This window comes from Anas platyrhynchos, chromosome 10 (assembly GCF_047663525.1).
Source record: "Anas platyrhynchos isolate ZD024472 breed Pekin duck chromosome 10, IASCAAS_PekinDuck_T2T, whole genome shotgun sequence".
Classification (NCBI taxonomy): Eukaryota; Metazoa; Chordata; class Aves; order Anseriformes; family Anatidae; genus Anas; species Anas platyrhynchos.
This window is the reverse complement of record NC_092596.1, coordinates 15,388,342-15,460,430: the sequence shown is the minus strand read 5'-3', so window position 1 is coordinate 15,460,430 and position 72,089 is coordinate 15,388,342. Positions and strand designations below refer to the sequence as shown.

At 42.0% G+C, this 72,089-nt stretch overlaps 2 protein-coding genes across 4 annotated transcripts; both read right to left on the bottom strand.

Moving 5' to 3' along the window:
• Window positions 1–19,880: 19,880 nt before the first annotated feature.
• LOC101801610 (protein FAM162B) lies at window positions 19,881–25,586 on the bottom strand. The gene is made up of 4 exons (XM_005031178.5): window positions 25,333–25,586; window positions 23,198–23,303; window positions 21,619–21,727; window positions 19,881–20,910 (listed from the first exon to the last, which is right to left on the bottom strand). Exons 1-4 carry the CDS (start codon window positions 25,493–25,495, stop codon window positions 20,803–20,805), a joined length of 486 nt encoding a protein of 161 aa, XP_005031235.1. The 5' UTR covers window positions 25,496–25,586; the 3' UTR covers window positions 19,881–20,802.
• Window positions 25,587–40,379: 14,793 nt separating this feature from the next.
• SLC6A14 (solute carrier family 6 member 14) lies at window positions 40,380–69,810 on the bottom strand. 3 transcript variants are annotated; one of them, XM_072042957.1, is made up of 14 exons: window positions 69,788–69,810; window positions 54,451–54,619; window positions 52,635–52,766; window positions 50,920–51,081; window positions 49,348–49,483; window positions 48,581–48,713; window positions 46,782–46,922; window positions 45,487–45,715; window positions 45,277–45,402; window positions 45,059–45,177; window positions 43,749–43,848; window positions 43,418–43,527; window positions 42,483–42,650; window positions 40,380–41,914 (listed from the first exon to the last, which is right to left on the bottom strand). In XM_072042957.1, the coding sequence occupies exons 2-14, from the start codon at window positions 54,518–54,520 to the stop codon at window positions 41,765–41,767; spliced, it is 1,776 nt and encodes a 591-aa protein (XP_071899058.1). In that variant the 5' UTR covers window positions 54,521–54,619; window positions 69,788–69,810; the 3' UTR covers window positions 40,380–41,764. The 3 variants fall into 3 exon arrangements, with proteins under 3 accessions (XP_071899058.1, XP_071899057.1, XP_027321004.1); XM_072042956.1 differs by lacking the exon at window positions 69,788–69,810 and adding an exon at window positions 69,525–69,675; XM_027465203.3 differs by lacking the exon at window positions 69,788–69,810 and adding an exon at window positions 55,280–55,425.
• Between the last annotated feature and the right edge of the window lie 2,279 nt (window positions 69,811–72,089).

The following is a 72,089-nucleotide window of genomic DNA, read 5'->3' as shown; positions in this document are numbered from 1 at the left end:
AGCAAACAAAGCAAGGACCCATGGCAGATGAGCAGAGGAAAGACACAGCATTCCACTGTACCAAGAGCCAGAACACTCACAGCTAACACCCTTTCAGTTCCTATGAAGGAGTTGAACTAGCTTCTCCCAGCTGAGTCTCTCTCAAAGCATCAAGAACCTTCCTGACGAATCATCCTTTTCATCATAAAATTGCTTAATCAAAGTTTCCCATGCAGCTGGCTTGAGTGCATCTTTCCTATTGCATTAATGTATGCAAACGGATGGTGTTACTGATGCAAGTACGGGAACAAAAGGTCACAGAAGCAAGTTTAATGAGAGAGAAAGTCTGAACTTGAGCAGGAGTTAGCTAAACTGAGACATATTGATTAATAGATCTGCTTTTAATTATTACAAAACAACCACAAGTTTACTTTGATATTAAACAGAGTGTGATCTGAAGGACTGTCTATCTTATTCATCTCATATTTCTAACCACTCAGGAGAATGGTTAAGTTAAAAACAACATATGAATAGCTATGAGTGAGCAGAGGTCTCAAACCTGACACAGGCAGAGTTCCCATCCTTGAGAGACCAAAGCAGATGTTGTTACACAGCATCATCCCATGGGCCACAGAGGCCACAGCCACCTGTGTAACAACTGGCCACTCAAAGAAGGTCAGAAATGGCAGAGTGTCTTAAATAATGCAACTCTAAGCACATGGGTGTTAGAAAAGCATATCACATGTCAACCCAGGAATTGAAAGGAAAAAGAAAAGAAGGAATACAAAAGAGCTGTACAGACATCTCAAAGCAGTAGACAGTCTGGGAAGGGAAACAAAATATACATTTTTTCTTTTAACCTTAGTACCCATAACAGGATGCTCCCCAGGAGGCAGAGTCAGTTCTCCCACCCTTGAACAGAGAAGAGGTTCACAGAGCAGCTCTGGGATGGTGACCTGTCCAAGAGCAGGCTGCTTCTCTCTTCGACTGCACAGGGCATCCCTCAACTCAAGCAAAGATTTTTCAGGTAACATTTTTAAATGTGTCTTACCCCAGGGTAAAATATCACTTCCATGAAGGCTCACAAAACCCATTTTCCTCTATTTAAACCTTCTTTCTTTTCAAAGTACACTTTTTCTACCAAACGAAGAGAGATTGTCTGAATGTTAGCTCCATCACACATGTGACATGACAGGAATGCAGTTGCTAAGCAACTACCTTGGGGGTGGGGGATATTTTATAAAAATGTTTGTAATCATCCAAGAAGATGCACCGGGGTGAGAGTCGATTCTGGTGCGATAAGAGAGGCAAAGAAATAAGTCCTACCTCCACACTTCAGTTGAGGTTTAATCAGAAAGAAACTGCTCCCAATAAGTTGTTTCAATATCCTAAACAATCTGATAAACAATAAAACAGAGTGTAAATACAGAGTACCTAGAAAAGAGGTAAGACTTTTAACCATCAAACTCCTGGACAAGAACAAACTAATCAGGGCAAATGCATGCAACGCAAAACAGGGGAGATAGTATCAGATGTGAAAAGCTAATTGAAATTATCCCAGTGTAGCTAAAATAATTAAGCTGAATCTTAGTTCTAATAGGAACTAATTCTCCTCTGAAGAAGCTTGCCCTCCAGCACCAGCTGGGCAGCATCCCTGTCACCCTGCCAGCCTCCACCACTGCATCAGGCCCACTCACTTCACTGGGAAAGGTCTTTATTGCTATGAGAATGGATACTGCCTTTCTGAGAGGGACTGTATGCCCCTGCTCACCTCTGCTACACACCACTGACATTCCAAGGCTCTGGGCTTCTACAAATCATCTGGAGAAATAGTGCCCCCAGAAGCAGAGACTAGCCCCCTTCAGGGTGGGTTCCAGGATGCAACAGGGAAAAGCTGTGCTTTTAGGGGAGTTTTGCTTCAACAGCTGCCTCAAGGGAAGGTTGCCCCCCCCCCCCTCCCCAAAACCAGTGCACTTCAGGCTGACCCTGAAACTAATGGTATGGAACAAATACTGCAACACCACAGGTAGCAGCAGCTCCTTCATACTGACCAAATAACCTCAAGGAGAGCTAGGACACTTCAAACCCCCCTCTGCACCCCCGAAGGAAAGGAGTTGCTGTTGTATCCCTCTCTTTTCACCCTTGTATTTCACTTACCTTTACATCTTCAGTCCCCTCCTACTTGCTCCTGCCCATCAGCAATAAGCATCATTTCTCTCTGTGCCTCAGGCTCATATTTATTGGTTCCTTCCAGCAATTCTGAGTCCATCAGCTGCAGCATGTATTTTCCAGCTAATCTTCCTGAGCTGGAGGGGCAAACCCACCTGGTGCTCATCTCCTTGAGGCCCTTCCACTGTGCCCTGTGGTCACCTTTGGCCATGGCTTCTAGAAGTGCCAGAAGTCAATTGCCTGTAAGTTGCAATGTTTAAAAGTGATTGCACTTCAATCAGCAGCCGGCCCTGCAGACTTCAGGAGTTTTGATTTTGCCTGATAGGAAAAAGAGATGTTAAAAACATTCTAGGCATAATCCTAGCCAGTCAGGTACATTAGATTTTGTTATGAGTAGAAGAGATTATTTATTTATTTATTTATTTTAACAAGACTGAATGGAGTATTCAGCAACGTTGCAAGTAACATGTTGAAAGCATCCACGCTAGGGTTCACAAGAGTAATAGGAAGAAACCTGACTGATGCATTGAGCTGGTACAGCAGAACAGAAAACTCCTCCCAGTCAAGAAGCTTTTGCAAGGAGAAATCACAATTTAAAGGACACTGTCAGAGCCACTGCACAGAGAGGAGAAGCTAGATCCATATTTAGTTATGTCCCTAAGCAACAGCTAACAAAGCACTTCCAGATGAGTGAAACCAGAGATGAAGTGAGAGTGAGGGTACAACTGGTATCCTCAATATGAGTGAGGAGAGCTGTTCTGGACAAGAAGGTGAGGGAGAAGTCATGGGCTTCCTGTGCTGTTCCATCAAATACCAGTCATCTCCAGTGAAACTTCCTGATCACTGTAGCTCACTTTTCATGCTGTGGTAATTAAAATGCAGTCTGAATACTTGTTAGCTTCCCTTGGCTAAGACATGAGAGCTAAAACCCACTCACAAGTACTCTTAAAGTTCAGTCACTGCTGTTTGTACAGCACTGTGTTGCAGAGCCAAGAACAAAGCATCTTGGTGTCAAGAAATCAAGGAGCCTGTCCAAAATCCCCCACGGTGGTAATCAGCCTGATCTCTAACTGAAAGGTATATAAAAATATGTGCAAATGGTATTTCTGCCCTCCCCCATCAAATCAACAATTTTAAAAATAAAAAGTATGGATTTTTTCTTTCTTGCATGTGACTTCAGCTTTTTGAGTTATCTCCATAACTACCAGGCAGAGCTGAGCTTTCTGCAAGGCTGAGCTTCCCCCCAGTTTCCAGCACCTATGCTGCCCTGTCCTAGGAAAAGCTAACAGGTTTACTTGCTATAATCTAGCTATTAAAGACATCCCAATAAAAATACGTGTATGTACAATACAGGGAACATTTCTGTTACACAAAGTTAACGTGGACAGAGAGATTTTCTGTCTTATTGTTAGATGCATGGATACAGGAGAACAGATAACTGCTGAAATTAATGATACCCAGCCCCTTACTTCCAGACTTTGGACTTTTTACAAATCAAAGATCTTCCATTAAAAATTTGAGGTTACCTAAACTCGCAACTTCTCATCTTATATATCTTCTGTCTCTTCAGGTGTATTGTTACTGTATCCTGACTTGTTCTGGTTATGGACTCCTTTTGTCATGCCATGCTCCATGTCAAATCCCTCTCTGAAAACATGATACACCAAATGGCACAGTACTACACAGAACATCTGCCTAATAGACTCTCATTCCTTTCATCTTCTTTCATATCAAAACACAAAACATTACCAGACACTCTGGAAAATCAGCATGGTCTCTACAGTGCCCCAAGATCAATCTACAGTTTTAATGTGCTTTTGTCAAAAAATGTTAATGCACATAATGGTAACATAATGAGGCAAGGCTTAACCCAGCTGCATGACAATTAAAGCAGATGATTATTATTTCACAGGATCTAGTCCTTTTGCAAAGAACTCACTTGTCTGTCTATGTGCCAGATTTGAAGCTACAGTTTTCTGTGATATGAAGTCTACCTTTCAATCAAAATATCTGTATCTGATATTAGAACTTGAGCTAACTTAATTTGCACTGGTAATCGGCAGTTTTGAGAAAGTTTTAATGTGGACCAACTATTAGAAAGATCAGAAGATCCTGGGACAGCAACTGGAAGTGAAAAGCGCTAGTGATAGACTGAGTGCAGCAGATTGAGTGCTTGACAGACAGGGGATGCCACAGCACAGGGAGGTCAGCGTACAGAAGCTGGCTGGCATGTGCTCATCGGGTCTTTGTTCTGGCTGTAAAAAACTGTACTTGCCAGAACAACAAAACTGTCCTAAGAAGACATCCCTTACAATGTGTCTGCCTGGATATCCCCAAGGAGGCCACGTGTATTTCTGCTCTATCTACCACAGCCCCTCTTCAAATGGACCAGAGCTCACCAGTGCTTCCAGCCATCATGTCAGACACGTTTCACTGGATATCCAACCAGCCATGAGAATGTCACTTACAAATAACCCATCAATTACTCATTTGCTAAAAAAATCAGTCAATTAGATGCATCCTGGGCTCCCTGGGTCAGTGAAGCACTCCTGGGTGGGTGGGAGCAGCAGAAAGTTCTTCACATCTCTCATCTTTGTGCCCATGGGATCAGAAGCCCCATACTAGAACAGTTTTTATTCTCATCTGTTTGCTCTTCATATTTTATTTCAGATCTGGGACCAATTTAGTGTGTAAATGCATACTGTATGTTGATAAATTATTAGCCTTCTTACGTTGCATGCCATTTGGTAAACCCATAGAGAGCTACTTACCATTCCCCACTGTGAATCAAAGGGCATTTGCTTAATAACTCCATATCCAGATGTGTTCAGTGAAGCACAGGGAAAGTGTCATTGTTTACCAGTCTGAGAGAATGTCCTAGATCCAAGAAGACACAAATCCTACCCAGAGCAGCTGCCAACTATGTGTGTTGCTCTTTGGAAAATTTAGTTTAATGAGTGTAACACAAACATCTCCCCCATGAGCCACGGCAGCAAGCACCAGTTGTACCCACTGCCTCACTCTGAGTGTTACACAAAGAGAGGCACCAGCTACCAATACAATGGGCATATGGATTTTCCCCTAGGGAAGATTAGCAATAAACGTCTGGGACACAAACTCTCAGCTGGATTAACTCTCAGTAATTTCATTTTTGTAAGATCATTCCTCACAAAAGCTATGAGCAGTCTAAATACCTTCAGGTATTTCTTCTGACTTTCTTACTTGGTTGAGTCTCCTTTAGGAGCTAGCCTGAACTCTTGTGCTATCTATTCTTAAGTCCTTTTGTTCCTTATAAGGAACCTATTCTGCACCGAAATCTCTTAATTTATTTACCTCCTTACTTATTTAAAGCAAGAAGTAACATGGAAATGCAAAAACTTTCAGCTGTTTAAGATGGCCACAAATGGAAGTTCTGTCTAATTCAATAAAATGTACTTTAGGTTTGTCTTTTATGAACTGATGAGAGGCCCTGCATTTTCTCATAGCCTCAAAACTTAGATGTAAAATCTGAAAAGTGCAGCTTCTAAAATGGTTGAGTTATTAACTGCTGCGCTAAGAATATTTGCTAAATTACAGCATGGAAGTATTCTCCAGCTTATTATTTCCAACGACAGGCATCTTTTATTAAGAAACTTGACTTGGATAATCAAGAACCACCCACTGTGAAATGAATGAATTGTGTTTTCCAGAGAGTACAATGGCTTTCTTTACCAGTGCTATGCCTCAACAGAATGGTAATACTTCCTTGACTTGGCACATGTGGCTTTGGAAAATACATGCTTTTTTTTTTTTTTTGGCAGATTAAATTGTTAAATTAAAGCAAAGTCTTAAGGAGTAATAAATAGCGAACAAACAGCAGACCTAATGGACCAACACTAAAAGCAGAGTCCCTCTTTCTTACTGTTTCTTTAAAACACCAGCTGGAAGTTTTAACATTTCATTCAGAAGAAAATAAGTGAGCAAAAAAACATGAAAGAAGGGTGAACTCTTCTTTCTTTTAAAACATTATTTAACTCTAAAAAAGTAAAAGTTAGAAGCTAGTGAAAGGATTTACTGACAGCATCTCTGTCTCACCGTTGATAGGAATAAGCATGCTTTGCTGACACTTCTTCACAGTGAAGCTTTTGGGACCTGCCAGACAGATCTGCAGGATGAATTTGCTTTTTTGTACAGAATTTATCAGCACAGTGTTGGTCAGGTTAGGTAGCCCTGAGGTGTGCGAGGCTATGCACAGCTAAGTTTTATTTTAGGTTTCGTACCAAGCTTGGATACACCTTCTCACAAAACACCATTAAGGAGTGCATCAATCCTGCCTAAAGGCCAGGAGGCCCTGTGCTAGTGGGGGGCTACTGCGCTCAGGACTGAGAGGGAGACTTCAACAAGGAAACCTGTCCAGAAAACTTCACTTCAAGACAATGAACAGCACATGAGCTCAAAAAAACCACCTCCTATGCAAAGGAAGAGGTCTGAGGAGGTTCTCAGGTTCCCCTGAAGGTGCTAGGAGGATGAACCTCCAAATCAGCCAGTTTTACAAAATGCAGTGGGGAAAAATAAAAAATAAAAAAAAAAAAAAAAGTGTTTTTTTTCTTGCTAGCCACAGAAAGAAACAGATGCACAGATTTTCCAGGAAGCTTGAATCTCTTTGGGTCAGAATGGCTCTTGCACAATACCAAAGATCTGCACATATGTCAGCTCTTAACACTTCAGGGACTCCCAGTACATCTTGATTTTACCCTATTTGGTGAAAATTTATATCTTACGAGCTTTGGTTATGGAACAGCAGCAAGAAGGATGAAATTTTTAGAGGCTGCATGATGTAGAATCTTCAAGCCAGGCATCAAGAAACTTCTAAATAAAATATTTTTCCTTGCCATCTGTAAAAATGAGGCTGCTATGTCCATTCCCAGTAGGCTTTGCCACCTCCTGCAGCAGCAGGACACACTCTGCCCTTCTGCAGCCTGTTCTGGCAGCAAAGTTTCCCCAGTACTGGCAGCTGTGCTGGGGCAGCACGGTCCTTGAGCTTCACAAGTCACACCAATGGGTTCAGATTTGCATTTGGACTCAGAACAAAGAGAAATCTATTTTAAAGGGGTTTCTTGGCCAAACTACAAAGCTATTTCTTTTCTTCTCTTGTAAGAATGTGTCATTCTTACAAAGAATAGTCAAAAAAATATGAAGTTTACTTTGTTTGAATATCTAAGTTATTCACAAAGACACACCACCCTCTATAACAATACAATGAGCTGCTCCAGAGAATGCTGAAATCAGTCAGTATTTTCATCTATGAAGCAAAACATACCCTCTCTTTTACACTTGAGTCTTTTCTCTACTTCCTTGGAGATTATAGCTGGAGGGGTACTCTCTTTGAATTTTACTGGATGTGATGACGTTCTACTTTTTAATGATTGAACCATTAAGTTTTGAATGGCAGATTTTTTCTTTTTCTTTTTTTTTTGTTTTGTTTTGCTACTGACATAACATCGTTATGTTGTTTGTAGGAATTATGGTTTTTATCTTCCTGTCAACAGAATATGCATGCAAATAGACTTAGATTATTTATAGAGCAACATGAAATTAAACTGCTTGTATAATGACTTAAAACCGGTTATCGCTATCCTGCATAATATCTGTTTAAACACACCACTTGCAACAAGCTTTCCTAATCAAAGGAGGAAACAAAAACACAATGTCACTAATTTTATGCATGCCGTAATGTGCTGTTCAGCTCTCAGCATTGCATCCCTGTGCAGTGCAGAAAAATGATGCTGTTTTTACCGATATGTGCTCTTCAATTTCTTCAGTGCTCTTTGGAGAGTACTGTCAACTTTCAGATTTTAAGGCTCAGACACATTTGAAAAGCTGAGGAAACATTCAGATGCACTTTCCTGCACTTGCTATGTATTAGAAGCATCTCAGGTCTTTCCTTGCACAGATGCCTTTCCCTAGGTTCAGTGTCTCACAGTGGTGTGTCCAGGACCCCCTCTCAATGCACACCTGTGAGCCACAAACACCATGGGAACGCATGGTACGGAGCTGCAGCTGGGAGCCCATGCAGCCCACATCCTCTGCAACAGCACTTTGTCCCAGGCCAGGAGTATCTCAGCGATGATACAATGTTAGGTCCTGGGCTAATAAATTCAGCATATCCGTGTTCCCTTTCTCTTCCCAGTTTTCATGGCAGACCACTAATGAAATAGTCACACCACAGACTGAGGATTTTTTTAAATGCCCACAACTCCTGTGTGCATGGGAAGGTGTGTGGACAAGGCAACCCACCAGGCTCTGGTACAGGCACTTTCTGGCCCAGTAGACCTGCTGGTCTGTGGGGTTGGGGTGTACTGAAGGTTGATTCCTTCTTCACACAGACAAGCTGCTTCTGTCCCCAACATCTTCCCCACCAGCCAGCATGGTGTCTCTGCATTGCATTTGGCAGAGCTTGGTTGGTTTGCAGCAGTTCAAGTGCCTGCTGGAGCCTGGCACTGGGCTGCTTTCCCCAGGAATGCCTCACATTTAGAACTGCCTTTCCTGGCTTTGCCTCATCTGCTCACATCGACTGAATGCTATTAAAATCATTAAGTGCTTCAGAAATGGCTTTTGTCAGAAATACAGCTGCCTTCTGGCTGCCTTCCGGCTGCCTTCCCTCTGGTCAGAGCTAAGCCACAGACTGCAAGGAGTCTCGCCCCAGCACCACAAAAGCCACCTCTACCCCTTTCTACACTTCCCTTCTTGCCTCTTGTGTCCATATACCTGTGACAGAGACAAGACAATGTCCTTGCACCAGTGACAGAGATGCACTGAATGTCTGAAAGAAAGGTTACCCTTAGTGACAGCTCATACTGCATTTCCTTTGCTAGAAGTGGTGGCAAGCCACAAAAAAGCTGCAAATACATTAATTATTTCCAAAACACAAAAGAAAACCAAGAAAGAAAGAAAGAAAGAAAGAAAGAAGGAAACTGAACCTACAGTCTGACTAGTTGCAATTTCTAAAGCCTCCTCAATGTTCAAGGGGTGAGGTCAAGCAGCATGCTGGGTGAGCAGGGTTTTTGGATGTGGGTGAGGAGCTCACAGCCCAGTGCAGCTCACACAGGCAGTGTAGTGGTGTGAGGAGAGGTTGCTCAGCACTCTCAGGGCAGATCTCATCACAATGAAGCATGTGAGAGCGTGACAGGAAATAAATTGGACCTTCAGTCAACCATTTAGAAGTGCTAGAAACTCCCCAGTGTAAGTTATTCAATTTGGTAAGAAAAAAAAAATAGAGGTGGATTAATTTTTTCCTGCCTCTCTGTCTATTTTTTCCTCTTGGACTCACTCTGCTGGTGATGGAGGAGCTGGTGCCATAAAAAGAGTTATTTTGGTGGCTCTGGTCCACACAGAAGCAGGAATTGGCCTCCGTTTATATGAGCTGCCATTTTTCCTGAACACTTTAATGATGCTGGTTTGAAAAGTTGCCATTTACTCACAGAGGAAAGTGCAAAGGGTCAAATTCTTCCTTTTTATTTCTGCTGTTCATCATAACTGTAGCCCTGTTTTATGTCACTCTGGCACTCAAGAAATTGTGTCTGTCAAGGGATGAGTATTCCCTTTCAAATCTGGTGCTCTTGGCCAGTACAAACTAGGCAGGGCAGGCAGATGAGGAGAAGGAGCAGAGTCCTCCTGTCCTCCTAAGATCTTCTGCCTTCACAGCCCCATGTTGCTGCTGGAGGGAGTAAGAAACCATCCTTCATTTCAAAAACTTTAACTGAAAGGTAAGAGCCATGAAAAATCAAATGAATCATCTCCGCTCAAAGGAAAAAAAAAATCCAAGGAAAGAAAAAAATGATACACTTGTGGCTCCTACATGAACTCAATTTTATATCAACAAAGATCTATTTAAAATGGGAGCAAGTCCTACCTTCAGAGCCCACTCACTGCCCTCTGTTCTGAATCTTGCAGAGCAAATTTTGCTTTTTCATCATTTACCAGGCAGATTACAGATCTCCTGAACTTTTAAAGTGATTAATCAGCACAATACTGGCCAGTACCAAAGGCAGGAACTGTTCCAATGGCATTGCCTAGGCTGTCAGCCTCCCTCTGAAAGCCACCTGATGGGCTGCTTCAGTTTGCAATCCTCATGGATGCCCCAAAGTCATTTCTAATATTACCTGCCTCTTCCATGGTTGCATAACAGATTAACTATCTGTAATGGTATAAGATTTCATAAACAAGTGTAAAAGAAACCAAGGCCAAAACCCAAACCAAGATGTACAGATTGACAGCCCAGATCTTAATAATAATAATAATAATAATAATAATAATAACACACATTTTGGGAAAATCTTCAGGCTCTGAGGATAGATTTCACACATCCTGGAGATACCTGTGGATAGAGGCCTGTCTGAGAGGGCTTTCTTAAACAAAAATGCTGTTTTTCTGAAGCTGTAAGGTACCTGGCTTGTACCCAGTGTACTGCAACTACATAGGGCTGCTCTGAAACAACCTTTACAGACAAGGAATGCCGTGAGGTCTGAGCAGAGAATGCTGCTCCCCATAGCTGGAGGTGTTCTGGGTAGCAACACTGGCACAGAAACCAGAAGCCAATCAGCCCCTTGGCATGGCCAAGGAATTTCACTCTTCTTGTGCAGTTACTCGAGGCTCTCGGCAATGATAGACCCCTGCTTCCCTGAAACCATGGTAACCATGGTGATTCACTTTAGAAATAAAATACTGCTGCATTTCTGGCAGAGGAGATAGCAGCTTCTGCAAGGTGTGAGCATGCTGTCTTCCCATATCCTCAGTCAAACAGGGGCCACATTCATTCTCTGTCCAACTACGTAACAGAAATTTATTTTTAAGAACACCACGGAATTCAGCAGGAGAAGAAATATCTGTGTATATTTGAGCAGAACAGGGCAGATCCGACTGGTCCTGGCTGGCCCCAAACAATGCCACAGAGGGGACATGCATGGCACAGACTGCACAGCACAAGAACTGGCCCCATCTCCTTTCCGAGCCTGGGGACTACAACATGCCTTCTCAGCAGCCTCTGCCAAACACGTCCAGGGACATCCTGTGCTGCCCAACACCAAAACCCCAGGCAAAGAGTGCAAAACTCCTGCTGCTGAGATGCAGATTCTGGCTAGAAATACTTGTGTTTTCTTTGGAGCCAGCAGCTCTGCTCAGCTTTGCTCTGCCAAATGGAGGCTATGAAAATACTTCATGTCTTTTTCCACACCCAGAAACCAGATATTGTGTCCCGATGCATGTTGCTGGTAAATCACAGAAGAGCCCAGAGAGATTTGTTGAGAGGTATAGGTAATCTGAGCAAGGAGCGACACTGTTATTTGCTGTGGAGGGAGGTAGATAAACAGCTGTTTGGCTGGACCCTGAGCTTCCTAGCTGGAGAGGGGAAAGGAGAAAAAATTGAAGCTGAACAGGGACTGGAAGCCCAACTGGGTAGAAACTTAGACCCCACTTTCTCCTTCCCAATTGACAGCTCTCACATTCTGACTGAACCATAACGTTAGTAAACAATATATTTTGTGTTCTCACTTTCACAGGCTTTTCACTGACATGTTGACATGCAATTTCTCATCCTTTTCTATTATGCATCCTGAGCACAGCATCGGGAGTCTTCCTGCAGTTAGAACTGACAGCCTGGAGTTTTCACTCCTCATAGCTAAGGCATTAATAAAGCTATTTTGCTCATGTTCATGAAGTTGAATCTAGCCTTAATGGCTTTTTCTGCTACAAGAAAGAAAGAAAAAAAAATAAAACAGTATTCTGGAACTGCTTGAATCTTAAACAAGTAACACCATGGTAAGCCAAAGGGAGGAGAAAGTTTTTGCTAAAATGTGCCCAGGCTTCAGAGCAGAACTTTAGAAAGAGACATTTTCAAAATGAGGAAATGCCGGGAGGGAGTTTTCTCTGCAGCAGGCTATTGTTGTAGAACCTGAAAATTGTACTTAAACACTGAATTGCTTCATTGTTAGAAGCACTTTAAACATAAAACCTACCAGAAACACGTTTCCTTGTTCTGGCTGTGGGAGGTAGTGGAGCTTTTAGATCAATTGTTATGCAAATCTGCCTCTAGTTTCAAGCTAGGTTAAAATCTGTTCTCCAGACAATTAAAATTGGAGTCACTAAAGTGGTTCTTGCACCAAGGTCAACTTTCTAAGGATGTCAGGCTGTGGGTTTTGCATTTTAAAATGTATGTAGGAGCCCCATTCCTCTCTCACAAGGGATTGAGGGGGAGGAGGGGGGTGTTACTGAAAGAACGTTGGTGCCTATGCAGGAGAGGAGTGGCTTTGCCCTGAGCTCGCCACCACCCCAGCAAAGCCAACCAGAAAATCCTACCTTGGAGCGGGGGCTGCCAGCCTGCATGGGTACACCACCACTGGAAGCAGGGAAAAGGGCTGTGGGGACTTATAGCAGCAGATCTGGTGGGTGCATGGTACTGCTAAGTGCACACATAAGTGCACCCAACTCTGCTGCAGGCACTGATTTCTGCATGGTGGCTTCAAGCTGCACAGCCCTACAGTTCCTGTGCTTTGCTCCCTGCCTGCATTACAAATACCATTTGCAACATTGAGCCATTCACCACACTGTCCTTTTTTGAAAGACTACAGTCTAGAAAATTAAGCACTAAACAACCCATAGTTCAAAAATGCAGATTTTTTGAAGAAGATTAAGATCATTTACACAGACTCCTGTTTCCTACTCCCTCATCTCAGACCACAAACCGTTACCTCCGTTACCTGCACCTCCACCTCTCCGGAGTGAGGCTGATATTTCTGGAGGACCAGTGCTGTAAAACTACTCTTGGCTTTATGGAGCCAGGTAAATAGCATGCAGTTGATTTATACACATCACTTCATGAAAGGCAAACAGGTTTTCCCTTAAGAAATGTGCTTCGTTGGCTGAAATGTGACTTGTTCAGTAAAATGCATGAGTATGTCATCAGCAGAGGTGCACAGTGTGTGTGATGAGCAGCGTATGTCAGTGCCAAGCCCCTGGCCCACCATCAGACCCCACTTTCCAGCTCCCTGCTGAGATCATCCCCATCCCTAGGGAGCTCGCCAGGGGAGTCCAGGCTGCAAATACAGCTCACCTCATGCCCAGCAAAGCCTGAGTGAGTGACAGTGACACCTGGCCAAGCAGCACAAGCTGGCAAGGACCCACTGCCCCAGGGGGGTGGGGATGAGCACCAGGAGAGCTGCATTGTCTGCAGCTGGGTGATTTGGGGTTGGTTTTCCAATAAGCAGAGCGCTGCTGCCTGCTCTCGTATGAGAGAACAGAGTGAGCCCCCCAGCTTCAGCTGCTCAGCATCCAGAAGGATCAGTGCAGGGACTAGGGAATGCTAATGGTGGGCTAACAGCTAGCACAGGACACAGCACACATTGCAGCAAGCACAGCGAGGCAGCGGGGGGCTAATGGAGGGTAATGGCTCTACAGTCAGAAATCATATCAGTTCAGCCCACACAGAGGTCTAGTTTCCAAGAGAGCCGTTATCTCAGCTCTGATGCATGGATGTCAGAGCTCCTATGCCCATTTTATTGGTTAAGTACATGTTTTTATTGCTGTTTATAGAAGTATTCCTGCATGCTGAGAAGCAAGGGAGCCCGTTGACTAGGAAGCACTGAACTTGCACCGACAGCTGCGTAAGAGCATCCAGACCCTGGCCAAGCCTCTGTGAGAAGGCTGGTCAGTGCACATGAAGGGCTGCCTTAATTTCCAGGTCATGACCCCCTTAAACATAACTCAAACCACTTTTGCTTGCTGATGAAAACATTAACGGGGAGGAGGGTGTCAGAGGAAGAGGATGGCTTGTAGCCAGCCAGATGCTTTTAACTACAACCCTTAAACTTGGCTCGTCCTGAGGCCTCATCTCTAAAAGCAAAACAGAAATGGGTGCAGCCCATGATAGTCCACACTTGCACTTGTCCCCTCTCAAAGTACCCCTGCTCCCTGGGGTGCAGCAGGCTGGTGTCTGCATTGCAGACACGTTGCACATGCTACATCCCCCACACCTGGCACAGCAAGGAAAGAGGCTGTGGGGAACCCTTACAATTTCCTTGGCAAAGGTGGGGATAAAATGGCCCTGGCAGCACCCACATGTTTCTGCTGAGCCTAACACATTGCACTGAGTGCAGCACAAGGGTTGAACAGAACATGCCACCCTGAATGCAGTCCCCTCTGCTGGGACTGTGTTGTCTGGAGTACAGCCAGGGGACCAAGGGAAGTGGCTGCAGCCCCGACTGGTGCCAAGTAAACCCAGACAAGCCACATCACTGATCTCCCTGCCTCTAGGATGTGTAAAATGGCACCAGCATCCGCTAAGAGCCATTGAGGCATGCAGGGTTAGATGCCCCAGTTTTGCAGAGGAGGTAGAAAAGCAGAGCTTCAGCTGTCTCTTCTCAGCACAAAACTTTCAGCTTCTTTGCACAGGGCTGAAAGTGAAATTCTCATCATTCAGCCATCAGATGAGACAGCCACACTATTTCGCTGTCTCAAGGGAAACCTGCTTTTGAAATAAAGGTAGGCTGCAGAGATTTTACTTTCTTTTATGTAAATATATGTGTAAAAGAAAAAAAAAATCCTGAGAGATATTGCAAATTATTTTCCAGTCTGGTGCATTTCTTTGTGCACATAAAGTGGCTCTGGAAATGGGTGCCAGACTCATATTTAGATACACTTTTGCCAGGACTTTTTTATTATTATTATTTCTGTCTAATTGAACCAAAATGAAATACTGGGAATTGGGCTGCTCTGCTGAACCCTTTGTCCTAGTTCTTCCCAAAAGGAAGTCTGACCTGCCAATGTACATTTTGAGCTTCTCAAAAAAAAAAAAAGGTCAAGCTTCCCACCCCACGAATATTGCAGAGTGCTTTGTGTTGTGGAAAGCCCGGATGAACAGCAGCAGCTGCCCACGCTGGCAGAATGGGCAGAGAAAGGACGTGACAGCAGAAGGGATGCACCACTCTGCTCTCCCCTAGGCTGGGCACCCTGTTCCCAGCCCTGTCACCCTGAGGGCAGGTGGAGGCCCCAGCTATGGGACTGCAGCTCACACCTCTGGGTGTAGAGATGAAGCTGCCCTGAGATGCCCATAGCAGCTGGGCTCTCATTCTGGCTTTGGGGAGGATGGCACCTTCTGCTGCAGAGCATCCAGGTGCTAGGTCAGAGTTTGGGTAAAGGACACTGGGAGGGAAGCAGTGACCTCTGGGGAGCTGCCCACAAAGTGCTATCTGGGCAGCAGCTTTCTGCTCCTCATCCTGTTCAGTTTCCTTCCCAGAGCCCATCTTGGAAGGACACCTGCATGCTCCCAGCAGCAGGAGACACTTGCACATCCAGCTGTCACCCATGGAAGTCCAGAGGCACCTGGACTTCACCTGAAATGAGCTCAAAATGCCTCCCTGGTGCATTCAGCAAAGTCACTAAGCAGTAAGGAGATAAAAACTCCTCAAACACTAAATATTAGCAGCTACAGAGAGGCTGTGGGAGTTGGCACATCAGATACTGCAGCTGCACAGTCGGCTTTTTGCCCATTTCTGCAGAGTTTCACAGTGCAGCACTTGGCAACCCACAGCATTCCCCTGCCAGTGCGTGGGCTCGTGCTACAGCGGCAGGCACCCAGCAGTCCTCAGCTTACAGCATCCCCTGCACCGCCCGCACAACAGCTCTGGGAGAAGAAAAAAGGAAACGAGTGGGAGAGCACGACATGCAATAGTTGTACTTTTGCTTTACATTAAGGTTTGTTTGTCAAGTAAAATTGCCTCTCATGGGGCTTAGTGCACTGAAGTGCTGGGGTATTTAACTTCCTACCTTTCAAGGCTTACTCCAGCCCCTTGGTACAATCTGAAACTGTATTTTGGAGACTGTTCTATCTGCCCTGGAACAGCATCATTTTAATGACATCTTTATAGCTCTGGTGGATGCCCTTGGTAAAGATTTTAGCCCTGCTGTTAGAAATTTGTTGCAGACCAATGCTTAGACAATGATAAAATAGCTAACAGGGAGCTAGGAGTTGTATGCAATTCACAGCGCACCACGTGAGTGAGGTTTGCATTAATACAGTCTGTGGAAACAGAAACATGAACCATTGGGAATGACTGTAATTAGCATATGACTAATTCATTGGGTAGTTTGGGTTTCCATTTCATTTATAAGAAGTCTCTGGACCATACCTCATCCGCATATTACAAACTGACATGCAGATCCCTTGATTTTCTGGTCTAGCCTCACTGGCAGTTTCTGATAACTGTTCATGCTGCAGAGCATACATAAGCCATGAGTGAGCTCAGCTATTTCCTGCAAAATCATGTTCCAGACTGACCTTCTCCCCCTGGCAAGCCCTCACACACCAACAAATAGCAGTCCCTGACCACATAGCTCAAGGTTTGGACCCCTTCACCAAGGAAATGCAACACTACAGAGGAAAAATCAGATCTGAGCTTCAAATTTCCATGTAGAAGGCTGCCTCCATGCTCAGCCAAGGTGTGGAACCAGCCTGACCAACACAGAGCTGAGGTCTGTGTCTGGATCCTGCACAGAGCAGAGAATTGAAAACCTCTGGTCCTTTTAGAGCACTAAACCTTTCAGGAGCTACCTGCTCATCATATGACAGGCACAGTGGTTTTGTAATAAATCATACAGCATTAATGATCATCAAATGACTTAACCATGGAAAATTGCTCTAATGCTACCTCAGTGCATTAATAAATGATCCATTAATTATTTCAAATTACTGAGCATTGGTCTTGCTTCCCTGCTACGCTAGAACAACTTCATGACAAATACAAACAAGAGAATGGTGTTTAAACTAGCTCTGAAATCATGATAGGTGTGTGGATCCCAGAGAGCAGCAGGGCTCTCCTGTGGGCCAGCAGCAGCCAGAGATCAATTGACCAGTGAGTGAGTGGTACCCACCAAGCAAACATCAGAAAGGACAGTTTTTTTGAAAATAGTAGGAATTTAACTCCAAAAGAAAGCTGATGGGTAACTACATACACACAGGAAGGAGTTGAGATGGAATATTTTTTACTCCATATTGAAGACAACGTCCAATGCCTGGAAGCTGAAGCCTGGTACACTCAACCTTAAAAATCAGCAGCAGTTTCCCAGCTTGGTGGGAGATTAAACACTGAAAGAATAGGAAATTCTTTAAAATGAGATTTTTCCAAATGGCAAGATTTCATCTGCATCCAGGCAAAATGTCCCTCACAAGTGCAGTATCGTGTGGGTCCTGCTGCATACCAGGAGAGAAGCTGATCAAAGCAGATGGATGGAAGGAAACAAAGTGTCACTAGAAACCCCCTGAGCAGGTCAAAGAGAGAGACAAAACAAGCAAGAGAGAGACAGAGATCTTCCAAGCTCAGAGTTTCCCATCTTACACCCTCTCTCCAAGGCACTGGGATGCTCATCATACAGAGCCTTGCATGCAAGCTTGATATCACCTCATTGGTAGAAGAAAGTTCAGGTGTATTTAATTCTGCCCCACAGCAACTGGGCTCCTTGGGGAAGCTGACCTTTTAGAAATCAGAGGGATTTCCAAAGCAGTGGATGACAGCTCTTAAACACAGCCAGAAGGAAATACAGCATTGATTTTAATAGAAGCAGAATTAGATTAGCTCCAGCTACCAGGCAAAACATTCCCAATAATTATTATAACACAAGCCTCTATGGCACCAGCCAACTGCCCGTTGTTAACCATTTCCATGTAGGAGTTCATTAAAATGACAAAAAAAAAAAAAAAAAAAAAAAAATCCTGCAAGATAGAAAGCTTTCTTTCCTCCCAGTGCAGAGTGATAAACGAGGAGATGGGAGTTGAAAGGACTCACCCCCAGTCTGCCTGAGCATCATGACAAACCAGCATGCCTTCAGCTCTATCCCCTGCCTTGAAGAGGACCCAGCCCCTCCTGCTGTCCTCAGGGACAGGCTGGGTAGATACAGGGCATGTTATTAAAAAGGGAAGAATATCTCCTACCTAATAACAACTCCTATCCCTTTTTAAAATGACTGTGGGATCAGGTGTGACTCTGAAGCAATATAGATGGGAGGAGGAAAAAAAAAAAACACTACCCTAAGGTGGTGAGGTTCAGCCAATTATACATTCAGGAAGCTGTGTTAATTAGAAGCTTTTCAAGAGAAGAGTTAAAGGACTCTGCAAACACAGATGGAAACCGATTTTAACAAGCAGTGATAAGCCCCGGTGTCAGAGAGGCATCAGAGCAGTACAATGTCCTCTGCTGGCATCTCTAGTTACTACAGGGACGGCTCCAGCCGAGGCTGTGCTACACCAGCAGCGACTCGTCACTGAGTGCAAGCCAGCCATTAGTCCAATTGATTCTGGGTGGAATATTACTATATTAAAATGACTAATTTTGTAGCTGGAGCTGGTAAAGGATTATCCCCTACATAATCTTCAGTGCTCTTTATGAGAGCCCAAAAGCACCTGGGTCATCTGATTGCTCAGAAGTGACCCATCATCATTGGCTCAGGGAGGAGGGATTGATTTTTCCCTCTTCTTAATGACAATGTGTAATGCAGCAGCTTTATACAGTAGTCAACAGAGATTAATGTTATTCAAAAGGGTTTGACGATTATTCATACCTGAAGCAGGTTTTGTTGTTTGTTTTTTTTTTTCCAGGCACAGGAAGATGAAGACCAGAATGGAAAAAGTCATAATCAATTTGCTTGTTCTTTAAATATGGTTATGAGGTTCTCCTTTTTTGTTTAAGTCAGGTAAGTTCAGAACATGGATATGATTTTGTTTATAAGCATCAAAATGGGCTCCTTTAAGTGTTACATGTGCTGCCTTAAAAATAGGGTACATGAAGGCCATTTAAGAATTAAAAAAATAAATAAACCTAAGCAACTGACCAGAGATGTTTTAGTTCATCCCCAAGTGAACACTAACTTTGAGGAAATTCTTCAGGTTTATTGCACTAACCAAGAAAACCAGGTCACATAAAACAAATGAGCACATATTACCTGTGCAGGCAAAAAGCACCATCTCAGCAGAGACTTGCTTACTTGGTACTTGTCCTAGACTGTTATTTTCACTTTTCTGAGATGTGCTTCACAGGGAATACTACAGGGAGCAGACATCACTTTTTGCAAATTATACTGTACAGGTCCGTGAGCTGGAAACAAGGACTGTGAACACCAGCTTGTGACAGATGTAACATCCCTTTCATACACGTTCCTCATCCCAAATGGGTGTGCAACATGGAGAAAAGTGGTCCTAAAAGGCCTCAGAAGGGAAAAAAAAAAGCCACCATATGACCACAGATACAGGAGACAAAGTGCCAGAGTTCAGCTGCTGACCACAAACTCCCAAGCCCTGGGGATGATCCCATCCTTGCCAGCAATTTGTTCATGTAGTGACATACCAGCAGTAAGTAGACATTATTTTTGGCACAATAAACCTGTGAGACCTGAGTGGGAGCTTCCAGACTCTGCTGGAGCCCAAGTATACCCTGTGTGAGTAACAAACCAGCAGCAGCAAAGAAAAGCTTTGGTGTGATGCTCAAGACACAGCACAAAAGCTGAGCTTGGCTACAGCATTTACCACCTCCTGTGGTGGCCAGGGTGAGACAGATGGGTTTTGTCACTCTGCATCCTTTGGTACCCCATGCAGTGCACCCAGCTCCGTGGGCGTGTTTACAGGTGTTAGGGATTTATGAATGATGCACAGGGGTTCAGACCACAAGTGTGAACTGAGGTCTGTGTTAAAGTTTAATCACTTTATGAAAATGGAACTTTCAATAATTTATTAGGATCTCTCCCATTTGTTAAACAACATCCAAGAGAGCTTGGTGACACTTTAGATGAAGCTGTAAAGAGAAGTGTTTGTTTTAGATGTAATTGGACAGCTGTTTTATTATAAGTTAATGAACTATGGTGATTAAAAAGAATTCTGTTTTAGCAAACCATGTTTTAACAATTAATCCTGACTAAAATCACAACTAAGCAAGAGCTAGGGAGCTTTTCATACAATGACTGGAAGCAGAAGATGGAAAAGCAGACCCAGTGAAGTGCAACAGGATGAATGGTGCCTCCAGATAGGCTCCCTGTGCAGGGTGTGGGTTCCCAGGAGGGCAGCTGCCCCACAACCACCAAACCACTCCATGAGCCCACACTACCACTCCACACCACCATCAGCTTCTCTGGCACAAAGCCCCTTTGTGCCCAAGTCAGTCACGAGGGCCTGTTCACACCCCTCCAGCCCTTCTGTGCTCGTGCCCCTCCTTTCCCCTGTCACAGGAAGGGAGAGGGAACAGCAATGGCAGTAGGCTTAGAGGTAGAGATTTTTGACCTCTTTCTGATTTCAAAAAAGACTTTTCAGACTTGTTTTGCCCCAGCTCTGTATCACTTATGACAGCACCACAAGAAGCTGATCCAGAGATGAGGAGTCCTGCACCCGTCCCTCTCACTCTTCCCAGTTTAGAGACATCTGCTTTTTAGCTGAACATGGTGACTAAGACCAGAGACCACAGAAAGCAGTCCTTGGAGTTTCCGTAACATCTTCACAGTTCGTACAGAGCAGTTTTTAAGAAGCAAAGTCCTTGCTCTGTTGGAGTTGCAGGGAAAAAGTTCCAAAGCATAAAATGAAAACAGGTATGTATGCCATGTGTGCAAGTCGCTTATCTCCTGCTGTTATTGTAAATCTGTTCCTGATCATTGTGGCTTCACAGCAGCTGCCTCCTGATCTTTTTCCACTTCAGCCCTCCATTTGGCCTTCTTTTGTTCATTCATCCTCAGCAGTGTGTGATCCCTTTTGGCAGCCTTTGAAAAGAAATGGTGAAAATCATTGCACGCACACATTTCCCACCACTAAACTTCCCTGTATTTGCACCACTTGCTTAGATATCACACTGTTCTTTTTGATATTTTGTAGTGAAAGACATTGCCTCCTCATTTTACTAAACTGTCATCATTTTCAGCTTCTAATTAGTGGAAAAGTTGCACTGCTTGATGTTTACAGGTGAGCAAGCAGGATGGAAGAAGGGCACAGCACTTGCAGCTGGGACATGCTAGTCTAGCTGCAGACCCTCCCTCCCCACCAATGGGATGGGGGAAACAAGTCTCGTATCTTTTAATGGCCACAGTGGCCCAATGGCTAGCTGCGCAGTGCCATGGGAGCCCCACTTCCCTTGCTGCAGGGTAGGGCCAGGCTCTGCTGCTGTTGTCTGAGCTGCTCCACAACCTTTGGACTGGCCTCCTGGTGCAACACCATGATATGGGGCATTGCAGTGCACTGGCTTACGGTAAAGTAGGTCAGAAGGAACACATTAACAAGCAAGTTGTGTTTCCGTGTCAATCTCTCCTCAGGAGAATAGGGTGATAGGGGTCCCATGCAAATATTGCTAATATGGACTTAACCTCAACACCTATCTGTCACGCGCCTGCTTATTTAAAAAGAACATTACAAACAGCATACACAGACCATACATTTAAGTGGATCAGTTCACCTCACTCAGAAGCAATACTCACTTCTTTGCCTGTGATTACCATGGCCAAACAGCCCAGCAAGGTCAGTGCGATCATGATATAGCAAACCTTTATCCTCACAGTGTTCCTTGCTGCATCGAGGACCTCAGAGCTGTGGAGGACAGAACAGAGTTTCCATCCTGTAGCACTGTAGCAGCATGTGGGAAATAAGATCATGGGGAGCTGGATAATGAATCCTCAAATCTTCCAGCAACTGCCTTTTTATGTACTATGAATTTAACCTTCTCTTTCTGCAAGTGCTTACGGGACTCAAGGGAAAAAAAAAAAAAAAAAAAGCCTGTGCAGGAAAGGTTTGGCCAACCCCCTTCACACACACACACACACACACACACAGAGTCAGGTATTGCTACTCCCAGCTGTTGACAGCAACAACACAAACAACAAACTCTGCTCTTGTATCTTTTTTCACAACAGAATGAACAGCTAAAAATTACGAGGACAGAAAAACAATTTCATCGTGATAATAGAATTACAAGAGGTCCACCCTTGGGAGCTGCAGGGCACAGTGTGGGGTGCTGCACAGTACCAGGAAACACTGGGGCCATGCCATGTTCTCACAGTGGAATAAAAGCACACGTATGACATTTTGGCTGAGAACAATAGAGAGCTTTCATGCAGCAAAAAGGCACAGAAAGTGGTGATTGCATGTGTAGCCACATCCCCTTCCCAGATGCATGAAGTGCCCTGCAGCCCTGTCTCAACACCATGTAGACCTCTGCCAGGCAGCTGGCAACAGGCACACCAGTATCTACTGCAGCGAGAGGCTGAGACTGAGCTGCAGCGTACAACTGCACCATCCGTCCAGACTTGTCTTCCCAAAGGACTGCGTGCAGCCATTTCTGAGAAATCTCCTCCACCTTCCATGAGTGACTCACAGGATTTATCTAACCATTCATATTTGCAAGAGTCTACAATGTGACAACCTGAGTCATTCATGAAATCCTGTCCAGCTGTGGATTTCTTTACTTAGCAAAGGGAAGGCCAAGTGGAGGAGCCCCCAGTATGCCACAAGTCTGGAGACATTAGGTCTCTGAAATGAAATACAATCCTTTAGCAAAATTCCACGGGATGTGAGATATCATGGAGTATAAAACCACAGACCAGACACGAGGAATTCTTTGCAGATGTTTGTCACCAGAGCTATGCATATCCCTAACTTTCTTTTAAAATGTATGTAGTATTATTAATTGCTAATCAATAAAAGCTAGCCAAGAATATTAAAAACCCAAATGACATTGTACCATGGTAATTTCTGAGCTACAAAGCTACTTGCCTTGCAAAAGACACTTCAGCTGAGTCTGAAACTTATGCTACTTAAAATAAGTGAATCCAGTGTACTTCATAAGGTATAACAAGGAGTTAATGCTCCCAAAAGTTGGGATTATTTTTGGACACCAGTAGCAGCAAGCCCCAAAAGCATAGCAGTCCACAAACACCCACCCTGTAAACACACTTCTGACTAATGCAGACTGCAGTCTCAATCTGTTTGTTCATATCCAAAAGCATCATTCAAGCAAAATGAATTTAACATCAGAAGGAAAAAGGTTTTACATATACTTACGTTATGTACTTGGGAATGTCTTCCTCCTTTTTAAAGCGTCCTGCCCATACTAAGACCTTTTTATCAAAATTTGTAGGCCTTCTTTCATTCATGAATGCTTTGTAACCTTTAAGAAATTTTACAAAAGGCAACAGTGAGATAAACTTAAGAAGAGGAAGAGAAGAAAAAATATATATATAGTTACAGAGAAAAAGGATTCAAAGTTCAAAATAGCATTTTTCTGTTCTGTGAGAGCCAAATGTGCATTATAATATCAATGGGATTATGTAGCTGATATGAGATACTTGCTTATGTTTAGAGCTTATTCAATTTAAAAATATGTATTTTCTTTATTTTAAGTGGGTTTTAAACTAAAAATTTCTCCAACATTCCTCATTAAGAGGCAGAAGGGATGTGGGGCTGAAGTCACCCCAATCCCACAGTATGTTCTCACCCTGCTTGCATCTTGCTTTTAAATAGTGAGTTCAGCACACTGCCAGCAGCACTAATAAGTCCTCAACAGCATCTCCTTTGGAAAGTGCTGATAGAGAGATGAGGTCTGTTAAAATACAGCCTGGTGGGAGGCTGTTGTTCTCATGCAAGCTGGGTACCACGTTGCTGTAATCTAATGATGATACATTACACCCCAGCAGACTACCGCAGTGATGCCATTAGCATGCTGTCACTGTGAGAAGGTTGAAAAAGAGACTCCAGTGCCTCTTGACAGAAACAAGCCCAGTGACAGGCCACAATGTGGCCAGTGGCAGGGAAACCCTGGGAAAATAGGGTAAGGAATGGCTAGCCCAAAACCTGTTTTATGCCTTGCATGTCCATATCATTGTCAGGCAGCTGGATCTGCTCATGCACCCAGGCAGGGTGCACACAAGATTCTGGAATATGATGCCCTGTACTTGCAAATGTGAGACTGGTGTTTTTAGTAGTGCCCTGTGGGGGAGGTAGGCATGCCCCAGAGCATGCAGAAAGGGATGGACATGGACATGAACATGGACAGTCTCAGTGTCCCCAACTCCCTGGTTGTTGTTGAATTACTGATGTTTGGCTAAAAGGAAATCGCTGCAGATACAGAAGAGGGCACAGAGCATCTCTTCCTGCCTGTGCTCAGTTGTAAAGTTACATTAAGTGTCTTGGCCCCAGGTGTGTTCACGTGTGCCAGGTCTTGTGAGTGGCTGAAAAATTCTAGGTGTGAATCTTGGTACTTGAGTCCCCAGGTAAATTTAATCTCCTGCTTCTCATATTTTTCTTAACCAGTGTCAGTGAGACCAGGAGAGAGACATCTGAAATATCAGTGAGAGCCTGAATCTGATTTGCAGTCAGCAGTAGGATGGATTGCTAAAAGGACAGGCTCCATCTCAGGGAAAACAAGGGCAAAGCCCTTTTCTAGACAGCCACATTCATTCCATGGAAACACCAGCAGCCCCACACAGCCTGGTTGTGCTAGGGTGAAGAATCCGCAAAGGCATGGCCAAGGAGGTGATGGCACGGATTATAAAGAGAAACAGTGCCAGAGAGATTGGCCACTGCAGGAAGGGCTGCCTGGTACAGAGACCTCATCTGGAGGGGGCACCAAGCAGCTCCCTGATGGGAAGATCAGGCTAGAATGATACCCAAGCATGGATCTGACCTTCCTTCTCACTAGAAGGAGCAATAAACCCATCCACTGCCTTTAAGTTACTGCACTGAGCCACTCCAATATCCCTGTCCGAGATGGCATACCCCTTACCTCCAAGGTGTGCTGGGTGGGGAGGGATAGCACATGGCAGCAGCAGGCATCACCGTCCCTGAACGTGTGGGGATGTGCACCCATCCTCCACCAGAAACCCAGCAGCAGGGTGTGAGGAGAAACTTTTACTTTCTTTTTTAATTAACAGATTCCGGGACACGAGATGTCTGTTTGTTTGCCAACACAGGAGAAGGACTATTTAACACAAAAATCTTTATTCCCGAGTAGTATGCTACTAGTTGGAACTTCTGATTCTCTCTGTGCCTCAGCAATGCTTATAACCCCAATGCAGCACTGAAACAGCACAGCCATAGATGGGAACAAGGGTCATTGCCTAGCTGTTTCCTGAAAAAAAAACAAACACCTTCCCCTCCATTCCGCAGCACAGAACAGTGACCAAAGCATTTCTACCCACCTGGATTAGCTGTCTGCTGCACCACATCCTGCACACCCTTGGCTTTGTCACCGATGGCCCTGGCAGGGCGCAGGAGCAGCGGAGCAGTGTGGGGGCTCCAGGTGCTCAGGCGAGCCCCCCACCACCACAGCCTGGGGCTGCTGCCCAAGAGCCTCCCCAGCATCCTGGGCTGCTGCCTGCAAACAGCCAGGGCACCGGCTGGAGCCCAGAAGGTTGACCCAGAAGTTATTTACATAAAACTACCGCTTCCTGTGAGTGGGGAGTAGCACGCTTTTCCACATTGGCTGCCAAAATTTTCTAATTGCGTCATGATGACTATGTAAATTTATTGCCCTTGTTTGTCAAAGTGACTAACCTGCTGCATTGCACAGGCAGGGACGGCTGCTGTGGCAGCTCACACCCAGCGTGGGCTCTCCACCAGGCTCACCATCCTAGGGAACTGCTCTGGATATCAATGGGTATTTATTTTTTTTCCTCACTCTTTATTACGCTAGGACTAAAATAGGACAGTGTGCTATATTCTCCACAAAGATAGGCTTTGTAACTGTTAATTATCACAGTCAGTTAAGCTGTTAGAGTTCTTAATTGTTCTCAGCTAAGAAAATAATCTTGCAAATCAGTCCTGTTAAACAGCCTCTGTGAAGAGGAAAGGCTTTTCTGCTGTCTCAGAATAAAGATGGTTTAGTGAAGGGAAACTAAAGGCAACGCTTGTAGCTGTAAATGCATGTGGTGACCCCATCCTGGGATCATGACAGTCCCACATCTAAACAGCAAACTTTCCTAGAAAATAAAAGTATTTCAGACATGGTTTAAATCAGTAAACTAAGAAATCATGTAGAAGACCTCAGGTGATGTAGTAGTTGTCAGTGAGTACAATTGGACATTGAAAAGTAGCACTAATCTTTGAAGTATTTGTCCTCTTTCAATTCAGTCTCCACAAAGTCTGAGTAGTGCTGGGTGCTTTTTATAACATCAGCTGTGCTCGTCAGAGAATGAACCAAAAACAATGCCATTTTTTCACTTTGACATTTCTCCTGTATTTTGCACAAATTCTCCCTGATGGGTCAGGAAATGAAAATGCAAAATACTTTTCTCATTTGTAGCAGTGAAGTATTTACTTTCCTTAAACGTATGAGGCTCCAAAGCTGATTTACAAGAAAAAAAATCCATTCAAGAGGGAAGAAGCTATTGCCAAAAGGAAAATGTTCAGAACTATTTAATAATACTATCAAGTGCAATATTGCAGATAACCAAAGTGTGTCTAACTCTGAGGGGAGGAACTGCAAGGGGATAGAGCTCAGGATGCTGGCAAGGATGTTCTTTTATGGCTGAGAGGATGAAAGATGCAAAACAGATGCATCTCCAGCTACCCAGCTCCTGGCCCCAAGGAAAAACTCCAGTGTTTATAGAGACATTTTATATTTTTGAGAACACAAAGTTACTGATATTGAGGAAAGAAGAAACGCAGCAATGACAAACGGTCCTTTTCCTCTTTCATGAAAGCTCCACAATGCATCCGGACATTACACAATGTGTTTAGCTTAATTTGCGTGTAATTCAGTAAAGCAAATTAGATCCATTTCCAGATTAGGAACCCATACAGAAAATAAATGGTGGTTTGAGCTTCCAGCTGCAAACTAGATCTGCAAACAAGCAGAAATCAGTGGCTGTGATTATGCTGGAAGAAGCAGAAGAGAAACCTAGTAAAGTCACAGTGTCCTGATCAGGATTGCAATGGGGGGAGATGGGGTGTGCAGAAGAGAAACCTGCATTTATAGCATAAATTTTACAGGGCTCAGCATGTCTAAGCATCCCCACAGGCCCTGTTTCCACCTCACAGAAGAGCTGCTGAGTGGAAAATGGGCCTTGTCCACTCAGACATCCCTCACTGCCTGGGCAGGTGGGCTGGAGGTGACAGGGTGAGCTGCTGTGATTTCCACCTTAACAGATATGTTGAAAGTGTTTATTGCAAAAGTGACTGTCTTTACCTCATGTCCCAGTCTGGGTTTAAAAAGAAAAAATATATACATCATTTTTATTTTCTCTCTCAGCTTCTCAAATGCAGAGAAAATCACAGGGTTTCCAGGCCTCCAGTGCTTATCCACCTAGGGGTTGCCAATTGTTTCCTTTAAAAAACACACCAGCTAACAGCTGTATTAATCATGTCTGCTGCGAGCAAAACAGCACTTCAGGATTTATTATGCCAGAATTTAGAAGTGCAAAGACACACAGGTCCTCATGAAACCACAAGAGGCAGTTATTTGCTCCTGAATTTTACTCATTTCTCTGGCACTGGGAATGATTATCGCTGGGATGAGTTTTGCTCTGCAGTGAAAGACAGCTAATAAAAAGCTATACACGCCACTGCATTAGGAAATCAAACTTTCCCTCGTGCACCATGAATCTTTCTCTGACCTAGAGTATCTTGAGTCTCTTCCAGACAAGAGATGCAGGGTGCTCTTGGACCAAGGCTCCTATATGTAGCCTGGTGTTCTTAACCTTCCTCAGAGTGGTGTTTTATGCCCAGCAAGTAAATGTCCCCCCACCCAGGTTAAAAAACATCCCTATAAGGCTCTTTTTTTTTTTTTTTCACTCCCATCATCCAGACATAGCTGGATACCCATCAGTGTCTCATTATCAGAACACAACCATTATTTCATGATTGTTAAGCTCACAGACATGGAGTTTACTATATAGCAGTAACATCTTGTTCAGACATGCAAAATTAGCAAGACCAGGCTTAAGGCACCATCTTGTCCTCTGCCAATGTTCTTCTGCCAGGAGGAGACCAAGGCCCCAGCTCCTCAACAAGCCCTGTGCAGTACAGATAAGACACAGCGAGTAGCTGTAAAGACATCCCCCAACCTTTCTCTGACCCTCGCTGCAAGAGGAGAGCACAGGTCTTAAGGTTTTTGAGTTACAAAGGAGCAGGCTAGTTCAGACAAAACAGAAGATGGTTTGCAGCTGCAGTGACAGTCATGACATTTCTCTTTTCTCTGCAAGATTGATATATAGCTGTAGACTTTGCTGCACACTGGTGCTTGTGCTGAAGATGGAAAACTACACACAACTTCACAAGACTCCTTCCTGATTCTTCAACACCCTCAACATCCTTTCTGCCTTCTCAGACTCTGCTCTTGCAAGCAGGATTAGCAGTCAATCATCCTCCCCTCCCTAAATGTACACAAAAGCCTTTATAGAACCAGAATCAAAAAGCCACAATATAAAATACATTACTCTTTGATTTCTGACTGCTTTTATAGTGTCATTCCCATCACCTTAATCCTGATTATTGCCAAATTATTGCAGCAATGAATAATTTGGACCCAGGTTGTCTTCACTTAAACTTCTTTATCTGCTTTCAACAATCACAGGAATGAAAGTTTATTCCTCCAAAAAGCCCAGGCAGGACGACCTCTTTAAATCTCCTGGTTAATTTTCATAAGACTACATGACATTTTTAGTCATATTCACAAAAGAATTCACAGGAGTATTTAACTGAAAAAATATTACTGCATTGTTTTCACATGCACTGTCCTCATAACTATATAGCTTACCATCAGGTTCTGCTTAGCATACCACACAAAGTTTTTACGTACCAGGATGGTGATGAGGAGCAGAAGATAATCTTATCATAAAATTCTTTACCTTCCCCCCATCTAATTAAATGTGCTACAGAGCTCTGCTTTTGTTCGTAGCACATATAAACAACTCTAGATGAGCTTGTGCCTTGTAAAATTATAAGTGAGACAAGACAACTCAATGTTCTCCAGGAATAAAATTTAACACAGCAAGAGCAATGAATTGCTTTGAATATCTCACTTACCTGCAGAGCCCAAGCGCCCATCCCTCCTCTTCAGGGAACAGTACTCCACATGCTTCTGTTCTCTCCTCCTATCTCCTCCAAACTGAATCTTGAGAAACTTAAAGCTCCATATCTTTTTCTCACCAAGGCCAAGTCAAATTAAAGGAACAATCATGGCATCTTACAGCAAACCTAGGTTTAAAGGGTTTGTAGCACCAAAACCAATCATCAGCATGAGGCTCTAATCACTTCAGGAAGCTTGGGTTCATTTTTTATAATCTTGAGTGCTATCAATAAAATTAAACATCTAATAAAAGAGAGTAGTGATGGTGAAGGACACCCCCCCTCCCTGTTTTCTACGACAGGAGCAGTCATTTTCCCCAGGTGAAAAGGATTTGAGCTGGTCTCTGTCTCTGTCATTAACACAAGACAGAGCATGATTTGGCCTCCTCCCTGAGCTGTTGTATTTAATAGTTTTATGTAATCAGCCCTGAGTGTGTCGGGTCTGAGCAGAAATGTCTGACATTATAATTTACAAATGGTTCATATCTAAGAAGATACACCTTCTCTGCCATCAAGGATATCCGTTCTTAGGGCTCTCAAACCACAGTTAGCAGGGCTGATGTTTTGCTGGTTAAAGTGTGTTCGTTTCTGGAACCATATGAGAGTGCAGTTCTCCCTCTCCTGCTGGTAATGAAAGCACCTATGAACACGGATGTTGCAGAAGCCAAGAAGATCAATAAGCTACAATCTCTTTGTTCCCTTCTATCAGCTCTAGGTTTTTATCTAAGGAGTAATAGGATATATGTCAGTTGCTATGATGCAATATAATATTTATTGGTCACAGAAAAACACAGTTATGAATTGTCTTAATAGCAGTCAAATTAGGTAGAGCTTGTGGGCTGGACCTAGAGTCACTATCCTCTGCAAACAAGGATAAAAATGGGATATGGGAGGGGTCTAGAATGCACTTGGTACAAAGTGCAGGGTTTATAACAGGTGGGGTCAGAAGGACAAAGCCAGTGAAGGCAAAACAAAGCTATTACTCTGACAAAGCCCCAGTATGACCTTTTCCCAGGGTTTGGGGTGGTCATATAGAGGCAATGAAATGGCATATGGCCTCCAGCACAAAGGTGAATGGGACACTCAGCAGCCACCTACCAATGGGCTGAAATGTGTGGTGGCTGCCTAGGACTGCCTTCATCATGGAGAGGCTGATGAGGAGCCATATCCAAGTAGCAAAGAGCCCAGGATTCATGGAAAATCCTGTCAGGTGTTCAAGATATTGTGATGAAATTGCAAGTTTTAAAACCAAGGAAATTAATGTACAGTGAGCTTTGCACCAGGTCACTTATTTCTGGAATACTGCACAATTGCACTCTGTAGCATAAATGTGCAAAACCCTACAAGGAAAACAAAACCATCAAAATAATAACAATTTACATTTTGACTCACAGTGTAGAAAACCATTTAATTTAAACCATTTCCACACCTGTTTCCCCAGCTGAAACTGAGAAACACACTGACAAGGAGACTGGTTGCTCACTTGTCACTTAATGATTTTCTTTCCTGAGAAAAATGGCATTGTCTTCAAAAATAGATGCATTAAGAAATTTTTCAGTCCATTAGTTGATAGTTTTGGGAAAAAAGAAACCTAATTTAAACAGATTGAACAATTATGTGTGGAAATGTCTTTTCCCCACACTTGTTTTAATATACAGATGACTTTCATTTTTTCAGCTCCTGCAGAGAAGTCACGTTACTACCAATCAGGCCAATAAACCTGCCTGTATTGTTATCAGCCCCTGCACTATTGGGTTCAAATTTCACCTTTTAGTGACTGGTTGAGTATATGTGAAATCAATACAGGAGGAAATGTGCAAATGTATCATGGGTAACACAGGGGAGGCACTGTCCCAGGGACAGGTTTGTCCCAGCAATGCACACCATGGTAGTTCATAAAAGGTCCAGGTGCCACCTGAAATTTATGACCCATGTCTTGACTAGTCCTCTAAAGAGACCACAGAACTCTTCCAAACACTCCTAGGTGAGACGTGACCAGCCTGTAGGATAAGATTTACTTTCCCAGCAGCTCTTATATGACAAAAGGGACCACCATAAAAATGCATCTCCTGAAAGATGCACAGTCCCTCAAGTGCAACTTTGAAAGGGCAGGAGAGTGAAAATCTGTCACACGTGGTCCAGGGGCTTCAGTGCACCAATGTTGCCTTGGTGCCTTGTTCAAACCAGTGGTTACATCCATCTGCATTCTGCTAGGAAATGGCTCATGCATGCCTCTCCTCTGTAGGGCTTAGACTTGGGCTTAGACTCCATTCCTTGCTTGGACAATGCCTTGCACAGGGAGTCCCAGGCTGCTACTGGAGCTCCTGCATAGTATGGTAAAGAAATAATGAGGACAGAAATAAAAGACTCATCTTGAGAAGACATATAATGATCACTGGCAGACCAGGAGCTTGCTACATCCTACATAAACAAGAGTACTTCTCTGAAAATAACACAAAGTTGTCCTGCATTTTCTGGACTGTATGTCAAGGAAACACATACAGAGCCATTGCAATGAGCTGTCTTATTGCAAGAAGGGTTTGTACAAGACTTATCTTATCACAGATACATAGCATGTGCTGTAGGTGGGCAGCTCTCATTTGCTTAGATTGCAGTGAAACATCCTCCACAGCTACAAACACTATGGTTGGAGAAAGAGAGATACTTATAAAACTGGTAAGCTGGAGAAGGAAGTGGGTAAAGTGGGAATGGTGTCACCAAGTCTACACAGAGGTCAATGAGAAGGAAGTCATAGGAAAACTGGATGAACTTGAGGGCTTTTGTTGTAGAAATGGGGCAAAGAGTACACATCTTTTTGGGGCTAAGGATGTGAATTTCTGGATGCAGTATTTTAACTTAGGATGACTCCAAGCTGCCAAGTAGATGCCTCTGAAAAAGCAGATGAAATTTCAAGATGTACAAGCAAAGTCATTCCAGAAGAGAGAAAACACACTTAGAATACTTATATGAGGTATCTTGAATAATATGCACTGCTCTGGCTACTCAAGAAAGGGGGAAAAAAATAAATTAAATAATGGGGGAGGGGGTGTAATATGTATTTGTCTTAGCTAACAAAATACAAATGGAGGGGGATCGTGGTAAATATCTCTGAGAGAAACTCAACAACAGAGAAGAGGGACAGTTAGGTAGGCTAAATCACAGCAATGGCACCTGATCAAAAAGGTGAAAGCTGTTGCTGGTGGTTGCAAAAGGCTACACATTCCTGGTGCTGCTCTGTGTACCTTGCAGCAAAGAGGCAGAGGCTGTCTCCATCCCAAATGAAGCTCATGTGGTAATGGGCAGCTTGACCACATGGCTCTCCAGACTCCTGCAGCACTGTTGGGAAGTTTAACTTTGGACCATAACTGCACAGTCATTAGTGTTTACAAAACAAGTTTCCAGGGAAACAAACTTACACACTGAAGAAATAATAAGAGGCAATGTAATCAGATGTGAGAGGGAGATCATTTCATTACCTGAACCAGGCCTCATTATTCACCGTTTCCCTGGCAAGAGCTGATAAATGCAGGTTAATGAATCTTAGTGCTCTAGATGAGCAAGGGGAGCACTGGCTCAGTCCTGCCGCATGCTAAGCAGGACCAGAGAATCTAACTTTCAACCAGAGGTGCAAGAGATAAAATACCAACTTATCCCCTTGCAGAACTGCAGTGAGACAGGAGAGGGGTTTTACCCACTGCTCACTTGGTTTAACAGAGTAACCAGATCTGTGGGAACGCTGCAGTTCATACCTGACCCCAACTCTAAATGTCCCAAGATTAATGTGGGATCTACCACATTTATGTGTACACCAGTGATAGGTGCAAGGGCCAGAGATGACTAGTTAGGGAAAGACTTCTATGTCCAACAGTATCATCTGGAGACTTCCCAGATTGTCCCAACAGTCACTAGCCAGTTCTGTAGAGGTTGGGGGTGCAGAAGGAGCACCTATTAAACCTGTGAGACAATGCCAATAGCCAGGCAGGGTCTGCAGAAATAACTCAGACTGACAAAAGCACAGATCACACTATATATCTGTTAGCATTTACAGAGCTCCAGAGGATTATGGCTCTCAGAGTACATAGGGATGCTATTCTGTCTGGGGCTGTGTCAGTTTTTTTAAGGAGATTAGCCCTGTCAAATCTCTGAGAAAGGGGGTAGAAAGACCCATTTTGATGATTCACAGTTTACTAATATTTTTTTTCACCTGTGTCTTTTCCCCTAAACTCCCCTTCCTTTTTATTTTATTTTGTAAATCCTGGATTTAATCAAAGCCTGCATCTCCAAAATTGAATGTGCAATTTTCCAACATCTGAATGTCTAGAGCATCACTCCAGCACAAGCAGAGAGGTCTCATTTGGCAGCACCAAGCCGACTCTTTGGAGACTCGGGACAAGGGTCTATGACCAGCCAGAGGGTTTGGATTCCTGTTGCATGATTTCAGGCTTCCCACAGCAGTGTGACTGGCTCCCACCCAGCTGCAGCGTGGAGCTGCCCATGGGGCTTTATGCAGAACCCAGCCTCGCAGGCAGGTGCTGGGAGCAAGGATGGACTGCCTGCCCCATAAGCTCCACACTGTGACATCCAGGCTATTGTGTCCCTGCCTAAGGGGAGCAGGCTGGCCAAAGATTACCAGAAACATTTTGACATGCAGAAACACTCATGAAAACATTTTAAAGGATTTTGTTGGAGAAAACTCAAATTAATTCTGTATCTAATTACTATTGAACTCCTTAGCTGGAAAGCATCTGAACATTTCTCCCAAATTGATTTTCATGGAAACATCAATCCAAAATGATTATTTCCAAGATCTTGGAGGGAGTAGAGCACTTAGGACCACCCAGGCTCAAACCCTCCAGATGAACCCAGGATCCTTCCAGCGATCACACTCCTCCTCTCTTCTCCCAGGTCACAGGCTCCAGGGTCTAGCCAATGCCTCAGCAATCAAAGTCTCTCATTACAGCCTTTCTGCCTGGCGCATTAATTTGATCTGTCATTTCACAGCCCAGTAGCTCTATCTGAACAGGTGGAACATGGCAGATTCCTCTCATTACTTTAGTCTTTGTCAAACAACCAATATTAATTTGCAGCGTTCTACATATTTCTAGATTTTCCCCTAGGCATTCATCTTTCTCTGATCAACAGCCATATCAAATACACCACTGTATTACTAGCTCCCACATTGCTGTCTGCCTTCCCAATCTGTCCTATAAATATGACCAGTGTTTGGCCTTTTTGGCTCCTATTTGGTGTTTGCTTATTTGTTTCCCTCTTTGCTTTCAAAATACTTGAAAATTATTCAAAGTAAAACATATATTCATGGCTGCAAGCTGCCTTGCAGGCTTTCTTTTTGTGACTGCAAGAGGGGATCTACCTTTTCAGAGCACCAAAGTGGGTAGATATTCACTGCACACCATCATCACAATTGCACCCAGCTCCTACCACAACTGTAGCACTCTGCCAGTCACAGCAGGGCCAGCAGACCTGCCCAAGCCAGTGATGCCAGATAACCTCTCAGCTCCCCAAGTGTGGTGCAATTGAAGACCTGTGCTGCACTCCCCCAGTTTGGCTTACTGTGGAGCTCTCACTCATGGCTCAAGCTGGACACAGGTGGGCTGCAAAAGACCATTTCTAAACTGTTCCTAACTAAGACTCCCTAAAAAAAAAACAGTCCCCTGGAATCTGACGTGAGATACCCAGTCAAGTGTCCAGCTGAGCAAACCACTGCCCCTAATTTCCTGCCTGGCACAATCTGCACCCTGCCTTGTACAATACCACTGCAATCACAAAACCATGCATCCAGGCCCTTCTGTTCAGTGCATGCAAAGCTGCACCCAGGTGAGCACGCTGCCTAAGCACTCCTGCAGGTGAGGAGGCAGTCCATTCCTTCAGTCCACCCTGGGCTCCCACAAACAGAAGTGCAGCTCAGTGCTTGTGCACAAGCTTCCTAGCAGTAGCACTATTTGTACCCAGCTGCTTTTTTCTGCTGTCATCTAAATTCTGGCAGCAATAAAAATGAGTGATTTGTCCCCTGCTTGCTCACGCGCCTGTTCTCCATCCACCCCAGGCCATCTGGTCACACTTGCAGATGACATCCTTGGAAGCAAAGGGAAATGGCACAAAGCAGCATTCCTGGTAAGTGAGGGAAAGGATTAGCAGCTCCCTTCTTTCCACCAGGTCTGACCACCTTCCCCACACGCAGCCTTCCATGCAGGTAGTTGTTCGCACCAACTATGAAGCTGTGGCCTCACAGACACTTCTGTGAGATAGAGGCTGGATGGAAAATTTTCCCTGCTGGTTTGAAAACTCTTCTGAGCAATGCTGTGGGTAGGCAGAGGAATCTCAAAGCTATCTTCCCATTTCATGGCTGGAAGACAGAAGCAAAATTTTAGGGTGTCCCCATTTTTGAGTGACTGCAGCCAGGTGCCTGGTTATTTCAGCTGCCAAGCCCTGCCTGTCCCGCGAGACAGATGAACTGGCAGAGAACACAAGGAATAAGGAAACGCCAACTGCTGTACTCACAGAAAAGCAGCAATTGCCTGTGCAGGAATAACAAGGAAAAACAGACTTAGTGGCTAGCTGGAGTGCTGTGGGAGCACTACGGGATCACAGGTTCAGAGATTCCCCAGCTCTCTCACATCAGCTCAATTGCAATCACTGCCTCATTTATGCAGGGATTTTTGGATAAACCATTAAAATATTGCTGACTTTCTCCTGTTTGAATAACTTGCTTTCCCTGCCTAGTGTCATTTGCATGCCATTTTTATTTCAGCCCAATGCAGAGAGGTACATACAGTAACTAAACTTCTGCCATTACAATTGGCAGTAAGAGCAAGGCAGCAATGACTGCTGGGTGGACTTGGTCTTCTTTTGCCATTGATGCTGCTCTGTGTCCTTAGGCAAGTTACTTCAGTTACTTTGGTACACTGTTGGACAATCGCCCCTCTCTGGCTGTTGTCTCCACCAGCCATTACCTTCCACTGAAACTCCTCAGTACTGGAGCAGGGGAGCTCACCACCTTCCTTTTCTGTCTTTTTTTTTCCTGGCTCTAAAATTGTTAGAAACCATAAACTGTCATTACCTAGCCTCTTTCAATCCTTTCTTGATTTCCTTGGAAACGATTTTTCTTAGATTATTTTCTCCCATAATTTTCCTTAGATGACTCTTGTCTCTGGTCTCCAGCCCTGATTTTTGCAAAGCAAAATCTTAATTCCATCAGTTGCTTGCTGAGCAGAGCCTATTTCAACACTCCAGCTGTCTTCTTTCCCTTTCTCCAAACCTCTTCAATTCTGCTTTGGCTCTTGAGCTGGACTCTATTCAAGAAGCCCAGACAGACTTCACCCCACACTGACTCCATGCTTCACTGAGGTCAGTTATACTTTCATAATTGGCTGAGTTGTCACACACTGATAAAACAGTTCAGGAAAGTTAACTTTAGCTGGTTTTATTGGGGGAGAAAATCTTCCTTTAACAGCTGTGACCATGCTGTCTATTGTCCTCACTGCGATGGAGCAGGGTCAGCCCAGGTAAGGCTACCATTCCGCACAGCAATTCCTTCAGTGAGAGATCCAGTTTAACAAGCTGCTGTCTCTTGCACAATAGCCTCTCGGTTCTACATCATGTCCTGCTGCCTGGCCAGAGGTTGCTGTCTTTGATTCATCTGATTATGGTAACTCTAGCCTTCAGGGGATATACTAAATCATCCCATGAGTTTAAAATAAAATAAAATAAAATAAAATAAAATAAAATAAAATAAAATAAAATAAAATAAAATAAAATAAAATAAAATAAAATAAATATGCCAGCACTGTTAGTGTGTGTGTGTGTTTGTTCATTTTTTAAACAAATCATTACACCAATCTACTTTAGAGTAAAGTCTTTACTCGTGGTATGGAAATAAGCTTAAAAGTATTCCCAACCATATGCCAGGACCAGAACTTGACTTTTTCTTTTTCTTTTTCTTTTTCTTTTTCTTTTTCTTTTTCTTTTTCTTTTTCTTTTTCTTTTTCTTTTTTTAACTGTAAAAGGTCCTACCAGCATATTTACATCATAGATCAGGTTGGGAAAGATTTTTGTCATCCTTCAGATAGTTTTAAAGCAATGACTATTTCCTCATTCCAAATGAAGAAAGGTCAAAACACCAACTCCCCCCTCACCTCCCTTCCAAAATATTTCAAATTGGGCAAATTATTTTAAGTTTCAAGAGTGTAAAACTTCATTATTTGTCTTTTTCAGTACTTAATAGCCTGTATTTACTAATGTTTCAAAACAAAAGGATTTGGACTAAAAGGCAAAATCACTGAAATCACTGAAACTGTGTTTTTCCAACAAGGTAAAAAGACCATTTCTTTGAGGCCAGCAGCCATTAATTTGTTTCAAGAATACTTTCAATTTAAACATTTTGGAATTTTCTGCCTGACCAGACATTGTGGAGCATTCCCAACATGCTTGAAAGGTGACTATCAAGAACTATATGATTTTGCTGTCAGCAGATGGGCTGTGCAAGCAGTAGATTTCTCCTTGGTCCTGTGTGGCTACTCGGAAAGTCAGCTCTGCTCATATTGGTACCTCTCATTTCTCATTCATCCATCTCCAAACAGCTACACTACAACTATGTGAGGGATGCACCATCCCTCAGAGCCCAGCTGCGGTACCATGGTGCCCACATCAAATACAAACATACTCACGGATATGAAGCCAAACAACGACACAAAACCCTGCCACAGTCCCACAAAATGAGGGAAAAATAGATTTAAAGCTGAAACAAGAAAAGGAAGACTTCAATTTAAAACATGTATATTGCTTTTGGGCTTTAGGACACCTCAGCAAGGCCACGTCATCTACAGGTACAGAGAATGAGAACAGCGTGACTCTAGGGACTTGAAAGGGAAGAACACAAAACATCCTAAAACTGAGCTGTGCAGCCATTTCCTAGAACTACCCACCCGTCCGCTGGGATGGCCTGCAGCCAGCTCCTTTCTGCAAAGGCCAGACTGGCTTTGGCAGGGCAGATGTATTAGTACCATAACAGTCGGTCAAGCAGAGGTTAGATGGAGCACTGAGTTGTCTTTTTCCACCCAACTGGAACATTTAAATTAAAAAAAAAAAAAACACTTTTGGTATTGCCTGACTGATTCATAGCTCAGAGGCTGCTCGAGGCTGCCCAACAGCTACCAGCAGGGCAGGACCGCGTGCCAAATGACTCAGTTTTCCGGCGGCTGCTTCGTAATGCAGGTCCCGGAGGCCTCGGGTGGAGCCAAGCAGGGCCGGGGGCTGCTCTAGGTGCCGGGAGGTCCCCGCCCGCCCCCGCTGCCGCGGGTGCCGGCAGCGGAGCCGCAAGCACGAGCCCACGCTGCTCTCTGCTGGTTACTGCAGAGCCACGCAGCCCCGGCTGGAAAGCGGGAGGGGGGCCAAGGGGTGTTGCGGCAGAAATGCATGGATTGTTATTAAATTTGGCTTCTGACCCCTGAGCCGTCTCTGCAATGGAAATAACTGGCGTGTGTGGGTGTGTTGTATTTGCTTTTATAAGCTAGGCCCCTTGCTAACTTACGTGTTTATACAAATAATACAAGTACCATTTGTAATACCTCTTTTTAAATGTTTCCACGTTATAGATGAGGCTTTTTTTTGGAACTGCTCTTGTCTAAGTTCTCTTTCCTGCCTGAAAACATACTTCTGTTTTGAACCAATCCAAAATGAACATATTTCTTTTCCAGTTCTACTTCCAGTTCTACTTTTCTTTTTTCAAGAGTTGTCCTCTCATTCCTGTTTAGTTTGATTCAAAACTGAACAATTTTAGCCTCTTTCCTTAAAGAACAAAAAAAAAAAAAAAAAAAAAAAAAAAAAAAGACAAATATATTATATATATATATATCCCACCACACAAGAAAAAATACAGACATTGAGATCACTTGCCCAGCACAGAGCAACCTCCCTTTACCAGGAACACTACATTGGTCAGCACTGCTGATTTTTCGGCACAACACGCACTAGGATGTTTGGCAGAAGACTGCATGGATGAGGAAGATGCCCAGGTGTGCTGCCTCCATGCTAAGGGACAGCAATTCTTTGCATAACCCTCAGGGGCTATTGAACAACCCCAGGTGCCAGGACAGAGTTGCGATGGGTAAGGAATATGAAAGCTGACTTCTAAATATTCATTAACACTGCTCAGCAGATGCCAGCTTCCAGCAACATAAGGAGTAAATCAGCTTTCCTAAAGAGAACAGAATAATTGGGTGCTTTGCAAAGATGGAACTTGCTCATGCACTCGTATACACATACAGAGGGATCCCCCAGCTCTGCTACAGGTGAGGAAGGCAAACCTCATAATCATAAACGTGCTGATTTTCTTACCTTCAAAGAGAGAGAAAGCACCTAGCTGGGTCCCCAGCCCTTGAGAATTTGTTTTCTGTTGCTCTTCTGGGAGGCTTAGATGGTACAAGATCATGAAAATAGCTCCTAGAAGCCTGTAAAGGAAGTCTAGAGCAGAAACCACATCAAAGTAGCCCTGGTAAAGGGGCCCTGTGTGCAGCAGCAGGGTTTCTCCACAGAGCAGTCGATGGGCACCAGGTATTAGTCTTCAGCATTTCTTGCCAAAGCTCTTCTGGACTCTTTTTGGACCTTTTTCAGCCTGCCTGCTTTGCCACCACCTTTGGAGCTCTCTCATTAGCTACTTAACTAACTTCTCTCTCCTTCCCAAAGACTGTTCCTTCTCAGGTACAAGCTGTTGCCCACCACAGCCCAGTTGTGGCACTGATGATTATTGGAGAATGAATACCACAACTTTGCAGCACAGCCTCCCTGCTGCTCCCAACCTCTCCATGCATCAGAGCCAGCAACAACACTGTTTTCTCCTGGTTCATTGCTAGATGCTGACCCCATAGCAGTTGGAATGCAGGAATATTTCACAACCTCCTGTCACAGATTCTGATCCCGTAGTCTTTTTTATAAACCCTCACACAATTACTACCTTTTCTGAGTCAGCTCCAGAACATTCGATCCTAACTTCCCTAAGAAAATGATTCCTGAGGTTGAACCTCCCAAAAGCTTAGGATCATGGAACAGTTGGTGTTACTTCCCACCCGACAAAGTGCTCTCCACGGCTCCATGTAAAAGGCTGAAATCTCATTTTCCAGGTCAAAAAAAAACCAAAAAACTCCAAACAAACTAACAAAACACATTAAAAACAGAAAATTGCATTTTATTTGCAATACAGTGTTGATTTGTCACAAAAATATCAATATAAAACATACAGCAAGGTATGCAGCTTGGGCATCAAGCCATCATCCACACTCCTTCAATGTCCAGAAACAGTGACAAAGCCCTGAGAGGAAGGGACAGCTAGAAACCCTGTTGCATTGTTCCCAAGGAACATTATCACAGTGAGAGAGACATTCTTCAGCACACAAAATGTATGCATTCATTCCATAGATCTTTTCTTCCCTTTATTGGGAGTTCATTTCTATTTGGGAGCACAGACTTACACTTCTACCTAGGAACTGGGGGGTTACATTAAAAGAACGTAACTTTTCAGTAATCTCATGATTTCAGCAAATTTTGGACTACTGGTATTACAAGGCAATTCTAACCTTCACTTAGGGTAAAGTTCTGCTTCTCTTGGCTCTACTGGAAGACTAATAACACTGTCCGAACCTTTTAAATGCTCTCTGGTCTCCTTTGCAAGGAAAAAACACAGCTTGAATGAAACATGCAGAGAACAATAAAAAAAGCCTTGATGAGTGTAGAGAGAGCAGACACAACAGAAATCAAAAGTTACTATTTCAGTCTGCAGAGCCTAATTACGGATTATTGGAAACAAAGAATTTTTGAGTTATAGACATGATGGGAATGGAGCATGATGACACAAAAAAAAAAAAAAATGACTATTTGTAGATCCCAGGGGAAATAATGACGAAGAAGCCTGCTTTTTTTCACCATGTCATAGCCTTACTTCCAGTGATGAAAGTTTTTTGCCACTCAGCATTAAGATGCATAGATGAAATGAACACATGCTGTAGAAAATATCAAATTCTGAGCAGCCTCACAGCATTGAGCAAGGCTTAGAGAAAAATTATTCATTTTCCCTAAGCTACAGAGCCAAGCAGCAGCACACCTCTGCAGCTCACCTCCAACTGTGGAGCACTATGGAGGGCAAATCACAGCAGAAGGTAGCAACTGCACACTACCTGTAGCACACAGGTGCATTCAAGCACAGCACCTCGTCTTAAATTTCACATGGCTGGGGAGCACCAGAATGTGTTTTTCTTCTCCTCCACACCAGTATGCACAGTCCAGCTGGGTACTGGTTGGATGCAGTTAAGCATGCCCAGTCCATCAGCCTGGGGAGGCTGCAGAGCATTTTTCTGCCCTCTTAACCAAGCTGTCTGGGGAGGTGTGTTCCTCCTCAAACGTACATCTCTAAAAATAAATAGTATGGCTTGCTTTCATCTGAGGGTTGAACTTTGAAGGGCAGAGGGTTAATTTTGTTGTTGTTGTTTTGCATTGTCACTTTCTAATGGTTAAAGAAAAAGCAGACGTTAAAAATTTGTCATCCAAATGGCCATCTCATTCACGAAAGTATGTGAAAGCAGACACAGTAGGAATCTCATGTTCCTTTTCCTTTTGGGGATTTACAACATGGCTGTATCTTTCACCTCGGTGACATTCCAGATAGGGACCCCAGTTTGCAGTAGGCCTGCAGCAGCTCACAATACGCTGGAAAACAAAAAACAAGAGACACTTAATGTCCTACCTTAGTCTGTACTATTCTTAAAATTCAATAAAGCTGTAATTCTAAATATGCCCTGCAACTCAACAAATAGCAGACAAATTATCTTTTTCTTTTTTTTTTTTTTTAAAAAAAAAAGCATTACAAATGTCTTTGTGTTCAGTGGCTTCAGCCACAGATATCATATAAGCAAGGAAAGATGTGAAAATGGGACTCCCTGGCAAAGCTTGGTAAGAAGAGCATATCTCAGTTCCTACATTTGTTCATTTCAGTGAGGAATAGGAAGTAAAACTCCAGGAAAATGGAATAACACTAGAAGCCATTAAAAACACTGTTGAAAGCTTGGGCACACTCCCAGAGAATTAAATTTTATCTTCACAGCAGATCACAGTAGCGTACATTTGCCTCCAATTAAACTACCAAAGATGAGCTTTCATCTAAAAATGCAGTTGATGACACCTTGAGGAACATGCTCCTGAAAAGAGGGCATAGACATTCCTTAAAATTCCAAGGAAAGTGAGATTTGATACTCTGACAGATTTTTTGTGCCCTTACCTGACATATGTTTCCTTCAGCTTTACATATTTTTACAACAGCAACAATGGGAATCCAGATGACACAGAAGATAATCATACACCAGCCAACAGCAGTTCCCCAGGCTGGATATAAAACTGAGCCATAAGTGGGAGTTGAAAATGTGACCAAGGACCAAACCAAAATTGCCTATTAAAATGAGAGAGAGAGAGAAGAAGAAGAGTTTCACGTAATTAACTTGCACTGTATTTCCAAGCTAGTTAAAAAAAGGACTATCTACAACTACTGCACAGTTCTCTTTTACTTTTTGGACATGTGATTTGTTCATGCAGCCCAACACTTCAATTACATCTACATTTAAACAGAATGAGATTTCTGAGTTCTGTTGCAATGTTATGCTGGAGAATATATGTGTCTGCAAATCTCTTGGATTTGTGATATTAATAAATTCTGTAAGACAAACATAATCCAGCCATCTACAACTACAATTAGAAATGCAGGAGTAATGAAAAACTGAGATGCATGTGACAGCACAGACAAAAATCTTAGACGGGAACAGCTGGACATCCAAAGAGTAAATCCATGCCAGGGATCTGTCCAGAACACGAAATTTCTCTCAAACTGGAGAGTCTAGGTTTTCAATTCATCATTGCAGACTGAGAGAATATGAAGTCAGCTGCTAGGACAGACAATCTGGTTGCTCAGTATTACTCCTTGAAATGTGGATTCATCTCACTAGCTACTGATCTGAAGGTCTAGTTTCTCCTGGAAAGGACACAGAGGGGAGTGATATGTATAGGAAATCACAGGTAGCATATAGGTTGGTCTACTGACTCCATCATACCTTATCTCTACATACGGTGCCCAGACATTCATCTCATATCTGCATGGAAACTCATTCTATATCAAATTAATAAATTCTGTCACACTAACGTAATCCAGTCATCTGCACTCACCACTAACAGCACAGGAGTAAGGAAAAACCAGCACATTCTCCACCACATCCAAAAGAAACAGCTCTTCTTTCCAATCATCATCTCAATGTCTTCGATAAATCTGTTTCCTCCTGTTGAAAAACAATTAGATGGTGTATTGTAAAACTGGTATGTATCTTGCAAGTGTTTACTTAAAAATAATAGAGGAAATGTCTCCAGTTCTGTGATAACAAGATGAAAGACTTTAACCGTTAAGAAGTTATAAATATTTTATTGCAGAATAAACATTTAATATAGATTGTGCCTGTGATTGTATAATCCAATCATGTCTTTTCAATGCAAAAATATTTACCATAAATGTAGACGATGCCTATTATCTCCAGGACAGCAGCAATAAGTATTCCCCATCCAGCACAGAAATGATCTATTAAGTTAACCCAGTAAATTCCTGCCTGTAGAACAAACAAGAAAGAGACAAAAATTTACCTGGTACCCATAATTTCTTTATGCAAATAAAATAAGTTGTGCCATTCAAATCTTTTTAACTAGTTACCAGTCCAAGTTTCTTAAATTCCTGATTCTTTGGGTTAAGTACACATCTGTGAACATTATTTTATTTAAATTTCTCTATGTAAAATTGAAAAGCACATCTGATGAAATACCATAGATCTGCATATTAACAAGATATGCGTACATGTAAAGTATATATAAACAGCTGATATCAAGATTCAAATTTGGAACTTGACAGTATCAAAGCATCAGCTTCACAGGAATACAAGAAAGAATATAAGATTAAATGTTAGCAAATATTGCTTCACCAGCTTGAATATTGAGCAACAGGAATAGCTATGCCAGTTAATAACTCTGATAGGTTTGTATTTTCCTACACACACAAGTGTCCCAGATTGGTTAAACACAGCTTTAAATACCTGAATACAGTAGTAGGATCACAAAGCAGGGAACAAGCTTTATAACAATTCACACTCCTTAATATTAAGTCCTTTGCAAATTTCTGTCTCATTTTATAACCTGTTTTTTGCTTGACTACACAACTGCTTATTCACCACAACCATCTTCATTACATTCTCAGACTAATTGCATGCATGAATCTGTATTTCTAATGTAAACATTGCAATGAACCTTACATCCTTAAGAGCAACTGCCTCAAGAAAAAGTAGAGTGTACAGAAAATTCCATATTTTTCAGAAGTAATCATGAGCTAGTTGTTTTTTATGACTTGAGCAGGCTATTACTCAAATGCTGTCCCGTCTGTTAGTCAGTTATAAACACAAAGATCCCATCCACATCTAGCAACAGTTCCCACAGTGCTGCAGATATACTGTATATATATGCTTGAGATTACACAGATAATCTCCTAAACTGAAGAGCAAAAAGTCAGGTTGATGCCACACAGGCTATCTATAGGCCTTCTATTTAAAAGCATATCTCAGTTTAGTAACCACAGAAAGCCTTAGGTTCTTCAGGGGTTCCCCATGAGAATTTCCGCTTTGAATGTCCAGCACATTTACAAAATTCATGATTCTCTCAGATCCATACAAATAGGAGCACTCAAGGAAGCCCTTGTCACACTGTGAAGGGACGATTTGACTTATCACTTGCAGCATAACTAAAGCCATTGCCAAAGAAAGTTTAATGTCTCACCTGAGTAACACAGATAAGACCAAGAAAGAAGAGCAATATGCACACACCCAGGGTTATAGGGATTCTCAACTTTTTCATCATTTGGGGGTATATATCTTGTATGGTGGTTGTAAGTGTTTCTGCAAGGGAAGGATAAGTGTGGGTTTTGAACAGAAGCAGCGCAATTACAAAATGACTTTTCATTTGAAAAGCAATGGGTTATTTAGAGCTTCACTCACCTATGGTGGCAAATTGAGAGTCAAGGCCCAAGAGCAGAAGCATGAAGAAAAATAAAAAGGACCAAAGAGGAGAAACTGGTAACTTGGAGAGAGCCTCTGGGTAGGCTACAAATGCCAGATCAAAACCTGCAAAGAAGTGGAATGAAGGATGTTATTGTTATGCCTTGGTCGAAGTAGGTCCCTGTACTGACAGTGTAATGATCAACCTACCTGAATCTACAACCTCTGAGACAGGTCTCTCCGACACAAATGCCATATGTCCCAAGACGGAGAAAATTGCAAACCCAGCAAACACACTGGTGAGGCAGTTTGTTACACAAACAAAAATAGCATCTGAGTAGCAGTTGTTGTGGAACTTATTGTACGAAGACAAAGCAACAAGCCCACCCCATGCCACAGACAGGGAGTAGAATATCTGAGTGGCTGCATCTTTCCAAACCTACCAAAAACAAGAACATGACAGTTACTGTACTACTTATAAAACATATCACAAATATTCAAGCATTCCCTCCGTGGAAGCTCCAGCATTTTGCTACACTTAGTCAAAGTATCTAATTTTATTTCATATGAATTTCAGAGTAGGTGGGATATAACTTGCTGGTGACCCTGCAGTCTCCAGCAAAAATAATATCATCTGTGATCTCAGGAAGGTCACATCCCAAGTATGTTGCCAAATATATAAGCCTTATTGGATTAACCGTGAAGAAGAGATTCAATTCATTCACATATGTAGGTTGTTGAGATAGGAGCCTTGTCACACTGCCAATGAATAAGGAAAACCAGGACAGGGTATCAGAAATGAGAGTTTCCATGTGCTCACCCACTTGTGTTCCTCACACCATGACCCAGACAGACCATTTCTGTGAGAAACTGTGCCTCTGCTGCAGCCCTGCAGCTAGTGCCAAATGCTTTCAAAAAATACCACAAGTTAAGTGCACTGAATATTTGCTTTTCTTCAAACAGATCTAATGCTGTCCTAAACTAGAACAGAAAAAAATCCAGTCTCCATTTGCATGAAGTGCCTTTCCCTGTCCATCTAATTTTTTGAGCTAATTTGCTGTGCAAGGCACAGCACGAATTTCCAGCTCAGGTGGTCCTTCATTTTTCTGATAAAGACCCTTGAAATCTTTAGCAACATGGGCTGACAAGTAAGCAGTGCTCACTCCCACAGAAAGAACTTTCTCAGCAGGCTTTGCTAGGATGAAACCCATGCCTCCAGAGAACTACTTGGAGGCAATATGGTAGAAATTGCTACTCTCTGGTGTGGTAGGGAGGGAGCAAAGAGTAGCTACTTTTTAGATCAAGTGTAGCTGGAACGGGAACTTGAACTTCTTATAGAGCTGGAAAAATCAGAACCCTGCTGTGGATAAGGAACCAGGGCAGGAAGTGAAGAATCATTTGTCTGGATTAAAAAAATAAAATAAATAAATAAATTGCTCCATAAATGACAAGCCCATATAACCACAGAAGTTTGTCATGCCTCCAGACCTCACACTATGTCTCACCTCTGCCTCCATCAGCTTGGTGATGTTGGACTGTTTCCCAATGTAGTATTCAATGCCATCCAGAGCACCCTCCAGGGTGGCACCTCGTACCAGTAAGATGAGCAGGATGACATAGGGGAAGAGTGCAGTAAAGTAGACAACCTACAGAAAGAAGGGTGGGGAGGCACATTAGCGGTGAGGGGATACACAGCCCTCTGTGCATGAGGAATAATGAGCGTTTAGGCTAAGAGCTACTGGTACAAACAAAGAACAGATCATTAGGGAAGTGAGGCCGAAGGTGAACACACATGTCAAACACTAATCATCTGGCTTAGCCAGTTCTGGAACTTCATTCCAGCAGAAAGCCCAAGCCACATATCCACTTCTCAGATACCACTTGATCAGTTTCAGAAATGTTTTCTGACATGATTTACTGCAGTAGCAAGGCCTGAACTCAACTACCCCAGCTGCCTCTTGCTAGGCAGTGTTTCTACCAAATGAGAGCTTGGAAACAGTCTAAATTAGGTTATCAGGATGGAATTATCTCCTGTTGAGACTGAAAAAGAAAACCATGCTGGAAGCTTTTCTTTTTACTGGAAACAAAGATTTTAAGCTCTCCCAGACACCGATCTTTTTTGTTGTTTGTCTATTCAACTTCTAGCGTGATGGGATCCAGGCCAGCAGCAGGGCCCAGCAGTGCTATTAAGATGCAGGTTATGTTCAACAATACTATTGTTTCTCTAATCTTGGTTTCAGCATTACACAGCCAGATAATTGACACAATATTTCTGATTACATCAAGCCATAGCACTACACCATCATATGATGGGTCATCATTTTTGAAGTCCTCCTTCACATATATTTGCCCACAATGACAAATTCTCTCCACAATTTATCTTTTCCCAGTTCCTTCCCAACTAGATTGTTCTGATTCTTAACTTATTTCTCAAAGAGTCTTACCTTAATACAACAACAGAACTGACAGTTAGAAGAGCCATTTGCTGAGAACCCAAGGAATGTGAGTGTAAGAAGAGCATTGTGCCAGAAAAAAAAACAAGACTGGGTAAACACAGGTATTCCAGAGGTAATCCAGTACCAAGAGCAAGGGTAGAAAGCTTGGAATAGAAAAGGAGAACAGAGGGAGATATTAGAATGAACAACAGCAAACAAGTAGTGAGGAATCACAGCAGAGAGGAAAAAAATGAAATTCAGCCTTCCTGAAATCTGGAGAACTCACTCACCTACTCCCAGGAAAACCCAGGCAGCCAGGGGAGCTCAGCAGAACTAGAGTTTGAAAAGTGACATTTGTGGGGACCTGACCCCTAAAGTCTGCTTGAAATCTTGAATGTAAACAAGATTTCACAACCAAGTAGGAAACTGTACCTGCATATCTGTTTGCAGGACTTGACCTGTATTGTCCAAACATCTTAGCTAGTCTGTAGGTGCAAATTATTGGGTGTTACCAGGGCAGGCAGGTGTGTGCAGTCACATGCACATATCCATCACAACAGGCCAAGCAACTGCCAGAACTCAGCCTGTTTCACGTTTGCGTGACAGCACGAACTCTGAATACATGGCCCTGGTGGAACCAGGAGAGCACTGCTTTAAGTAACTGCTGTGCAATCAGCACCTTACTCATATTTTATGTAACAGTTATGAAGCCAAGGAGCAGAAACAACTTCTAATTCAGAGACCAACAGAGGGTAGTGGGTTAGGATTGCATCCTGCCTTGTGCTAGCCTCCCTCGTGTCCAACTGACACTAGAAGTGCTGCGGGGCAGGATCAGGCAAGAAGTCTGCTGTCTGCTTTCCCTAAATTACCTTTCCAGAAGATTTTATTCCTTTAAACAATGCAGCTGCAACAATCATCCAAGATAGGAGGAGGCAGAGGGCCAGGTACCACACGATGTTACCAGTCTCGTCCAGCCCACTTGAGCGCTGAAGAGCCACTTTACTGAAAGCACAAAATACTGCAATGAGAACAGAGTGACAGCAGAACACACTCCCCTTTGGCCCCTTCCTAAAGGAAAATGTGCTGCTTTCTGAATATATTATAAGACCCTGCAGACATTTTCATGAGTGTGCAGCTGTAACTGCATGGAGTTGAAAAATAAAATATTCAACTGCATGTTTTTCACTTTTAATTTCCGCCAGCCCTCAGTTCTCCATATGTCTTCCATCATGACTACCACAGCCTTTCAAGTTAACTATAAAACTCTATTGGCAGAAGAAGAGCCTGTGAGAAGAATCAGTTCCCAGACAAATAAAAATCATGTGGCTAAAGAAATGGAGATTTCACATTAGGCCCAGGTTGTTAAGGTGAATATATTTTACACAATAATTCCTTAAGAACAATATATATATACACACACACACACACATATATATATATATATATATATATATATATATATTAGGACTCAAGAGAAGTGGAATTCTTTAGCTGGATTATTTTTCTGTTTGCTACAGGTTGACTCTTTTGCTTCCATATATGTAATTTTGAGTGCCCAGCCTCACCAATGAGAATTTAAATTCTGTCTGCACAGATTTACATGCCCACACTCCTGACTAGTTTATGTCTTACTTACTTCCAGTACTGCTCACTAGGAAATTGCACTGGTTTATAGTTTATGGTGTCATTGATACACGTGAGATTGTTGCTTGTGATGAATGAGTAGTTTGCATGAATGATTTCTCCATCTAAGGTTGCATTGCAGTCACTTACTAAAAGGAAAAATGAAAAAGGGACTATTAACAGGCAGTGGTAAAAAAAAAAAATGCCAGCCTACTATACTAAGTATGCTTTCTCAAGTTATAGCTTCAGTTTTTCTACTAAAGTAACAACATTTAGAAATAAATTTGAACTACTACTTGCAGCTGTGACTTCATTACTCTGAATGTAAATCTAAACACCAGAAACCTGGTGTGCTCAGCTCCCTCTTTCACTTTTTGTAGAGTACTTGCAAAAGGCTGAACTGAAGATAGTTAAGATCTGAGCCTTAGTTATATTATGAAAACCTTTGTCCCAAACCAGGCTTTCATGCTGTTTATCCTCTAGCAGCTTGACATTATTATAGTAGATGACTTCTAAAGAACTTTAAACATTTTCACTACTGTCATTGTTTTTTGTTGTGATTATTTTTGTTTTGTTGTTTGTCAGTCTGCTTTGGGGGGGAGGGGGTGCTAGAACATAAAACAAACGTGATCTGCTCTCAGTATTGAAGAGCAGCACTGTATCAGCACTTAGTGTGACAGTCTGATTGAAGAATACTTGAGAACAACACCTTCAGTTGTGTTTTGTATTGCTCCAGCACTTTGAAATTTTAGATTAAAACATGTTTGTTCTACTCATAAGAAGGAATCAATTTTTTTTGTTAAATAAAACATCTTAACTTCATTTTATGAAACCTATGAATCTTATGAGATGTTAGTAAATATGCAGTTAAGAGAGTTACAATTAGATTAGCATTTTAAACAATATAATCCATCATGATCCTGTCCCTGTTATTTTAATAATCTCAGAGGTTACATGGCAATACATTTCCAAATGGGCTAATAATTAATAATTATCTCACCAACTTGACCTTTTGCCTTAAACTGGTCTAACACGGAAATTGGTGAGGTAAATGTTTGGCACTACATGGACTGCCAAATATCAAAAACAATAGCATGGAGATATGCTCTAAACATAGAATAAATTGCAAAACCAATGCCTTGTTAGTGCTTGGGATTACCATAGCCACAGGAGAGGCATGAAAGTACCCCCAATAAAAGAATAAAAAAAGTATAAGAAAAAGTAAGAATAAGAAGAGTAAGAATACTTTTGTTTCACGTAAGGGAGGTATTTACTTTGCCATGAAGCCCAATGAAATGGGAAAGCAGTATTTCTTCCAGTATGTACAATCCCCAGAAACATTAGTGCTTAAAAGAGGAAAAAAAAGGCAACTAGCAAGGAAAGTCCACCCCAGCTCTCTGTAGATTTCCTAAGTACCCAAAGCTGGTAAAAGGGAAGCAGACAAGCTTTAGGCTTGTGTGTTTAGAGACAAAATCCAGGAACAACTGTTTCACGCCATCTTGCTCCTGTAATTTCTCCCAGAAAACAGCACGAAGTACTATTTTTCAAAAGAGTAATATTAAGATATATTTGTTAAGTTGCGTACTTAGGCGTGTTTTGCTGCAGAACTCATCTGCCCATGAAAAGCAATCCGACCATGGTAGCACTTTTTGAAATGAGGCAAATAAGTAGTAGAGTGCATAAGCAATGATAACGTTGTAGTAGATCGCCACAAATGTTGAGATGATGACCATCGTGACGCCCACTCCTAAGAAAGAGAAAAAACATTTGTCTTAATTACTCTAAACTTGGGTTGAAAAATTGAACAGTCTTCAGCTGGATTTTAAAAAGTTACTTGGGAAAAAAATTACTTTTAATAATTGCGAACCATGAAGAGGTAAAACCATAAAATGAGAGGTATGACCAACTCAGAGGTGGTTTTCAAACAGAGTTTGAATGAGACACATAGAAAAACTGGAACAGTTGTTAAGTCCAAGTCCAAAGGAGAAATTCAATATTTTTGTTCTCTCCCAGTTCAGTGGGAAGCTTTGATTGCTTAGTGCTTAGTAAAATAAACTATACAAAAACTAGGACTGATCAAGATATTTTATAGATCTTTGTGTAATGATTAATTTTGCCAGTGAATGAGAAACAACACAGCTATCTCTGCCAATAATACTGTTATCCTCCTTTGTTAAAATTAACATTGTCCTGAAAGTTTGGGACAATCTGCTAAACAGGTCTTAATTGTTTTAGAGTGTATATTTAAATTTATATCTTCACAGATACGTAAAGCATTAGCTATGTTTATAGACTTTTTCTTTGAAGATAAGTCACTATTCTTCTCGAAAATGGTCGTTTGTGCTGCAGAATGGAGACTGGCAAAAGGAATAAGTATTTAGCCAACCAGCTAGATTATAATACCTTTTGTTTCTGTAGAGAAGGTGGCAGGTAAATTTCTTATTTTATCAGAAAAAAACTTCCTTGTTCCTACATTAATTTCCCTGATAGATAAAGAGGACAAACAAGACCAATTACATAGTCCTTTACACCCATCAGTTCAAGTCTGGGATGAATATAATTGAGCAAAGCATGCAGTCAGTTGCTTCCAAACGCGTGCCTTCATATCAAATTCAAACTCTCACAGAGATATGCAAATTACTACTACAGAATATCATTTCTTTTATCACAAGAGGCACCTCACCTTATAAAGCTGAGGTCTAACCTATTTTATCATAACAACAGATGAATCCCAATGCAGTGACGTGAATGAATGCACAAACAGTGGTGCATAAAACAATCAACCCTGTTTTCCTGTACCAGCTCCAGTAGCCAAACACAGAATTAGCAAATCAGCATGAAATTGCCTTGCAAGGTATTTAGGAACAGCAGTAAAGTTAAGTTCCGAAAAATGATTTGCAATCTCTTACATACAGGGCTAAGTATTTTACTGGGGTTTTCCCTCACACAGCAAGCTCTGTAACTTTCCTCTCTCTGGACAGCTGCAGATAGCCTGACAGGCTGCATGACACCAAGGCAATCACAGATAAAGCCTCTCATAATTAACAACTTCATGGAAAATCATTAACCCACATTTATTTATTAATTCACTAGTAAGAAAGATATATATCCAAGAATGTAACACTAACCTTGTAATGGTAGGAATATTCTCCACACACACACACACACACAAAAAGACTCTTATAGTTAATAGATGTGGATTAATAATCATTAATCCATGATTATTAATCATTAAGTGGTCCATGGAATTGTTTATTAATAAAATGAGAAATAACTATAAGAAATTTTAACAATACCAACCTTGAAACAATGGTAATATTCTCCAGACAGAAATTGGCCCTAGACTGGCAAACTGCCCCAGGGAACATTCCATGAAAAATAAAGGCAAGCCAGCTAATGCCAACATCAGCGTATATGGGATTAGAAAAGCACCTGAAGGAAGAACAGGAAAAACACACACACGTAAAACAATGAATATTTCAGTAGTCATCACAGTTGTAGTACATTTTATACTCCCACTTTTCCCTACTCCCTGCCTCAAATAACCCACCAATTTTGTCTGTTTTGTTTTTTGAAGAATATAGATTTATGAACTCTTCTGTAAGACTAAATAGTATCTATGATGAAGGGACACATTACCAGAAGAACAAATGATTTGCATGGTATTATTTATCTTATAGAATTAAAAGCAGTTTACAGGAACTATTGAAGACCCTGTTCTCATAGAAACAGGAGCACTGCTCAGCTGTAGGCTCCATTGGCTTTGTCTGCTTTCTATTTCATCTTCTGGCTTTTAACTTAAAGAGGAACAGAATCATCTCTTCATGTACTTAACTGTGAGTTGCAGCTGCACTGTTAGAGTAGCTACTGGATGTCAAAGCATGAAAATTATTTTATACAGTTGGCTGACTCCTGTGTCAAACAGGATCTCAGCATGGCTTTTGTGTGAGTCCATCTTAAAGTGCACATTAACCTGATATCAATGAGAACCCTGTTCCGTGAAAGGGATTGGCACTGCTTTTGTGTGTGTGCAAAAGATAGGGAAAGTGAGAGTTCAGCTTTCCTAAACATGACCTGATATCCACACATGTGAGTGAACTGAAATTCATCCTCTTTGCTATCAAACATAAAAGCAATCAAGGACTCAGTACTACAAGGAATTGCAAATACCTGCTGTAACTTAAGGATGTAAATGCCCCCTCTGAATTAGCTGGGGCAAAGAAGGATACAAGAAATAGCACAGATATGCTCCAAATGCTAAGCTTTCTGCTGCAGCAGATACAACGCCACACAGTAGATGGGATAATGTAATGGCTTGTTTTGTTTTCACAATTTTCTTCAACAACTGTAACTAACAACTGGGCCAATAACTCAAACCAACAAAGTTTCTGTACCAAGAATCCCATCTTGTGTTTCACATGCAGCTGAAAGCACTGTGTTGCATTCAGAAACCAGAATTGACTTTAAATGACTGTTAGGCAGAGTAAATAAATATATACAGGTAAGTTTTCTACAGTTACTTGGCATTTACATTCTCTTTAATTAAGGGCGATTGCCTGGCAGGTAGATAAAGCCCTGGGATCATAGGTGGGGAATGCAGAGCCTCCATTTAGCTTTGCCACTAGTTTTTATCATGTTAGCAGGTAAAGGTTCTCTCTGCCTCATATTTCTCAAGTATCTGGTGGGGATAGTTATCAAGCTCAGATTAATTATTCCAGCTTAGTTTGCGTGCTGGACACAACAAAGGTTGAGAGAGAATTCAATTGCTCTCCACAGACATATCAGAAGGTTAACACTGAGGAGGGAGAATGGCTATTTAGGTTAACAGAGGATATTGACACATTGACGGAAAGGTGCAAGCCTGTCACAAGTAAATCATTAGAGCTCTGGAATACTCAGATGGAAGTTTGCAGTTAAAACTAAGTATTTCCCTCCTCAGGTGGTACCCAAAGAACACGGAGATGCTTCTTCCTCCTCTTGCTTTTCCTATCAGTGGGCATTATGCCATTTCCCAAGGAGATGCTCACATCCTGCTTTGACAAAACACACCCAGCCTCAGGGCTTGCCTTCATCGCTCTCAGAGCGCCCACCCAAAATGGCCATTCAATACAGTTACCTCCACCATTCTGGTAGGTGAGATAGGGAAAACGCCAGACGTTGCCCAGGCCCACAGCATAGCCCACCATGGAGAGCAGGTAGTCAGCTTTGTTCGACCAGTTGCCACGTTCCAAGTTCTCATCGCTGTCACTGGCATGGGCATCTTTTTCACTTGACAAACTGAAGTCCTTGGAAGAGAAGAAGAAGGATGACTCAGGATCACTCACCCCTGATGTGAGCAGGGCTGTCATATCCTCACTCATCTGTCTGCCACAGCACCTGGGCATCACTGAGCAGGGCAGCTACATAGGGAAGGCAGAGCCAGGCAGGTTGCCAGTCCAACTGGTCCCTGGCCAGACAGCATTAGAGAGTGTTGTCCCAGAGAGCCCAAAGAATCTTCAGGGACAGTCTCTCCCTACTCCTACCTCAGCCCCTGTGGGGGCACCACCTCCAGGGGACACCCCCCCTACTGTGCCCCAGTACATGCTGAGGTGCACCCCTACCTGTACAGGTGTTGACCCCAGCTCATCCCCCTTTACTTACATGTCTGAGTCCCCTTATATTCTTGTACCTGCCTGAAGATGCTCTAATGCCTGTCAAGATGCAACCATACCTCACCTGTCCAGCACTTCCATAGCTGCCCAGGTACACATACCCTTCCAGCCCAAGTGCCCCACACCCACATGGGATACCTTCATACCCTGCCAGCTTAGGTTCACCCGTACCTGTCCTCCCACACCTGCCCAGGTGCTCTCATACCTGCCCAGATGTTTCTGTATCTCACCTGCCCTTCTGCTTTCATACCTGCTCGAATTCCCCCACCTGCCCTGTGCCTCCCCCATCCCCACCTTCTTCTTCTTCCCGCAAGAGAGGAAGCCCGGCAGGTTGAGCATCCCCATCGCTGCCGCTGCCGCTGACCGCTCCGCTCTGCCCGCGCCGCCTGGCTCCCGGCCCTTTATCGGAGCCGCCTCCCGCCCGCCGCCCGCCCCCCTGCCGGGAACCGCGGCCTCGGGGCTGCCCCGCGGTCCGGGCGGGGCCACCGGCGAAGCGGCGCCTCCCGCTCCTGGGGCGCTGCTCAAGGCATCCCCTCGCCACCCGCCGCAGTCCGTGCCCACTTCCCCTCCGCACACCAACCGCGCGCCCACATCCTCGGGAACACCCACCTGCCTAAGCCTGCCCCAGTCTTCTGCCCACTTCCCCTCCTAACTACCCCCTGCCCTTCCCAGCCTTGCCCCAGACCCACTTCCCTCATCGTACACCTTCTTCCTTCTCTGCCCGTATCTTGCTTCCACCTACAGAGCTGCCAACTCCCCCCGATACACACATGCCTAAGTGCTGCACACCTGCCAGAACAAGCGACCCCATGCTCATGCCCTGCCTCTCACTGCAGGGCTGCTGCCCAGCCACCTCACCTAAGTCCATGCCATACCAGCAGCCCCCTGCTCAAGAGTTACCCCTCTTTCATATCCATTTCCCACACATTTCTGCCTCCTATTGCTTCTCTCTCTTCTCCGTCCTGGAGTCTAAGCAAAGAAACACATGAAAGCAAAGGGCACAAGGGGGTTAAGCAAGATGGAGATTTCAGTTTCTAAACACACCTTCCATGCACAGGACAGGCACAGAAAGGGCAGGTCATAAAAGCAAAGCCAGCCTCCAGAGGAGGAATTTAACAAGCATGACAACTTTAATAACTTTTCTGAAGACCTCCCCTGCTTCACCCACCCAAGTGGCATTCACTAGGCATGCCCTAAGGATACAGAGGAATACATTGACCAAAGAATACCAGGTGTGCATGGGTGAGGGGATGCAGGTTGACTAGCTGCTTAAATGCATCTTCAGCTGCTCTTTTCTAAGACTCTTAGATCCACACTCTGACCACCATTCACTGTTGGTCCTCAGTTAGTGAGATTTCTTGTTGAAGAAAGCACTACCATGGCTCAGTCTAGCCATGAATAAGAGCTGTATCAGGAGTGAGAAGTGTGGAATATAATTCCTTTGAATTTTAGTAAGGTCAAATCAGATTTTTACTTAAAAAAATAAAATAAAAAGCACCCTGTGCAGCAGGTTCTGTAGAAGACTTCTATTTTAGCCACAAGATGGATGCTAGAATACTATATCTTTTGAACAAAAAGCAAGCACAAGTCTAGTGTGCTGGCATGATAGTCTGGAAATTAAAAACAAATGAATCAACAAAATGTTCTTGACAGGTTGCCCATGAATTGTGGATTCAAACAGTCAAGCCACAAAATGCCAAGCTTCACACCAGTTCTCAACAAAACAACACAGAATTTACATACCCTGAGGACAAACCAAGAAATCAAGCAAGATCCTTCCAAAGCCAATTTGATTTAAACAAACTAAAATAACCTTTCTGGCAATCCTGATTTGAGTTAGGAATATGGGATATATAAAATGAGATAGCATGACTTTGGTTTGGATTCTGGTATCTGTGGATCACTAACTCCCCAGGTAGAAAAGAAAATGTTCCTGTAAGCAATGCTGGGCCTGACAAAAGCACTGAGCTCTCTTCCAAACTCATGAATCAGAACTGGTTATCAGCTTGTTTAGAAACAAAATGAGATGAAAAACAACCTGTTAGCCACAGCCTCTCCCTCCTTATTAGGATTAAGTGCATGTTGTAATGTTGCGGAGTCATCAACTGTGGCATTTTCTCTGTGTAACTCAAGATGACTAAAAGTAAAACTATACTGCAGGTATCACTCCTGGGATGCATTCAGTTTCTAACCATATGAATGTTTATTTCTAATACATTTTTATATTTAAAGGGAGAAATAAAAATCACAGAACAGTCAACATTCCAGGGGTGATCAGTGGAGAGATGAGCATAGTTAAAGGGGAGAATTGTGCCTGAAGCAGAGCTTTATTTTCCCTGTGTGTTAGATATGCAGCTGAATAGCACGGTAGTTTGATCTGCATTTACTAGAGGTTGAAACCATCAAGCTTGAGCCCTGAAGGCTGCTTCCTTACAGCTAGCATAGCCACCCCCACCCACCAAGCACCCTGTGAGCCACTTATCATTGGAATGCCTCAACTAGAAATACAGAGATAACAGCCTGGCTTTGGCAAAGATGAGATATCTCATCTCCTTCCCAGCAGCGTATCAGGTACCTAAGTCACCTTTTACCTTGGAAAATCACTCCTGAATTATTATGAACTCAACTTATTGAGAATTCTGTTAATCTAACTTTAAATAAATATATATATATATCGTTAATAACCTTGATGTGCTGACAATACAGCAAACAATCCTGGCAGTTCCTAGGGAGTAGAGAGATCCCCCATGTTTTCCATTCAGTTGCACCAGTGATTGTATCGCACGTTGGACATGGCCTCTAGCTAACACATCACAGCTCTGACAGTGAAGTAGATGTGTTTGGTATGCTTATTTAAGAACAAGATGATTAAACTCTGTTTCTTAATTAATATCTTCCATGATAGCAATGCTTACTAGCATTGGCTCCTGGCGTACACATTCAAAACTGACTCAGTAGAAAAAAACAATGCTAGGGAATTCACCATTCCTATTGCCAATGAGCAGATGCTAAAGACCAGAAAACCCACTCTGAACAGGAGCAGTGGTTTTAGAATAGCAATAATCCTTGCACTGAAGCACTAAAGGAAAGCTACTGATATGTGTACTAGACAGGCAATCCTCTCTAGGATAAAGTGATCCAGAGAGGAACAAGAGTGAATGCTGCAAGAAAACCTGAAAATTCACCGACAAATGCAGTCCAAACATGGGACTTAGCTGTACACATTTCCTACAGTGTTAACAGTGATACCAAGGAGCACACTGTCCCAGGGGATACAGTTGCTGTTGAGAAGGAATATATACAGTGATTGGCCATTAGGCATTGGTCCATGCAATTACTGTATAGAGGTGGCAAGACTGCAGGCATCTATAGTCCTGGAAAAATGGTCATGAATCTTGAAGTAAGTCTCCTCCTATGCAGAAAACATCAAGCAGCTGCACGTGTGTGGGAAACTTAGAAATCTCTGTAGAGTTGCTTCATATCTTTTAACATGTTTGTAGCCAGGCTGTATTACTCATCCTTTTGGTATTTGCATGTGCATTGGACATGGTGAATTTATCGCCAACAAGCCAAAGAACCTGTATATCTGTTGCTTTAATAAACTGCACTGCTCATTAATCTAGCTGTGGAAGTTCTCACTGAATGCAACCAAACTCTTTTAGGTATGGCCATGGTAGTGTAGTTCATGGAACTCAACTAGATTGAGGGTGTATTACGTTTTTTGTGCATCCATAATTGTGATAGTTCAGTACACTGAACACAACCAGACTTATAATGACTATTTGGGTATCACTCCCACTTAATTTAAGCTTTAAAGCAACGATATGAAAGTGTCCACCTGTGGGATGTGGTGGTGAGGCACTGGAATAGGTTGCCCAGAGAAGCTGTTCCCATGCCTGGGGAACATATATGTATATATTTATATTTATTTATATAAAGCGCCTATCACATATTGATAAACACTCTTTGGAACCCATGCCTGGAGGTGTTCAAGGACCTAAATGGCCTTTAAAGTCACTTTCAACCCAAGCCATTCTGAGACTCTGTGAAATGCAAATCATGGATATTCTATGAAAATGTCTGCCCTAGCTGAGAGTCCAAAATAAGCAAGAGACCAAATGCAGGAACAATTGCCAGTATTCTGCAAAGCTAACAGGCAAATACATCAATAGTACACAAAAGTGCTATGTGAAAAACTGTCAGTCTGGTCCAGCTGCCTCCAAGCTAACACATTTTATCTGTAGAAATTAACTTTTGGTATACCTGTAAATTCAGTTACAAGGCATTCACCCCATGGAATACAGTGTGGTGTCATGAACCTGCTTTACACCTAGGAAAAATAAGGTATGTGCCAACATGCATTAGATGGTCATGACAAGGATGCTGGTACCTTCCCACAAAGCCAAAAATCTGAGTGATGGACTGCATATCTGTATTTGCTGGCTGACAGAAACAGCTTCCTCATGCTTCTTTTATTCCAGCATCATTGCAGCAGCTTCTCCACAGCTGCAGACAAACATTAGGTAACCAGATGGCAGTAACATATGCAACAAGATTACAAAAAAATAAATAAATAAAAATAAGTTGATCTTCAGGATCTGAGGAAGATGTCACATCTAAACCATATAACCATCTCTCACCAGCACATAATTACTGTAATCCAGACCTCCGCAGCCACATGGTAATCTAGATGAGAAGAGAAAGAAAGCCAGAAAGGACTACTATAAACTGACAGACAAGGTAAAACAGATTTAGGCAGTTGGCTCCTGCAGTAACAGATATTATCTATTCCTACAGAGGTGAACAAAATTAAGCCCTACAATTCTTATTTAAACTAATACTTTTTGTTTAAGAAAGTATCACCCTTGTTAAAAGACCAAGAGATGGTGATCTTAGTGGTCAACTGAACTGCAGATGATCTGGAAGAACCTTTACCGCTAAATTAAAAAAAAATCAAAAAGTCAATCAATGGTCAAGTAACCAACAAAACCAAGACAGTGTTCTCCATCAGGTGAGAAATGTATTATTTCACTGTGTGCCAGATGTAAGCAAACTGGGATTATACCTGGAAGGAATGTACATCAACAATTGCACAGAAGACAAGACACAGAGATGATGATAGTATTAATGAGGGCACAGGCCTCATTCAAGAGATGAAACCCATTGTTTTTCTGAAGTAGCCATCTGCAGCTGCAGAGAGGTACTTGCAGAAGCAGGCTGTCGGGGATTGTAACAGAACACAAAGAGAGTGGAAAATAATTATTTAAGAGTCTTCTGGCCAATACTCGCTTGCCTAATCCTAATGGCCTCCATCCAACATTTTGTGTGAGTCAGACAACTGAAACAGAGCAGCATATTCTGCTTCCATCCCTGTTGATCCCTTCAGGGTGAGGGGTTAGATTTTGTTCATGGGAATGGGAGATGTTCTTCTATACATCCTTCTTCCTGGATCTGTTTTGTTTGTTTGTGTGTTTGTTGTCCTTCTTTATGGCTTTGTGCCTTTTTTTTTTCTTTTTTTAAACCACAGCTGGAAGTTTTTGGTTGGTTGGTTGGTTTTTGCCTCTACTGTTCAATAGGTCATTAGGAAGCTAACTTCTACTCAGTTTGGATCTCACAGCCAAAAGCTCATTTTCATTTAAAATCTCCTGGTATGGAAGTTCTAAGAATATTTGATTCATAAACTTAAAAAGGGGGTATTGAAAGTTTTCAATAATATCAAAATAATTCTATTCACTAATATAATATTAAATGTTGATAAAGAGCCTAGACTAAGAAATTAGAGGAAATAAAATGGAGATTAGAAACAAAAAATGAAAACTGAAATTAAGTAATCTGTTTTAACTTTGAATCATTTGAGGATTTTTCCATCAAGATTTGTAGCAAAATTGACATCATTTCGTGAAATATTTTTATTTTGTGGGAGTAGCATTGTCTTAAGAGAAATTTCAACAATATTTTTAAAGAGACTTATATTCTATTCTGCATTATGTAATCATATTAAAGATCAGTATTGACCAAATTACAAAGATTGCTCCTTGATCAGATTTTTCCTCAATCTTAACACTTCTGGATTCATCTCAGAGGTGAGAAGTACAGCAAGGTCACTTCTGCTGAACTATTTCCCTCTGTCTGCTATCATACTCCAAATGGCAGCTGAAAGTCAACTCTTCTATCTCCTTATAACAGAGATGCTGGAAAAGTGCCATAAATGCAAAATGTATAGCCCTTCTAAGTCACACTACTAGGAGAATCCCTTTTATTATTTTTGAAGGCAGAGGCTTGAAACTATATGGAAAGCAAATTTGCCTTCAGGTATTTTTAGCAGGGTGCAACCTACAATTAGTAAAATATACACTAATAAATGTAGTGATTGTGATGTTTTACACATGCATGTGGGAAAAAAAATATATATAAGGCAGAAAAACTCTCAAATATAGCGGCAAAACTGAAAGACTGTACTAAGGATCTTTTACTAAACAGATTCAGGAAAAGGACTTCATCCTCCCAGCTACTCAAAAGGGAGTAGCAAGTCTCCATCCTCTGAATTATTCAAGGTGTTTTCAAGACTATTTGAAAGACTGTCAGCTTTTTATCTACAGTAGTTGGTCTACGCATTAGAAGTCACAGTCCCTGACACCTTATTGATTTGGCACATATTACTAAAGTTGTCACATGTGAATATCATACTTCTAAAACATGGAGCCCCAACTAGATTAAGTTACAAAACAATCAAAAAAAAAAAAAAAAAAAAAAAAAAGGGAGACTAGGGTGTTCAAGGTAGGATTAAATAGAGGTTATGTGTTTATATCAACTACATAAACCTCTGAAAAATGACAGCAAAAATACTGACTTGCTTTAAAGTCACTTCAGTGCAGAGAACAGCTGCACTTGCAGACCAGGACTGTTAATTTCCCCAGTTCTGCCGCTAGATATATGTCCCAGAGCCTCTTATCTTTCCATAGACAAATGAGCCTGGTGCCGAACTAGCATCTAGGTCTGTCTGAGATCTCCCAGGCCAGCCCCTACCTGCCCCTTCCCTGCCCATCCTGTAGGCATGCTCCAAACACATGCAGCTTGTCTTTGAGTAACTGAAACACTGTGTAATGCAAAACCTTGGGTGAGTATCATTAAAGTCATAACAACAGATATAACTAACAGAGGGAAGAAACAAAGTACAGGAGAACAAAAACCTGGGAGGGTGCCATAATCAGAACTTAATGATTAGGGAGTGCATAGGTGTCAGAATAATGACTTACCTCTTGGGAAACATTCCAGAGGTGTGACCAGTAGAAACTAGGGAGTCATTTTTAATTGAGTAAAATAAAGCCTATGAATGAGAACAATACTAGTTTTCAAATATGCTGAACCAAATACATCACTCTCGTGAACAGTTTTATTTTCAATTTTTTACTGAAATACCAGTATCAAGTGCTGATATTTCAGCAAAGCCAGACAGTTATACACAAACAGCTTTTCACAGAAGATAACATAAATCCATATTCTTGAGAAACTTCTACCTAACAGTAAGGCTTTGAGGTATAGGCTTTGACTACCATAAAGCAAAAAGAAAAGCTTTCAACTCTGTCCACCATTCATTCATGTAATTTTGCATAGTAAAATACAGTACTGTTATGTGATCTCTAAGGGAATTATCCTTGGAATTGTTTTCCTTCACAATAGAAGCCAGTCTGTTAGCCATAAAAATTTCCTAAAAATTTAGGAAGGAAAATGCCTCCACCAATGCTTTCCTTTGTGGGGTATCTATTTCTGCAGATTATAGATACTCTCAGAAATGGCTCATCAAATCAGTGGAACTTCTCATGTAGGCAAAAGCAACCTCACGTTAAGTAATAACACCATAAAACCACATGTTAAAACAACACAATTCTAAATATAAAAGGAAAAGAAGACAGGATTTACACATTAACAACCATTGCAATATACAATGTATGATACTTCCCCAAACAAAGTTATAGGGACACTATAACAACAATTACTTAACTAAATGCTTTTATTATTATTATTATTATGTACAGAAAGGTGAATCACACAGTACATGACAGAGTACAGTCCCTGATATCTAAGTGTGGGTGTACATCTGAAAGGAATTTCTCCGGATACCATTTCCTACTAATTATGCAGTGTAAAATCCATCTTTCCTTGCAGTTTGACTCATTTACACCTCATTTCAACATTTCAGTGTCCATAACGTGTGTGGGATCAGAGCTTCAGATGGAACAAACAGAGCTTTATGTCTTCCTCTATGTAAGGGTAATTTAAAAATTGATCATTAATGTGCAGAATATAAAATTTTATGTTTAGCTGTTGTAGTTTGAGGAACTAGATTAATCCCAGGCCACTCCTGCAGTACAGATTTTTCAAGATAGTGGTTCATTTAAAGCCATTCCAGCAGAAGACATGAGCCATTCTAGTAAAAGACACCAACCAGCACTCTTTCCAGATATGTTTGTTATGCTGTCAGCAAACATCCAGTTTTGGGAAGACATGGCAGTCTTATTTATACAAGATTTTGTGTATCGGAGGCAGTCTCATAAGGTATAACTTAGTTACATGAAAATTTGCTTTCAGTTCTGGAATGAGAGCTTTTTTTTTTTTTTTTTTTTTTTTTTTTTTTCATGTGTGTGGGGTGGGGGGGATTGTTTGATTGTTTTGTTTTTTTTTTTTTTTTTGCTTGTGTGTTTGTGAAACAGGTTGCCCAGACGTTGTGGAGTCTCCTCCTCTGGAAACATTCAAAACCCACCTGGACACGTTCCTGTGTGACCTGATCAAGGTAAACACCTTGCTCTGGCAGGGGGATTGGACTAGATGATCTTTCAAGGTCCCTTCCAATCCCTAACATTCTGTGATTCTGTGTTTTGTTGTTCGGCTTTTTGCTGTTGCTGTTTGTTTTGTTTTGTTTTGTTTTCCCCAGAATATGAGCTTTCGTGTTGGAGTGTAATTCCAAAGAGAATGAATGGTTCAGCATGTAATTTGGTCACTTCTAGTCTGATACACATGCATGGAAGTAAAGCAAGACATTACCTGAATCTTCTTAGAATGGAAGTCATGGTTTCCTTCTTTACCAAGACACTGAAGAAATGCCCCAGGTACCTATGCAGCATAATATGACACTAATACTAAACTAGACAATGGTATTAGAAGGGTCAACACATGAATCCTTCTAGCAAGGCTTTCTCTTTCATATGTTTCACTGCTTCTCATTTCTTGTCTCTTTGCTCCTATATAGTGTTGCTTTACAGGCTAAATTACACAGTTTTGTGTCCAAACTTGTTTAACTAGTATCCTTCCTTGGAAGAATGGGGGCAGGGGAGAAGAGGAAACACTGTAGGTAGAGTGTGAGAGATGATGTGGGTTTCATTTACCCATTTGCTTAACTGATGGGAAGACAGTCGTGTTTTTCATTTACATTCAAATGACGTGCACTTGGGGCTTAATCTTGTGCGTCAGTAACTGGCTGAGATGCTAAACTAGATGCTTCAATTTATTAACTTCAGGAAGTTTACAAAGAGTTTGATGGCGTTGTGAAACATTTTCCTGTCACTGACTAAAAGACTATTGATTATACCAGTTCAATCAAAAATTCTGATAAACTTATTTTATTGTGTCCTAATAAATTAGGCTTTTCAGGTTTCATTGGCTCACTTAGCAAAGAATATGCTTCCTCTGTGGGCATGCATTGGTTGTTAAAGCAGATGTGGATGAGAGAAAACTGAATCCTAGAGTAGAGTTCAATCTGTCACATTGGCATACGGATTTACCACTATGCGGGTAGGTGTTTATATAAATATTTAGAACTGGTTCTTCCTTGTGTGCCTAAATCAAGGCCAGATAACATATCCAATAGTTTGAATATTTCAAGCAATATATGTAATGACATACACATGTGCTTTAGTCCTTTCACTTAGAAAGATAAAGATTGCAAACACAAGAATGCTATCGCCACGTGGCACTCTGAGCAAGGTCAGGTGTTTCAAAGGCACACTAAGGTCACAAACAGTAAAATATACTGCAAATAGATAACTTGGTATCTTTGCTCCAAGATATTATGGATATTTACCAGCTTGGCGCTTGTATCTTCCTTACAAAAAGAAACTATCAAACATTGCTATTACAGACTCAGAGCAAGAAGAAGGACAAAAAATTATAGACTTCTTAGAGTGCTTATAATGGATACTCTGAAAGGGTTTATCCGAATAATTTTATTTAATATGATAGGTTACTGCAGTGTCCGAAGACCCAAAGCAGGAGTCTTGGGAAGGATAGATCTGGGTCCCGCTGTGTACAGTAGTGTCATCCTATATTCTCCTTAAAATTATCAAACCTCAAAATGATCAAACCTCAGTTTAGCCCATTGTTTTCGCCCTGTTATTCCAAGTAGAGCACTGTTCCAAAACACTCAAAGGTGAAGACACCTCTGAAGATCTAACATACATTTTAGCAATTGCTGTTGTGCTTAATTAGCTTTCTTTTCCTTCTTTGTTATCCCCAGCCCATGTATTTCCTCTAGTCTTTCCTTTCACCCTATTGAGACCTATCATATCTTCTGTCACTCTTTGATATTCCTAAGATAAATAAACCAAATTCTTAAGAGTCACACCTCAGTTCCTCTGGTAATTCTGGCATCCCTTCTCTGCACCTCCTCCAGTCTGAATTAGGCTTCTTTGAACGTGGGTAAGCACAGGCAGAGACAAAGAGAGGGGAGGACAAGTATGCAGCCTTTGAGGACAATCTAAGCATCATGTTTACATGAGAGCCCAAAGAGATGAGGCACATTCTCCAGCCATTTGAAAAGCTGTTGATCTCAGCACGGTGATAAAGCAGAGCCAGCAAGTCTAAAGTTTTGTCACCTTAATATATTTATTTATTAAGGAGATTCTTTGGTTAATGTTTGAAGGTAGTTTCCCAGAGGAGACAAAACAAACTAAATTGTATTTGCAGAAGATTAAGTCATATTAGTTAGTTTTATAGTAAGAAGAGTCTAGGAGGAAGTCACTGGAGATGGGAAACTTTTGTGTAAACAACAACAAATTCATTAGAAGTACAAAAGAATTCTAAAATACAGCATAGAGCTTGAGCATTCCTCATCCCTCCCCCCACCAAAAACAAACAAACAAAAAGCTAAAACATATAAACCTTTTTGAAATTTTTGATATTTTTCTTTTCAAAACATTTTTAAATTGTTATCACCACCTGCTTTTTTTTTTTTTTTTTTTCTTTCAATTTATCCTGAGCATTTGTATTACTCCAGCCACAGAACTAAGAAATATATTGTTTAAGATCACAGAATAACTTGAACTGGAAGGTACCTCTAGTCCAGCCTCCTGCCTCTGAGGAGAATGGACTCTCCTCCCCAGGAAACAGAACATGATAAAATAATACTGAGATACTTTTTCATGAGATGTTATTGAAATCCTTGGCTTTCTGCATTTTTAAAATGCTGTGCTAATGCTGTGCTAAGGAGAAATTCAGTCAGATGACAATTTTATGAGGCACAGGACATATCTAGAGCTAGCAAGGTGGTTACAGGAAGGGACAAGTTTTCTGGATTTATACAGGTCATCGCATCAACCCTTCCTCATCAAAATCAGGGTCTTATCTGGTGTAAAACTGTAAATAATGTTACAAAGATACAACTGTTAGTTCATTTTGATTCCAAGACCTAGAAGAAAGAATAGGTCTTCTTCCCAAACTACCCCACTCACCACCTGAAAAATCCCTTAGCAAGACAAGCACTCAAATATTTCTCATGCAATTTCTGTTCCTTCTATAATAATAACAAAAGGTTATTATTATTTCTCCTCTCCTCTCCTCTCCTCTCCTCTCCTCTCCTCTCCTCTCCTCTCCTCTCCTCTCCTCTCCTCTCCTCTCCTCTCCTCTCCTCTCCTCTCCTCTCCTCTCCTCTCCTCTCCTCTCCTCTCCTCTCCTCTCCTCTCCTCTCCTCTCCTCTCCTCTCCTCTCCTCTCCTCTCCTCTCCTCTCCTCTCCTCTCCTCTCCTCTCCTCTCCTCTCCTCTCCTCTCCTCTCCTCTCCTCTCCTCTCCTCTCCTCCTCAGTAGGATATCAGATATCATTGTGATATCTGATTTATATGCAGTCCTCCAGGACAATTATTGTTCTGTTGGGCACAATGTGGTTCAATTCTTCTAACCACCTCATTAGAGTCTAAACTATTGCTTAAACTCAGAGGAAGAGATGTAACTACTGAGAAAGTCTTCATGTACTATGTTAGCTTAACCTGTGCCTTTCCCACATGCTGGAATGCATTTCTGAGGCACTGCTGGCTGAACCTGTACATGTATCTGTATTCAGCTTCGTTAGGTGATTCTGAAACTACTGACAGCTGGAAGTTGATATGAAATGATGTAGGAATTAAATCCATTCCTTTCTTTGCTGAGTGACTAATCAGCTACTGACTAAGCCCAGAGAGGTCCTTGGCCAGATGAACCTTTATTAGAATCATAGAATAACCCAAGCTGGGAGGGACCCACAAGGATCATCAAGCCCAATTCCTGACTCCACACAGGTCTACCTAAAAATTCAGACCATGTGACAGAGAGCATAGTCCAAATGCTTCTTAAACTACAACAGGCTTGGTGCCGTGACTACATCTCTGGGGAGGCTGTTCCAGTGTGCAACAACCCTCGCAGTGAAGAACCTCTTCCTGATATCCAGCCTGAACCGTCCCTGTCACAGCTTTACTCCATTCCCTCGGGCCCTGTTACACTAATTTTTGTATGAAGATCATATAAAACATTGCTCTGTGTTACTGGAACACTCATTCATTTACTGCCATTTACTTACAGATGATATGACTGGACCTTTGAGAATAGAAATGCTTTTCTTCACATAGGGAAGAAATAAAACAGAAAACTGCAAATCCTTTCACAATGCACACCCTGTATATGTTTCTTCAATGTTCCTTTTTGCCAGAATTCCTGCTGTTTCAAGGTCTCTAAATGCAGGATTGTGTAGTCTGATCCAAATGGAAAACAAAAGGATGCAAGTAAATGAAGTGAACATCTACAGTTGCAATATCATTGTACTACTGGAGAGGATGGAGATACAGGCTGTAGTGATAACTCAGATGTTGCTTATCTATCCCTTCTGTTGAGACTGATTTTTCCTTTGAGAGCTAGCCAAGAGAAATAGGTTATTCTGGTCTCAGACTGAAACAAGCCAGTCGGATATATCCCATCTTAATATTGTTACAACAAACATTTCTACAGAAAGTCCTGAGATCAAATTTAATGAATACTAGTAGCAATACAAGTAAGATTCCTGAAAAAAGAGAGATTCAGAAAAATGCTCGGTGATTAAAAAACAATACCAAATCAAAAGCCTTTTGGAGATGAGAGAAACAAACAGTAGTGTAATAGAAAATTAAGATTCTAAAACTATAAAATCATTTAAAGTTATGGGAAAAACAAACAAACAAACAAACAAAAAACACTACAAGGCTTTGACATCCATAGAGAAGCAATTAAATGGAAACAGGCAGATAAAAGGTACAAATTTTTCTGAAGCCTGGAGACAGAGCTTGGATATAGTATAGCACTTCACAAGCTCAGCTGGAGGAAAGCATCATATAGGTCATCTCTTCATGTCCATGAAATGCAAATTTTTGCCAGATTAATGCCAGGAATATATAATATATTCTGGAAAAAAAAATCCTCCTACTTTTTTTTTTTTTTTTTTTTTTTTTTTTTTTCTACTGAGATTGCATTTGAGAGGATATTGGAAGCTGAAGACTTGACAGAGCCATGAAAATTTGAAGTCACAGCAACTATTAGCTCCAGATACACCTTTGTCTGTATCCCATGCGTAGGCAATATGGCAGGTCTTCCACATAAACAACAGTCTGGTGATGATGCTGTGACCCCACAATAATGAAACAATAAAGCTCCATGATATCATCCAAACAGTTGCAGTTGTCCCTCTGCAACTGTTTATGAGTCAATCTCCTGTATCCTCGCTGGATTTAAATATATTTCAAAAGCTCTTTTGTGAGACTGCAATATGAAATTTCTCACTTTTATTGAAATCTGCCAGCCTCTAATATTGTTGACCACACCTATTTTGTGTCATAAATGAAGGAGAATTTATAGATGCAGTAGATAAGGTGTGCTTTTGTTTGTGTGTGTTAGCTATTTCCCTTTCTTTCTTCAGTCCATTCCTTGTGCATCTATCCTGGTTTCTTCCAGTTTGGACTGATTGATATGTAACCCAGACACCATTTAACCAACATACACAATACCTGAGCCATATACAATCACAACAGAAATTCCAGTTTCACAGCAGGATGGTGAGAAAGAGACAAAGTTCATGCTTAATTGTGGAAGGAAGATAACAAGTGTAACTTGTTTGCTTGACTAACACTACCTTAATTCTCCACCCCTTTAATGGGATGCCAAGCTTAGCTTGTGTACATGCAAAGCTGAAATGAACACGAGGCTTGGAGCCTATGTCAGTCACACTGGTCACACTCAAGATGACCTCTAAGCCATTTATATAAATACCTACTTCTTCCTCTTCCAGAAGCTTTTCTTCTTGTCTTTTTTTCTCCTGGTAGCCTTGGACTTTTCCCTCTCTCCAACCTTTACAACCAAAACTCCACTTCATACAGCAGCTAAGTACAGCCATTTCTGTTTGTCACGCCTTGCACTGACAGGAGGCTTCATGCAAATTACCCATTGTCACCCACATCCACACCTCCTTGTGCCAAGGCTGCAAGAGAAGTCTCAAGGCTTGGCACAGCACCCTTCACCCTTGTACCTCCCTCTTACCTTTTTATCCTGACATTGTTGAATTTAATGATGGCATTTAAGAATTTGCACTTGTTTTTGTCTGTTTGTTCTCCCAGATGTTTCAGTTTTTCAGGAAGACAATACTTCTCATAGCTCTTTGCTATGAAAATTCCTTCTTTTCTTTGAGGCATGGTGCAAACATGGCTGTCCAAAGATAGCAGACTCCCTCTTCAGCAATGTGTTAGGGCAGATATTCTGCCAGACTACGTCCAGGGAAATTCAGTGCTTACATAATGATAACCTCTTCTTCTAGAGCAGTGCCTCTTGGCCAGGACAGGCACAGGTGTTATGCCTATATGTACCTTGGTGGTTACCCCTGGGCAAGGAGAGTGGCTGGGTGCCCATGGCTGGGCAAGCAGAATGTCCTCGGGGTGTGATGCTGGTTGCTAGGAGCTGCAGCATGACTATTCCATCCCCTGTCAGTGCCTTAACCATGACAATTATTTTCTGTAGAGGGATTACTCGTGTTTACTGGTGCTAAGGAAATCAAGCTGATTTAACAGTACTGAAACACAACAGGTTGGTTTTCCTGATGATGGGACCAGTCTTTCTCCTTGACCAAGTTTTCAAAATTCAGTGATAACTTGGAGAACTCTTTCCTGGACATCTGACTCGGAGTATATTGTATTAAGTGTGGGTTAAGTGTGCCCTCTTCCAGAGAAGGGCAACTGGTCAAGTGCTGGCAATGGTGTCTCTTTGCTCTAGCAAGTGGCTTTTTCACTGGTATTTGAGAATAAGGCAGCTTATTAAATAGCAACATTTCAGTAGTAGAAATTTATTCTTTCTGTCTCTCTCCAGCTCTTTTTATGTCAAAACACATGGATAAAAACAGAGGTAAAGTCTCACTCAAAAAATAAAACTTTTGTTAAAATAACTTTTTTTTTTCTTCTTTCTTTTTAGAGGAAAGATACAGATAGCAATTTTGGCCAAAGTTAGTAATCAAAGGACATACATAAACTTTGCATGAAAACGTGATTATTTAATTCTTGTATTCGTTCGAAATGAAAAAAAATATAATACATTTAGTTATCTTAGTATTTTATTTTCTGTCATTATAGCTGCTTTGTACATCCTCTTCCTTAGTTTCTCTTTTTAAAAAGCTCAAAAAATAATAATAAAAAAAATGCATGTCTGGTATGTTTTCTGTGGCTTAAACTAGATCAGAAAGGAAATGTCAGACTTGTTCTAATTCTTTGTTAAACTACACCATCATCTGTCAGGTGCAATGCCTAACAGATGGAGCAGCTCTTCTCTTTTTTTATTTGCAGTGACATTCACATCAAAGGATTTCTGTATGAACAAAGAGAACAGCAGGCCAGGTGGGGAATCAGAATCCAAAAGGCTACTTTGCCTCCCAAATGGGATGCAGTAGGTTATTATGGTAGTTGCCAAAACAGTTAAATTATTTTTTATATATATATAAAATATATATGTTTATATATTTTATATATATTTTCACAGAAACTACTACATGGAACCTATGAAGCCTTGCTAATTGTTTTTAAGGTTGCATTTACTTCCTGCCATATAAGCCATACCTTTTAGGATGTAAACTGGAAGGCTAATTTATTTATTTATTTATTTATTTATTTATTTATTTATTTATTTATTTATTTATTTTTCCCCCCAGTTATATTCCTGACACTGCCAGCAAGTCTTGAACACATGAAAACTTAAAGGCCTCCACTCCTGTGAGTCCACTCTGAGCTAAATGATTGTATTTTTCCAAAGTTGTGGTTTTGTTTGGTCACATCAGGCCTTAACCCTGCTGAGAACTCTGTGTTCTCAGGTGGGAGGAGATGGCATCCGACATCCCAGACACACTCCTGGCCCTTGCTCCACCGTGCATGTCCTCTGAAACTCAATACAGCTTCCAGCATTCCTGTTGTCCCTCCATCAATGGTCATCACCCCCACAGACACCATGGAGTTAAAATACTCAGAAATGAAGCAAATGAAGAGGGATGCTATATTAGAAACAGCAACTTCAGTGTGCCACCCAGATCTCTAGCTTGCCAACCCACTGAACAAAAGATAACCCCCACAGGAAGGTATTAAATGTGTGCAGTGCATCTCCTGCTGAGTCCCTGCTTTGTTTTTTTCCCCACTCAGTTTCTCAGTCACACACTGTGCTGTGAGACTCTGACAGGTGAAAATGTGGGAGGCTCTAAAACCTGACTTGGAGCTGTGTAAAGAGGTAACTCCCAGATACTATCAATTGTTTGGCTATGTTTTTGTTTTCTGGCTGATTTGTTTGAAAGGTGTGAAGGTTTTTTAAACTT

Coding starts and splice junctions, on each gene's coding strand:
- LOC101801610 (XM_005031178.5), bottom strand. CDS start 25,495: ATGCTGGGGAGGCTCTTGGGCAGCAGCCCCAGGCTGTGGTGGTGGGGG. Junction 21,728..23,197: donor GACATTCCCAAGTACATAAC/GTAAGTATATGT, acceptor TGTCCTCCACAG/CTCTGAGGTCCTCGATGCAG. Junction 20,911..21,618: donor TGGTAATCACAGGCAAAGAA/GTGAGTATTGCT, acceptor TTCTTTTCAAAG/GCTGCCAAAAGGGATCACAC.
- SLC6A14 (XM_072042956.1), bottom strand. CDS start 69,644: ATGGCTGTACTTAGCTGCTGTATGAAGTGGAGTTTTGGTTGTAAAGGT. Junction 48,714..49,347: donor CCTAGTGAGCAGTACTGGAA/GTAAGTAAGACA, acceptor TTGTGCTTTCAG/TAAAGTGGCTCTTCAGCGCT. Junction 45,178..45,276: donor CTCTCAATTTGCCACCATAG/GTGAGTGAAGCT, acceptor CTTCCCTTGCAG/AAACACTTACAACCACCATA.